The sequence below is a fragment of the Choloepus didactylus genome, chromosome 14 (assembly GCF_015220235.1).
Source record: "Choloepus didactylus isolate mChoDid1 chromosome 14, mChoDid1.pri, whole genome shotgun sequence".
Classification (NCBI taxonomy): Eukaryota; Metazoa; Chordata; class Mammalia; order Pilosa; family Megalonychidae; genus Choloepus; species Choloepus didactylus.
In genome coordinates this window covers 79,508,233-79,580,152 of record NC_051320.1, presented here as the reverse complement: position 1 = coordinate 79,580,152, position 71,920 = coordinate 79,508,233, and the positions used below count along the sequence as shown (strand labels likewise).

At 43.8% G+C, this 71,920-nt stretch overlaps 2 protein-coding genes across 2 annotated transcripts; both read left to right on the top strand.

The window, feature by feature from the left end:
• The first annotated feature begins 9,786 nt into the window (after positions 1-9,786).
• LOC119508892 (ankyrin repeat domain-containing protein 26-like) lies at positions 9,787-11,245 on the top strand. Its single transcript, XM_037802612.1, has one exon. It carries the CDS (start codon positions 9,787-9,789, stop codon positions 11,038-11,040), a length of 1,254 nt encoding a protein of 417 aa, XP_037658540.1. The 3' UTR covers positions 11,041-11,245.
• A 16,896-nt stretch (positions 11,246-28,141) lies between these two features.
• FBXO32 (F-box protein 32) lies at positions 28,142-58,936 on the top strand. The gene is made up of 9 exons (XM_037802763.1): positions 28,142-28,532; positions 34,361-34,473; positions 35,302-35,351; positions 36,541-36,633; positions 49,918-50,011; positions 50,808-50,992; positions 56,689-56,871; positions 57,853-57,996; positions 58,409-58,936. Exons 1-9 carry the CDS (start codon positions 28,417-28,419, stop codon positions 58,496-58,498), a joined length of 1,068 nt encoding a protein of 355 aa, XP_037658691.1. The 5' UTR covers positions 28,142-28,416; the 3' UTR covers positions 58,499-58,936.
• The last annotated feature ends 12,984 nt before the right edge of the window (positions 58,937-71,920 follow it).

Genomic DNA, 71,920 nt, shown 5'->3' with positions numbered 1-71,920 from the left:
CACCCACAGCCTGAGATCCTCCCCTAGGCTTTTTAAGAATATGTGCCAATGAATTCCCTCCAATCTTATTTTTTTCCTTAAACTAATTTAAGTTTCTTTCACTTGTAGCCAAGTGCACTGACTAATATACTCAAGAAATACCTGTAGGGGCAAGTCACAACATAACTAAACCCTGGAGTGTCTCCTAAATCCCAGCTCTAAAATGCTCTGATTTAAATCAGTGATCAGGACCCAGGAAACCTCTCCAGATTTCTTAAGTCCTAATATATACTTTAAACACCCTGGGCCTCACTTGGCTTCACTCAGCCCAAAGGCACACACAATTTCCCCCAAGACTGCATGGGAAAAGCCTCATGTAACCAGAATTACCTTCTTGGTAATTCTACTTCTCTTTCCCTCATGCTCTTCTTGAAACACTAACAACAGGTACTCCAGGGTAACTGGAGAACGCCCCGGCTCTTGTAGGGCTTCCATATGGAAACCTGTGGCAGCTGCAGGGGAGTGTGGGCATTTCCCTTCTCCTGACCCCATTCCTAGCACAGCTTTTCCTGGCCCGAGTCCCTTCCCCACAGCCCAGCTCCTGGCTCTGTTCCAGGTGAAAGACACTCCTTGAAATGTAGCCTGAAGGAGGAATACTTCAGGGGAGTCAGCCACTAAGCAAGACATTTAGAAGAGAGAAGCACTACCTACCTGTCGACTGTCTGGGCTAATGCCCGAATCTGAGTCCCTCTCTGATTAATGAGCAATGGAGTAGAGGAATTTTACACAGAAGCTGCTTTGCTAATGTGATTGTCCCATCTCAGAATTCCCTGCTGGTGGCCTGCCCAGCTCAGGAGAGCCAACGTATGCATCCCGTCCGGGTCATTAAACATTTACCAGCTGCAGTGCTCTCTCCCAGGGACACAGCCTTCTCTACGAAGCCCTCCAGGGCAGGGCCAGCAGGCTGGTAAGACCCACCTGGATTCTTGTGTCTTTACAGAAACTGAAACCCTCTTCGGTTGCCCATTAAATGAGAAATTAATCCACATTATCTTGGTATTTTTGACTAAAATCAAGTGTGAAATCATAGTACTCACTGCCATTTCTGGAGTTACCCTGGTACCTCCTCTAAACCTGACGGCCTTCCAAGGAGGGCCTACTCTCACCATGTTACAAACCCTGGGGAGGGCAAATGAGTTGCCCAAGTCCCACCTACAACAAGAAGGGATTGCTTAAGAATAACTCAAACCCACTGAATTCATTTATAAGTAAAATCTACCTAGCAATTAACCCAAAATGAGTGACTAACTGCAAAAAATATAATGAAGTGCCCCATCCATCTTGCTCTCCCTGGAAAAGCTCTACCTCTATTTATCTTCTATATGACTTCATTCTGAGAAATGTTTCATGATGACCTGTAGTTTGAGGACCACTGGGGTTGTAGAAAGAGCCCAGATCTTGGAGAGAGAAGGTCTGGGGTCAAATTCTGGCTCTGCTGCTAACTAGCTGTGCAACTTTGGGTGAGTCAATTAACCAAACTGAGCTTCTGTTTCCTCATATGAAAAATGGAGCTAAGAATACCCATCTCTCTGGGTTTTTCTAAGGTGCTTACATAATATCTTCACAGTATCTAGCAATGAGCACATAGTAAGTGCCCATTACATGGTATTATCAGTGGTAAGGAACAGAGTGAGAGGCTCGATGAATGGGAGGGTGGTGGGGGCAGAAAATCCTCTGAAAAGAAGGCCCAGGGGAGGGCTCTGTTAGGGGACTGGATGGACAGGGAGGGTAGAGGCCACCAGACAGCAAGGCGCAATGACAAGGACATTACAAAGTGGACCAGGGGCTGTAGAAGAACAGAGAGCCAGAAAAGATAAATCACATCATTATCCACGGGCCAAGGACTCCATGGCCTGGACCCCAAGAGCTGGCTGGAGGCAGCATTCCGTCTGAGATCTCCCTTCCAGAAGGACCACTCGCCCAGATGCTGACCTAGCACCAAGACCCTCAAGCTAACTTCCTATGCAAAAGGGACTGGGACTCTTGACTGAGTTCACTTGTTTTTCCATCTCCAGATAAACAGCTCCTCTGCCGCCTTCCCCCATCACTCTCCAGGAGGCTGAGTAGAAACATTCCCAAGAGCCGCCTTTCCTTTCAAAGCCATGGGAAGAAGGCTCTTATAAAGAAAACATTCAGCCTCATAAACATGTCATAAATCCATAACCAAGTTCTCCACGTTCTTTGTCTTTTTATGTGATGCATCTAATATCCTTCTGGCCATGACTTTGAACCTACATCTTCTGGGTCCAGATTATCAAGACTGGACATTCACAGGAGATTTTATTACTATTTATTACTTTTGTGTGAATAAAGTAGAGGTTGCTTCTTTTTATTTATCTCCAAGAAAAATACATTCCCTGATACACTCAGACAAAACATGATATTTGATATATTTTTCTTTTCTCAGAGAAGTTGCTTCTACTTCTGGTAAGATATTGTCTGACCTGGATCTCCCAGAGGCTGGCTTGCCTTAATGGTTTGAAGTGGTAGCCACTGCATGGGAATCTACATGTATTTCCTTCCCTCAAAATGAAATGTGCTCAAGACAAGTGCCATCTGATGCCCAGAAGGCCCCTTGCAAATTCTGTCCATAAACACACATGACTACAAAATGGGAGAGAAGCCAACCAGCATTCAGCCAACCAGAATTCAGTTAACCAAAACTTTGCACTTAACTTCAAAGGAAAAAATTAAAAACATGGAGGAAAGGAGCTAATATTGGGGGATTAGCTTTAGAAACAAACACCTTCTAGTGGTTGCTATTTTTATAGCCATATCTTACTAGGAGCTTAGGGGTGCCAGGTACTATGCTAAGTAGCTTACATGAGTTAGCTCATTCAATCCTCGCAACAAACCTTGAAGGAAATAGTTATCTCCATTTTACAGACATGAAATCTGAGGCTTAGAGTGGTCAAATAACTTGCTACAGTCACACAGACTGCTCTTGAACCTAGTATTCAACTCCAGAGTCCACATGCTTAACTTATACTCTACTGGGAAATCAATAAATTCAGATCCAATGCCTATACCTCCTACAGAAAAATCCAGAACCAAGAGGAGCATATTCACCCTCTCTTTGAGAAAATGGATGCTCAAAGAGAGGAAGGGGTCAGCCTGCAAACAACCAGCCAGCAACCAACAGAGCCAAGATTTGAAACAAGTTCGTACCTGCAGGACTGTACACAGACACTGCCTGTTTAGAAAATCAACTCTGCCAAAAACCCCAGTCTCTGTGACAGCCTTGCCTACTGTTCCAAACTCTCCTTAAAGCAGGACTGTAAGACATTATATTTTGGACAGATTCCCAACAAGAAAATTTGGAAGGGAGTAATTTAATCACTTAATTATCTTTTTAATCAGTTGTGCCAGTTTGAATGTATTATGTCCCCCCAAATGCCATTATCTTTGATGTAATCTGGTGTGGGCAGACCTATCAGTGTTAATTAGACTGTAATTCTTTGAGTGTTTCCATGGAGATGCGCTCCACCCAACTGTGGGTGATGACTCTGACTGGATAATTTCCATGGAGGTGTTGGCCCACCCATTCAGGGTGGGTCTGAATTAAATTTCTTGAGCACTACATAAGATCAGACAGAAGGAGCAAGCTGCTACAGCCAAGAGGGACACTTTGAAGAATGCACAGAAGCTGAGAGAGTAGCTGCAGATGAGAGACAGTTTGAAGACGGCTGTTGAAAGCAGACTTTTGCTCCAGAGAAGCTAAGAAAGGACAAACGCGCCCAAGAGCAACTGAGAGTGACATTTTTGAGGAACTGCAGCCTAGAAAGGAACATCCTGCAAGAAAGCTACTTTGAAACCAGAACTTTTGGAGCAGATGCCAGCCACGTGCCTTCCCAGCTAACAGAGGTTTTCCGGACGCCGTTGGCCATCCTCCGGTGAAGGTACCCATCCTCCGGTGAAGGTACCCAATTGTTGCTATGTTACCTTAGACACTTTATGGCCTTAAGACTATAACTGTGTAACCAAATAAACCCCCTTTATAAAAACCAATCCATTTCTGGTGTTTTGCATTCCGGCAGCATTAGCAAACTAGAACATCAGTTAAATAGTAGGACCTAATTGAAGGTTCCTTTGGCTACTACATTCAATTAACCAACATAATAGCTAACATTCATCTAGCACACACATACTGTGCCAGGTCCTGTCCCAAGCAATTTACATGGCTTTTATTTATTTAATCTTCATACAATCATGATAGGGGACTAATGATATTACCATTTCACAGGTGATGAAATATATATTTGCTTATGTGCTGTCATAACAAGCTTTGTGATTCATAGAATATTTTGTTATTTTCATCACCTCCATTTTAGAGATGGAGAACCTAAGTTTTGCCTTGGCTGTGCCATTGCTGAACTAGGTAATGCTGAGCAGGTCCCTTTTCCTCTTCAGGTCTTGATTTACTCCTCTGTAAGGTGGGAGGGATGGAAGCAGATTCTAAGTTCCCTCCAGCTGAATACCCAAGGTAACACAGAGAGAAGGCCTTCTCTGGAATGTCATTCCCCTACAGGCCGGGAGACCTGAGGGCTCTTGGCTTCAATACAGGTGGGTTGGCGTCCCCTTACTGTTGTGAATATTTTTGCAGCTTAATTATCTATGCAACCAAGGGCAGAGGAGTGTGGGGACATTTTTATACTGAGCTAATTACAGGCTGCTCACTTCAGGACAGGGTCTCTCCCACGGTGCAGCAGCTCTTTCTCCATAGGCCACAGGTGGATGGTCTGGAGCACGCTGGGGCAGGTAGTGTTCAGGAAATGACACAGGGGTTCACTCATGAAAAGTCTTAAGGCCATAGACAAGGGAAAAAGCAAAGCATTTCTCAATCTATTCTCCTTTAGTAAAGAGGATGGGGTGAAGAGGCAACAGTCCTCTCCACTTGAGGGCTAAAGCAGCAGGCAAATTCCCCAATCACACACACATGGCAAAATCACAGCCCGAAGCGCTGGTGTTTTCCCTTCCTTCCTTCCTTTCTTCCTTCCTTCCTTCCTTCCTTTCTTCCTTCCCTCCCTCCCTCCCTCCCTCCTTCCTATCAACTTCTGCTTACCTTTAAAAGGGAACTCTGCTCTGACAGGATTTGCCTTTAAAATAAAAGGTGAGGAATAGATAAAAAAATAAAGGCCTTTTGAGTACATGATAACCTGTCACAACTTTGACACCTGACATTTGGCACGTGGCAGGGAGTAGATGAAAACTAATGTGGTGAAGCTCTCACTGACTCAAAAGGTTCAGAGCCCTGGGCGTTTCATCAGAAGCTATCAATCAACCATAATGTATTAAATTTGGAGCCGGAAGACCCGGGTCAGAGCCATGGCTTTCCACCAACTAGTTTAGTGGATGTTAATTTTTCTGCCCATCACTAAGCCTTTCTGCTTCAGAGAATTTCCTGCTGTTGGAGCCCTGGTATAGGGCAGAGCCTGCTTCCAACACAGGAGCCTCAAATCAGGTACTCACTTTCGTGCTTCCCCTGAGCTAAGTGCAGCCTGTCAGATGGACCCCTCCTGACTTTTAATTAGAAGCTGGTGATGCAAAGAGGGGCCAATGGAAAAGGTGAGGCCAGCAGTGGTAGCAGCAACCTCTGAGACCCAGGACAGTGATGGCATCAGAAGTGTGCTCTGCAATGTCCACTGTTCAAGGGGATGTCAGTCACATCCTCACTAGGTGCAACTCAGGCAAAATTTTGGCCTTGACCTTGGCTGCCATTTTGCCTCCCTTTTTGCAGCCCATTTTCTAAGCCCTTCAATAAACTTCTTTTCTTCTTAAATCAGTCAGTTAGTTTCTGTTGTCTGTGTTAAAGAATTCCGAAGGGTGCACTACTTAGGAGGTTTGGGCCAATTAACCTCTCTAGCCCTCAGCTTCCTGGTCTGTAAAATGGGGATCAGAAGTGCTCCTGTGCCAGCAAAGTCCCAAAACCCAGAGGCAATAGCCTCTTCAAGAACATCAACTAGATGTGTCCCCTTTACTCATAAAGTTGACACCACTTTTCAACATGAACAGGTTAGGGTGGTCACTGCCTAGACATCCCTGAAGATCAGGAAAGTGATTAAACTAGAGGAAGGGGTAGCAACAGACAAGACGGAATTTAACAAAGGATTATGAATATGGAATCTTTATATAATTTTCTTTTTCTTGGTTGCTAGGGTACTAGAACAGCTAGAAGGAAAGAATTGAAATGGTGGAACTGTAACACGTAGCATCCTTTGAAATCTGTTCTGTAGCTACTTGCTAAATTGTAATTTGAAAGCTATACCTTTCGTATACATGTTATATTTCACAATAAGGAAATAACTGAAACTATGGTGCTATAACTCACAACAACTTTGGAAATTTCCTGTGTATCTTCTTGCTAAATCATACTTTGAAAGATACTATCTTTATATATATATGTTATATCTCATAATAAGGAAATAATTGAAACTGTGGAAATGTGACCTGTAATATTTTTTGAAATTTGCTCTCTAACTACTTGTTAAATTGCACTTGGAAAGTTATCACTTCTATGTATATATGTTATATTCGACAACAAAAAATATGATTATATAAAAAAAAAACTACTTTAAAAAAATGGGGATCATACTCCTGCATCTTTCACATAATTCAGCAAACATGCAATCATTGGACACTTACTAGGTACTGGACCCTGTGCTCTCCCGCACTCATAGATTTATAGTCTGATGGGAAAGACATTAACAAATCATCACAGAAATAATTCATTACAATTGTGCAAAGTTCCGTGGAAAATTCATAGCCGCATTGTTCATAAAAGCCCAAAACAACTCTTGTCAATCAAAAGATGAAGAAACAAAATGTGGCATATGCATATAATGATATATTATTCATCCATAAAAAGGAATGAAGCGCTGATATGTGCCACAACATGGATGAATCTTGAAGACATTATGGTCGGTGAAAGAAACCAGACACAAAACACCACACACTGTATGATTTCATTTACACGAAACGTCCAGAGTAGGCAAATCCATGGAGACGGAAAGCAGGTTAGTGGTTACCGGGGGATGGGGGGGAAGGAAAGTGGGGAGAGACTGCTAATGGGTAACAGGGTTTCTTTATGAGGTGATGAAAATGTTCTGGAAATAGACCGTGGTGATGGTTGCACAACCTTGTGAATATACTGAAAACCACTGAATTGTGCACTTTAAAATGGTGAGTTTTACAGTGTGAATTACAGCTCAAAAGAAAAGACATATGAAAAAGTACAACACACAAGGGCATGTAACAGGGCAGAATAGTGACTCACAGAACAGGTGATTCAGTGTAGATCTGGTTTCAGGCAGATCCAATGACTAAAATACTGTCTTTCAGGTTCTCACCCTTATTCTATTTCTCATCACGAATTCCCTTTGTTTTCCTGGGCTCTCTCTCTCCTAATGCTGACGGTTTTCCTCAGTCTTGCTATAAAAGAAGGCCTCTGGTCTCTCTAGACGAACACCCTCCTGCCTTAGCAGCCCTGTCAGAAAGAAACTCTCCCAATCTCAAGGTCTCTTTAGAACAATTCCAGAGAAGACCCTGATTGGTCCTGCTTAGGTCATGTGCTCATCTGTGGACCAATCACTGTGCCAGGGGACAGGGATTGCGATTGGCTGTTTGGTTACCTGGCAGCCCTCTTGCAAGAGGGAGGAGGAGGTCATTAACAGCCCCACCAGAACCAGGCAGAAAGGGGGAGCTTTCCCCAAAGGAAAGGAGGGCTGTTACCAAAATGGGGGCATGAGGAATGTGTTTGGCAAACAATATCTATGACAATTCACCATGGTCACTACTGAAACCAAGCCTTTTCCAGGGGTGCCAGAAAAACCTCCCTAAGGACATTTAAGATTCGACCAAGAGAATAAGTGCAAACTAGTGAAATAAAATCCAGTACCTGAGGAAGAATACTACAGGTAGAAGGAATGCTTCACAGGTGGTAATGCATGTTCAAAAGCATCGTCAACTCTAAAGCATGAAGCAAATAAAAGCTGTAAATCTAGGACCCAGGAATCCTGACTCCCAGGCTAGTTCTTTCTGCCCTAGAGCTGTGACTTGGAAAACCCTGGCCTCCAGTTGCCCTGTGGGAGCTCAGCCTTGGTGGAGCGCCATGCCTGATGCTTGCAGACTCTGGCTGTCAGCATCACAAGTACGAAGAATCCCATTTCATGCCTAGTGTTCCAGCTCTCTTCTCACATAAAAGTTACTAAAAGATATTTTAATGGTCCTTGCTTTCATCTAGGTTAAACTGTGCTAAGGGATGATAACATCAGCTCAAGCAACACTGCTTCCATCTGGGAATGCTCTGCACAGCAGGCGTATATTCTTTTTTTAATGACCAAAAGGGAAAGGGGAAAGTTGCAAGACTGGGATGATGCAGATTCATAGACTTTATGGAACTGGAAGAGAACATAAAAATCACCAACACCCTCATTTTAAAATCAAGGAGGACTGGGAGGCTTTAGTGGCTTGGTCAAAGCCACAAGATAGTCCTGTCTGCTGAGCTGCCCATTTCTACGTTAATCAGGACCCTTTTGGTTACAAAGGACAGAAACCAGTGAAAAATCCACAGGTAGGGTTTGATCCCATACAGGGGCTCAGATGACATCATCAGAACACACTCTCACACTCTATTTGGGGATACCAACTGTTCCAGTTTGCCCAAAGCTGATGAGTGTATTCATAGGATGTGGTACTTTCAGTTTTAAAAATCGGGACAGTCCCGGGCAAACCGGAACAAGTTGGTCATCTTAGCACACATCTTCAGCTGTGCTGGCCTCTCGGTTAGCTCCATTCTCTAGCAGGTCCTCCCCTCACCATGACAAGATGGCGGTCAGCAGCAACAAGCTTATAGCCCATTCTCTCAGCAACTTCTGCAGAAAAGATCCTTCTCCCAGCCTCACCAGCAAGAATCCTGCAGTTTGCTCCAATTGGCCCTATTTGGGTCACAGGATTGATTTAAATCACTATATCCAAGAGGATGATTGGATTCAGCCCTTCTTAGACCTTCTAGAGAAATGACTATACAAGTCCACACACTGGACTATATAAAAAGATGGCACTGGTGGCCCAGTAAGAAATTGTGCTCAGAAACTAGATGCCAGATCCAGGTGATGCAGCTTAAAATACCACTGCCATAGTTTCAAAAGGACCTCTCCCTGGACAGGCAAAACTTCATTACCCCAAACCCCATCATGTCTCCTGAGAGGAAGCAGTTCTCCCCAAACATCTCCCAGCCTGAAATCTCCTGGTGCACTTGGGCTTCTCACAGGGAACAGTAACATCTGTAAGATTCAGTCTCATGCCGGCGCGCCGAGTTGGCGGGGACGGGAGGGAGGGAGGCCGGGGTCGCTCCCGGGTAAACTTGACTCTGTCTCCTTTCTCCGGAGCCGCTGCACAAGGAGCGCCAGGCCGGGGCGGAGTGCGGGCTCGCGCGGCAGGTGAGCGCCGAGGTCACGAAATGGATTCGAGTGAACAGGAGACCCAGAAAACGGAAACGAAGGGAGAACGAAGAGGTGTTTGAAAAGGCTTGTTTTATGTCCCAGCATATGGTCCCTTCTGGAGAAAGTTCCGTGATCACTAGAGAAAAATGAGTGTCCTGGTGCTTTGGGATGTAAGACTTGTCTCTGAACTGCAATCTCTGATGATCTTGGTTTGAATAATAATCCACAGAAGACTTTTTAAAATAGAGACCAGTCAGGGGATGAAAACATCACTCAGATGCTCAAGCGAGCTCACGATTGCCGGAAGATGGCTGAGAACGCTGCCAGAGCCCTGCTGATGAAGCTGGACGGCACCTGCGGGGGAGCCTTTGCAGCAGCCAGCTGCAGTGTGCAACCCTGGGAGAGCCTCTCCTCCAACAGCCACACCAGGACCGCTCTGCATCTGGCCTGTGCCAATGGCCATGCAGAAGTGGTAACTCTCCTGTTAGAGAGAAAGTGCCAGCTGAACGTCTATGACAGTGAACAAAGGACAGCTCTGATGAAGGCTATACAATGCAAGGAAGAGGAATATGCAACCATTCTGCTACAACATGGTGCTGACCCAGATATTATGGATGCCAGTGGCAACACTGCTCTCCACTATGCTGTCTGTGCTCAGGATATACCAATAGCAGCCAAACTGCTTTCATACAATGCAAATATTGAGGCAAGAAACGAGGATGGCTTCACACCACTTTTACTTGCTGTAGATGAAAACAAACAGCAAATGGTGGAATTTTTAGTAAATAAAGAAGCAAATATACATGCAGTTGATAAGACAAAAAGAACAGCCCTCATGCTTGCTGTAAATTTTGACTCAACGAATATAGTCAGTCTTCTTCTTCAGAAAGGTATTGATGTCTTTTCTCGAGATTTCCGTGGATGGACTGCAGACGAATATGCTCTTTTTAATGGTTTTATTATCAGTCACAAACTGATTTCTGAGTATAAAGAAAAAAAGCTACCTGTGAGTTCCTCTCAAAATAATAATCCAGGAGAGGAAGAGCATTCTGAAGAAGACTCTTTAAGCAGGCTTTCCAACAAACCTGGCATTGATGATTCATGTCCTACATCAGATGATAAAGACTTCGATTTTGATCCCAAGACTCTCCCCAAACCAAGCTTAACAAAGCTAATGACTGCTCCTCAGCAATTCAGGAAAAACATAGAAGAATATCGTAGCATTGTGAGACCACAAAATAGAACCTTGTTGGAGGACAGTAGTTCTTATAGTGCACGTGAAGAAGATGTGGTTGAAACTCTCCAAAAGTTGCCAGTCAGAGTCCAGGGCCTCCCTCATGCTGCCTTTCCATCACCTGACCCTCTTCTAAAACCTCCCCTTGAGTCTTCAGCAGTCCCTGGTGCTACAAAGGAAGGAATAACAAAACCAGCAATTATAGAAAAAGGAGCCTGTGTTGGTATTACTGAAAGTGCTCCAAGAGAACAAATGACTAGTGGCAATATGACTTCTGTTGTTGGAGCACACAAAGATGATAGAAGTGTGGAAGAAGTGAGGTTCTGAACTTCCAGTTATTGATCAGCTGCTTTCTTTGTAAAAATATAGAGGATTCATATGGCAACAGGATGAGGACTATATAATCAACAAGTCCTATTGGGTATCATTTCTTTTTGGAACAGTGTATTCACAAATAGGATTTCTGTCTCTGGGAACTTGCACATCTGTAGAAAACAAATGAAAAATTGGTAAGAAACCATAAAATAAAATAAATACCGTTAATGCTAATTATATCATTCAGATATAATCTATAATTGCATTAAATATGAGTTTGCACTGGTTCTCTATATATGGTAAAGTAATATACATTACAATATATTTATAAACCCAAATTGTTATCTGGTACATAATTGTGTTTAGATTAGAAATTTCAGGTGTTATAAAAAATACTCATTAAAATACCTTGAGAATGAACTGTAATATTTAATTCAACATACTCCTGGTCCTAGATTGTAAACATGAAATATATTCTTTGAAGAAGTAGATTTTACTTTTTTTGTACTTTGAGGACAGAAAGCATTTTAGTTATGATATAGTTCTTCTATATATGTCACTTTGCTTGTTTGAATTAATAAAGTATCTGAATTTCTTTGCTTACTTCTAAAAAAAAAAAAAAAAAAAAGATTCAGTCTCATGCTAGCCACACCTCCAACCCTGTCCTCTGGAGGGCTGGGTCCCTTGGATCCATCCTGTTGCCTGCAGGTTGGGCAACCCCACTCAATGCACCTGGATGGTTCAACAGGGAAGCTGGGGATGCTGTTGCCAAAGGAAGGGGAAAATGGATGTCTGAGTAGTCACACACCTTGTATGTCTATCGCAACTTTCTACCATATAGACTGCTTTAATCTGCTTACTTTTCATATTATCCTCCAGGTTATAGGAAGGCAAAGCACGCATATGTCAAAGACCCACTGCTTTAACATTGGCATAGCAGAAAAAGCAGGGGATGTGAGGGCAGAAAAAACTAGGGCTTTAAACCCCTCTTTGTCCATTACCAGCTGTGCTGGGTATTTTCCACATGTCTTTCCAGAGCCAACATCCTGTTCTTCCCTGACTTGCTCTGCACCCCAGAGGCTGATGCATGATGGATTTATGGGCTGCCTCAGTGGGATCCCTTGCCATCTAGCTCCTGGTTGCGTTTTATCCAGCAGGAGACTAAAGGGCAGGGGGAGAGTGAGGTCAGGGTATTTATTCCCCTTGGCTCTTTCCTCCTGAGTCACTGGGAGTTGGCTGCATCCTTCCACCAAAGGCCACAGCTCCTATATGGTGGAACCTCTCCCACATCAAAGCTCCGATCTCCAGGTTCCTCTACCTTCTCCTTCCATTTGGCCTAGAGGGGGTAACCCGCCTCCCCTATGACCACATCCCCTTGCTAACCTCAAGATTTCCCAACAACCTTTGTTCACTTCCCTTAACCTTCCAATACCATTGCGAACTGTCCCTTTATCAAAGTGTCCTCAGTTACCCCATCTGAGCCATGCCATCTGTGTCCTGCAGGGACCGTAACTGATATTCCAGCTCTGAGACCTCAGGAAAGTGACTTTTTGGAACTTGAGTTCTCTCAACTAAGAATGAGGATAACTGTATTTCCCTCTCAAGTATCAAGCCAAACACCTTGCCTGATACTCAGCAGCCCCTCTCTCTGTGTATACAACTGTCTCCCTCTCTGTACTGTAAGCTTCTCCCAGCCTGGGTCCTCATTTTATTTATCTTTGAATCAGCAGCACCTGGCACTGTACCTGGAACAACATGTGCCCAGCAAATGTTGATTTATGTACTGGAAATCTGTTGTTGGCCCTTCCTCCTTCCCTTTGGTTCTGGAAAATAGATTAGAAAAATAAGGCTGCACTTGACATTGATCCCCTGATGTCCACCAATCCGAGAAGCTTACAGAGCTGGTTCTTCATGTTGAGCTTTAGATTTTGATATGTTACAACAGAAAACTCATTTTGTCATACGTAATCTGTGTGCTTTTTTATAAAGAATCCTGCTAAGCAGGGATGCCATTTAAACATGGTGGTCCTTCACCAGTATTTGGAGTCTTTTTACTTTGAAACAGCACTCTGGATCCACTGGTTTCTCCTTGCCTCCTAATGCTGTTTCAGCCTTTACAACTATTTAAAGCACAGAAGATGGAAACTGGCATTCTTCCTGAGCCCCCGGTGCACAAGGATGGGCACATACTGTGGTTCAACATCTCTCCAGGGCTCTAACATTGAGCATTCGGAAGATGTCTGCTTCACCACAGAGGGCTCTCTGCCTCTACCGTAGGCAAAGACGGCATATGGCAGAGGAGATGCTTCACAGTCAGGCCCTAACTTGCCTTCCAGCCTCATCTTCTATGTCTCTGTCCATGCAACCTCAGCTCCAGCCAAACTAACTTCACCATCATTTCAAAACAAACACAACAGGCACTTTCACTCCTGCAGGCTTTTGGCCTCTCCCTGGAATGTTGTACTCCTGGTCCTTTGTCCAGTGAAACCAGGCTCATCTTTTAAATGTCACCTCTTCTATGGAACCTTCCATGATTTCCCCATAACAGAATGAGTTTCTTCCTCCTCTGTGCTCCACTACTCTTTTGCACATGCACACCATATATTACATTTTATTGCAATGGGCCTATCTCCCCAGTAGATGATAATCTCTGGCATTTATTAATCATCTACTATGTGCATGCTGCTCCATAAACATCTCACTAAATTCTCACCACAACTCTACAAAATAGGTCCCTAGACCATAAATGCCATGACACAGAGACCATTTGGTTTAGCAACTTTTTTTGCTAGTTTTTGCTTTTGTTTTAATTTTCATTTCTTTTCTTTTCTTTCTTTCTTGTGTGTTTGTGTGTGTGTGTGTGAGTGTGTGTGTGTTTTATTTTCTTTTTTTAGTACTTCTCCCCCTCAGCCTTACCCCCAGTGTCTAGCATTGGCACATGGCAGATGTTCAACAAATATTTGTTGAATGAATGGAAGTTAATGCTCAGCTTGCACCTGGTGAACAAGGGCCACGTCTTACTGGTTTTTGTTTCATCAGTGGCAGGTACTTTATGTGGCATCAGTAAATTCCAAATAAAATCTTGAAGAAGGAATAAATGAATGCTTAGTTACTGCAATATCCCCAAAGGATTATAATTTGATGAGAGCAAATAGAAAAGCAACTAAACAACTAAATTCTACCACATCGGTAGAAATCAGTTGTAACATGGAAATCATGTAGCCTGCTATAAGTAGTGCTAGGAAGAAATCACATTTGCCTAAGTTACTTAAGTTAAAAGAGACATAAAATACCACACACACACATTTTTTAAAATTATTTCTGGCATAACTTTACCTAAATGTATCTTTCTAGAAAGCTGCATGTAAACCATATGTTTGTGGATTTAAATGATTTAAATAATGCAGGAACTCTTGCTTTTTCAAAAACATCATCAGCTATCCTTTGGGAAAAATGAGAACTGCTTCAGTGAAATGAAGTCAGCTCCCAATCTGTATCACTCAGCAACCCAGCAGGTTTCAGAATTCTGCTCTAATGATTTAACTTAAGAGGCTTTAACGAAGGAACTGTTTACAGAGGTGTGGGCAGAGTTGAAGGAACCTATAAGAGATGAGCAGCAGCAGGAAACGTACCACCTCTGGGTCTTAAGGGACAAAGGGAAAAAAGAGCTTAAACAGAATACAGTGAGAGCTGAAATTGGAGAGGAGTCGCTGCCCGGCAGGACAGGTGATGAAAGGGCTAGGACAATTGTGCTGAAGCAGGAAGGAATACCAAGCTCTCTCCCCTCCCCACTCTGCTGTCCTACCAGTAACCACCATTGACCCATCCCAACCAGGAACCAGGGGCAAGGGAGCCCAGGCGAAGTGGTCCATCCGGCTCAGCCTCCCAACGGGGGAGGACAGACGGTGGACTGGGGGTGGTGCAGAGAATAACTTGCATGATCCATCCCTTCTTGCGCCCACTTAGGATCCATCTTGCCCCTCACTCAGTTGAAGAAACTCTCATCCCTGACATGGCCAAGTCACCAAGTCTCATGATCTATCGTAATGGTCACACGATGTCAAGTCAGTCACACTCTCACCTGGAACCTAAATTGTAATGCACTTTGCACACAAGGTAGCAAAAAGGCTGAAGGAAAGAGAAATAATCAATTAGATAAGAAATACATAACAGCTACAGTTCACACTTCAGGAGCCAGTCATGGGATCAAATGAAAAGATACCTTCTTTCTCCCACCACCCTCTCCACCTTCTCCTTGCCCTCAGCATCTCAGATGGGTGGATTTTTTACCAATAGGAGGAATAAAACCTTTATTTCCACAGGCTTGGAGCCTTTAGTGACCCTGTATTTATTGGGCTGTCACAGTTTTCCACTAACTATTATTATTGCATGTGGGAGTGCTAAGAAGTGACCAGTAAGTCCACTGAGTTCTGAACATCTTGTCTTCATCGAGTAGCAATAACCTAATTTCCCTTGATAATTAGGATCTTCAAATGGCCAGTTTCAGCTTCCAATTTAGTGGAACCATAACAGTATTCCCTGGTGGAAACCAAGACCTCAAACCCACCAACCCAACATTGCGTAAGGAGGTTATTATAAATAATAGTCTAAAAGTGAAATGGGCTATTCCAACATCCCCTCTTGGTTCCAAGACCAACTTTTCTGGATGGTGTGGAAACCCTATTTACCACATCCTGTTGGACAGCATCCCCAAATGTTTCGGGTGTTATATCCCAGACTGTCTTTATAGTTCCATCAAATCAATTAATTTTGTCAGCAAGAGCCCAGTGCTACACTTCTTTTGCCATAAAATAAGTCCCGTGGTTATTCAGAGGTGAGATTGCATGGGATGCTAAGATAGTCCCTCCAGACTGTGAAATGGCAACTTGTGTTAAAAAACCAGCTAGTTTTTGTAAAAGAGGAATTTCCTTCTCAAGGTCCAGCGATCCTCTCTCTCTGCACTTATTTTCCACCATTGCCTCCGCAAACTTCTGGAGGAAGAATGGTGTTGTAGGAAGAGCATGAACTTTGGAATCAAAAGTCCTGGATTCAAATCCAAGCTCTGCCACTTACAAGCTCTGAGATTCTGAGCAAGTCCCCTAACCATGCAGTTTCCTTGTGAATAAAATAGGGATAATGATACCTACCTTGTAGGGGTTTGGGGTGAATTAATAAACCCATGTGGGTAAAGAGTCAAGCACACAACAGGCATTCAATAAATGCTACTCCCTCTTCCTGTCTTCAAGCAAAATTCCATATTTGAAGCATCCTTTTTAGAAAATGTTTATAATTAACATGTATCTTAGGAAAATTTATAAAATGTCACCAGAAGAAATTTCTCTGGGCTCAGTCTTGGTGCCCTGATGGTGCTCATGTCATGGATTTATAGAGAAAATCTATAGTTCTAAGCTTTGTAGTTCCTCATCTTTAACTTTCACACATGGACAACTAACATTCTTCTCTTTTCCAGTATTTCTTAACCTGCCCGTTATACGCAAACCAAAATCCCTTTTCTGGGCTTGCGTCCAGTTTTCTCAGCAGATCACTTCTTTGGTAAGTCCTATTACTTACAAATCATCCTCTCTGGTCTATTTCAACCCTTGCCCTGGGTCAGGAGCGGGGTAGGGGGATAATGGGAGAAGCTGAGGGTGTGTGTGTGTGTGTGTGTGTGTGTGTAAGAAGCTGAGGGTGTGTGTGTGTGTGTGTGTGTGAGAGAGAGAGAGAGAAAGAGAGAGAGAGAGAGACCGACCCAGCCTTTGATACTTCTCCTGCATGGAAGTTCTACACTGTCAGGATTCATTGCTTGCAAGCCACAGAAATCGCCCTGGCTATCTTAAGCAAAAAGCTTTTATTGGAAGACTATCAAGAGTCCTAGAGGACCAGGCAGGAAGGACGATAGTGGAGCTTCTGCAGCGGGCACCGTCCGGGCAGCACCCTCCACTGATGCTGACCAGGAATGCCCTCCTACATTGGACCACCTACCTCCTTCCATCGCTCCCCCAGGGAAGCGCGTGATTGGTCAAGCCTGTCACTTGCCTGTGAAGATCGGGCGCCTTGGGGTCCTATACTGGGAAGTGAGCACCACCTTCCACCAGCACAACACACAGTGAGGCATTCCCCCAAATCAGGGGGTTAGCAGGAAAGAGCTACTCACTGACTGGTTTAAAAAAAAAAAAAAAAAAAAAAAGAATATACGACAAATTTTCAACACATGTTCATCTACTTGTTGGTTTTAGATCATTTTGTTTTTTGCTTATTTGTATAAAAGAAAGTCTTTTATAAGCTTATTGAAAAACTAGCACTATATGTATATTTATTACTCTTTTTAGGACATGTGAAAATGGAATATTCACAGTTTTTCAGAATGCTGTAACTACTGGCAGAGATAAATCATCTTATTCACAATGGATGAGACAGGTGAGGACAAGAAGACAAAATCCCTCCTGAATGTTGTTCCAGTTAAGAGTTCCTGCCTCTTCCTCTGGGCAGGCCTGGACAACTAGGAAGAAATCCTTCCAGCAACCCAGGACGTCTTCCCAGGGGACAGAGGGAACACTGAGTTTTGTTTTTTTTTTTTCTGTTCTTGGCCTTAAAACCAGTGAAAGCAAAGGGCTCACCCAGAACAATGAGAGGCTCTTCCTCAGCCATCCCTCCAACCACTCACTTCTTCATTCAGGCAACAATTTCTGAGCCTCTACGTTGTGCCAGACATCAGGACAGCTGCTGGGGAGACAGCAGTGAACCAAGCACAGTCCCAGCCATCACAGGGCTCCCTGAGGGGGAGGCAAACAGGTCCAAAGATGATTCCAGTACAACACTGGAAGAGTAACGGTGGAGACACAGCAGGGGCATTTAATTCAGCCCTGGAGAAAGCATTGCCTCCTCTGGGGCCTTCAGCATGAGTTCAAGTTTGCCAGTTGAAAGATGAGGGAAAGAATATTCCAGGAAGACAAAACAGTACATACCTAGAGGTGTGAGATGAAGCTTTAGTAATTCAGGTTGGCTGGGTGGTGGCTGTAGGAGGGAAGTGACTGAAGATGCTGTTGGAGAGCTAAGGGGCAAAACGGAGGGCCCAGAAGGCTGTGTTCAACAGTCTAGAGATCCCCCTCCTCAGCTGCTCTTGTTGCTCCTCCTCAGCTGAACCCTCTTGCATTGTAGTGCTGGCTCCCTAAAAAATTCTTAACCCCAGTTTCCCAGAAAGCATGCTCAAACTCTCTGCCCTGGGCATAAGTCATGTGCAACAATCACTAGTGGAGATACACCTTAATAAGTTGTATGTGAATCAAATTTTAGTAAATTAGATGATGTTTAATCAAATGTACTTTGTTATTAAACAAATTTGGTAGTAAACACTGGCAAAAAACAGATGGGGGAGGAGGGAGCAGTGGCCTGGAAGGCACTAGAATTCTTTTAGTTCCTCAGAAATTCCAGATCATGCAAACATTTATCCTTCTTCAAGATTTGTGCCATTCACCTGCTCACAACTTTGCCCAATCCATCCCCTCATTCTTCTGAAAACTCAGAACAGTTCCTCACAGAATTCATCTCCACTCCAACATCTACCAAAATCCCAAGAGATCGCAAAGTCCCAGTGACCCATGCATCCAATATCCCAGCCACACAATCTGCAGTCTCTCAACTCCAATGACCCCCACAGGACCACCTACTCTTGGGATATACTCAGGATCTTCGACTTCTTAACCTACAGTCTCCCACTCTTTGACCTCAACCTCTCATCCTTCCTTCTCTCTCACACCTTCATTCTTATTGCCTTTTCTCTTCCATCTCCCAAAGACCTTTAGTCCCTTTTCTCCCATTTTCTCACAGGCTAGCAGCCATCTCCTGAGATTTCTTATCTCCCTGATGAGACTGGACTCCAAGCTTCACTTTGGAAGAACTCTTCTTCAGCCCCTTGTATTCTCCTGCCCTTCCTCCCTTCACCACCTCAGTCCATGCTAACCCATCACACAACCGTGCACATAGGCCCTCCTCAAAGTCAAGGCTTCATCTGGGCCCTTGCTGCTGCCCACCAGATCTTTCAGCTCTCCTCAGCCTATTCTTTCTCCTATTCTTCTGAAAATCTATGCCAAACCTTCATGCATCTCCTCAGACCTCAACTCCCACATCCTCTCAGCAGAAAACCCTGTCCCCTGCCTACCCGTGACAATGAAGTCATAAGCCTTGCTCTCCCTCAACTTCCCACACCCACAACCACTTCCTCCTTTACCCTATCTCCCCCATTCTCAGGGGATGAGGTGTTCTCCTTTTTGTCCACCTGTTCTTCCTGCTACAGTCCCTCCTCCTCCTCCAGGTCTTATCCTATCATATATACCCATTCTCTCTTATTTCTTCAGCTGATTCATTGCCACTAACTTGCCCCCTCTCTGGTCTATAAACACTCTCAAGTGTCTCCAAGACTTAAAAAAAAAAATCCTCTCTTTCTCCAAGTGCCTGTCTAGCAGCTACCTTTCCTCCACTTCTATGAGTAAATTCTCAAGAATCATCAACCCACGCTGGCTCCACCTCTCACTGCCTTTCCTGCCTCTCTACCAAAGTCACCTGACCTCTCCAGTCACCTTGACTTCCTCCTCCTCTTTCTCCTCTTCCTCACCAAATCCAGTGAGACCCTCTCTCACTGGTCTCAGGGGATGTCTCCATCATATCTGACAACACTGACCACTCCCTCCTCCTTGAAGCTCACTATGCCCAGGTTCCTGTGCTCTCCTCACTTCTTCCCACCTGTTTCTTTGGCCTCCCTGGATTTCTCTTTCTCCCATGTAAACACATGTTCTCCAGGACTCCACCCTTGGCATACTGCTCCCACTCACTCTTGAGATCTCAACCATCCTTATGGTTTTGGCAACTGCTAAATCGAAGACTCTCACTCCAGTCCAGCCCTCTACTCTGAGCATATGTCCAACACTCAGCTTAACTTCTCCATCTGGGATTCCCCAGGCACTTCCAACCTGACACATCCAAATCCTAACTCTTCACTGCCCACCCTCCCAAGAGTTTCCTCTGTTATCTATAGTAGCTGGTGATGCCACAGTCACAGAGTCACCTAAATTAGAATTTTGAAAGTCCTTTCTGGCCTTTCCCTTTCCTCGTCCCTTGCGTCCAATCAATCACCATGTTCTGCAGTGTTTTCCTCCTACACATGTCTCAAATCCATTCCATCCTCACCACCCCAGTAGTCTGTTTCCTGGTTCTGGCTCTCATCATCCCCTACCCAAAATGACATCATCCAAACTTGTCTCCTGCCTCCTGTTGTGTCCTTCTTCAATCCATCCCTCCACCACCATCACCAACACCATCCTAAGAGATATCAACCTATAGCACAATCTATTCTTATCATTCTCCTGCATCAAGCTCTTTGGTGGCCCCCATTCACTTCAGGATAAAGCCCAAGCTTTCTAACAAGGCACAAAGAGCTCTTTGCATCTGGTCGTTACCTACCCCCAAAGCCCCAGCTCTCCTCACTCCGTGTCTCTCATTCTGTCCTTCAACAATATCACACCCCATGCTGTTCCTCTCCTCTTCATTGTTCTTGCCATCTCTATCTGGAATGCCCACCCCACTCCCATCCTTACCTCCATCTGCTTGATCAGTCCCTAACCATCCTTTAATACCTAGCTCAAGACCAACTCCAACTGACTATTCCAGGCATAATACTCTGTACATGACTCTATTACTGCACACACCTCATGGTTTTAGGAATACATATTTATATGTCTACCTCTCTGTATTACTTTCCTAAGACAGCCATTATAAATTATCACAAACTGGGTGGCTTAAAACAACAGAAATGCATTGTCTCACAGTTCTGGGGGCTAGAGGTCTGAAATCAAGGTATCAGCATGACTATCTTTCTCTAAAGTTCTAGGAAACGATCCTCCTTTCTTCTTTACCTCTTCCTATCTTTGGGTGGTTGCTGGCAATCCTTGGAATTGCTTGGTTTATAGACGCATCACTCCAATCTCTGCCTCTGAGGTTACATGCCATTCTCCCTATGTGTCTCTGCGTTTCTGTGTTCAAATTTCCCTCTTCTTATAAGGACATCAGTCATTGGATTAGGGCCCATCCTAACCCATTATGACCTCAGCTTATCTTGATTACATCTGCAAAGACACTATTTCCAAATAAGGTCAAATTCACAGGTAGCAGAGGCTAAGATACAAACATTTCTTTTCGGGGAACAATTCGACCCATGACACACCCCTTATGGCCTATACACTCCCTGAGGGTAAGTGCTCATCTTTTGTTTCCCAAAGCTACTTAGAAGAGTGCCAGTAACATAACAAGGGCATGATGTTTCCCTGTTAAGACAATGAATGAATGATATGCTATAATAAATGATCCAGCCGATAAAATGATCAAAGACAGAACTAAAGGTAATCATTCCTTTTGCTTAGTTGACAGAGGAGGAAAAAAATCCTCCTTTTATAAACCATCTTTTAATAAATACAATTTGAAGGCATTCAAGCAAAGGCTTTTATGGAATACCATTTTTAGCAAAGCAGATGTTTAAAGGACTTAATTATTTCTTATTATCAACAGTAAACCCTGGTTTAAAATATTCAATTTCCCTTAAGGGATTGAATTTCTCTGTCTGTATTCAGAATAGAAAAGAAGATGAACATTCTGTACTCCTTTTTAAAATTACTTCTTCCTGAAACGAATGTGCTGTTTTTTCAAAACAAAACAAAAAAAAACAAAAAAAAATCATGGGTTCATTTTTCTTTTATTGTTATTGAATTGTCTGAGAGAAGCAATAAAATGGTTTGCAATTCATGAACCTCAACTGCTAGGCTGGAACAAAGAAGTTCAATTCCATATACATTGAGACCTCATATGTGCCAGGCACCAGGTAGACAGCAGCAGGTAGACTATGTCTCTGAACTTTTGCTTTCTGTGGAACACTGACAGGTAAGACAGGCAGGAATATATAAATTACCTGAGAAAAAGGATAGGGGAAAATTCTGTTATTCTATCTCCCAACGAAAATTTGTAATTATCGTCAACGATCACCCTTCAATGAATGAGGTCAAAGACTTTACAACCTTTTCTAAACATGTATGTGTGCAAATGGGAAAACCAAACACTGAACAGGTTAGACGACTTCTCCAGGATTTGACAAATCAGTATCTGACTCATATGAGGAAACACACTTAATGTGACTCACAAAACATTTCTCCAATCATAGGCCAGGTTAGGGTTGACAAGTCAAGACACACAGTGATTACAATGATTTGTCCAAAACAAAATAACAACCAGCAGATCTGCATTTAACCTCATGGTCAGGTAAAGACTTAATAGTCACCTGGTTTTTCAAATCTGCTCTTTCTTTAGGATTCTGGCTGACTTTGAAGGAATAACCTCTTTAGGAGCTGAAATACCAGTTTGTTTGTTTTTTTTCTTGCACTCTTTGGACCAACTCATTCAATGAGAAGTCCTGTTAAAATCCAATCACTAGAATGTGTAAATCAGAGGACTTCAATTTTACTTTAAAATTTCCATTTCTCAGAGACATTGGTCAGTATACAGCAAGGTAGATAAAATCTTCTAACCCTCTTGATTTGGTTTCATGGTGCTAAAGGTGTTAAGAATGGCCCTTTTCAGGACTGCTACTGAATAGCTCTATGTTCCTAGATGAGTCTTTTTCTTTGGACCTTGGCCTTCTCATGAGTAAAAGGAAGGCACTGGACTAGGTAACCTCTGCAGTTTGCTCTGCTTTTTAAACCTTTGAGTAAGTTGTTAACATAACTGAGCCTCAGTTTCTTCATCTTTAAAATGGGATAAAAATAACTATTTTGCAAGGTTATGCAAACCTTAGTGATAATAAAGAAGTAAAGCACCAGGCATAATGTCTAGATGAATTTTAGCCAAAGCTATTTTCATATATGAGAAATCTCAGTACTAAAATTTGCTCCTCAACCATTAAATCTACCATCTGAGGGATCACAGATAGATTGGTTTTAACCAATTTCAGGTGCTAAGATTGCATTTAAAGTGTGCATCTATAACAAATTCAACATCTTCATTTTAAAATCTGGTTTGCTTTTTTTTTTAAAGACACTAGAAGTTTGGGCTATTGATGTAAATGTTGTGATTCCATCCATTTCCTCATATTATACAAAATTTAGCAGCAGTCTCGCATCCAAATGCTTTTTGCTGCTTATTAAAAAGAGAGAATTTTCATTAAAACTGAGCAACTGGGTTATGGGAGAAGGAGGATTATAGAAAAATACCTTTGACCCTCTCTTGAAAACAGAACGAGGCCCACATGTGAGGAATGCCAAATGATTCTCATTAAAGAAATGAGCATATTTTCAGTGACATGTGTCTGACCAACTTTAATTTGGTTGGCAGGACTCCTAGCAACCAGAGACCCAAAAAATAACACACAGCTGAAAGTTTCTGCTCAAACACACCTAACAGACGAATTTCACACTGTTTCAAGGATGCCCCACCCTAGACAGACGAGGGTGTAAGGTCATAGGCAAATTGTTGTGACGTTAAACATACATTCCTTGTGACAACCCTGGCAGGTTGAATTTAATCCACTGAGTTCCTCTAACTCCTCTTTTGTAAACTTCACTCCAACTTGAAAAGGGTAAGTAGACAGATTTGGTTGATTCCTGTCCCTGCTTCACCCTATAAGCTAAAGCTATTTTTAACTTACAACTACCACTGATAAGTATTTTTCACAATAAAATACCCTTTCAGAAGGAGAAACTATGAGAAAACAAAATACCATTGCATTTCAGTAAGAAGTAGTCAGTCCCTCAGCCAAAGCTGTAAATGTATGTCATTTTGATTTAGAAGCAACAGAGCAACTCATATTTATCAAGTTTCTTCAGTCCTTTCTACAAACAATTTCTCTAAACAGCCTTATAGCCTTACAAGGCAGTGGGCAGGCTAAATTCATACCAGGTCTACTTTTTGCAAATGTTGTCTTCTGAACAGAATCAGGCTCATTTCCACCATTCAAGTGCAATAAGAAGTAACTAATAATATGCAAGCTATCCTTCATTATACTTTTACTTCAAAAAACACATTTTGTCATATCTGGAAATTAGCTGACTGAGCCATGCTCCTTGCCCTAAAAACTTACAATTTAATGGAGAAGATGCACATGAACTTAGCCAAGTAAAAGATAGAGGTACAAAATATGCATGAAGATAATACAATGATAATAACAACAACCATTGACATCAGTATTGTTATAAGTATTTTATACATATTTTCTCAATAAATCCTCTGAAGTAGATACTATAATTATTCCCTTTGACAAATGAGTAAAGTACAGCACAAACAGGTTAGGTAACTTGCCCAAGGTCAAGGTGGGTGGGGAAGCATGATTCGAACCCAGGAAATCTGACTTCAATGGGGGTTAGGGATAGACCTGGAAACCAACCTTGGTCTACCACATACTAGCTGGGTGATTGTAGGAAGGGAATATAACTTCCCTCATCCTCAGTCTCCTCATCCATAAAACTGGAATAATAATTCCTAGCTCACAGGCTTGCTGTGAGGAGTATTAAAGGGATTATAGTTTGCCAGGTGCCTGGCACAGTGTCCCCAACAAGTGAGAGATGATAATAATCCTTGGCAGAAACGTGGCTAGCATCTCCATCAGGGGAGCAAGTACATTAAAGCATTTTTTTCCTAAGATGCTTTTGACCAGCTTCCTTATTTGCCCACAGACTTGTAAGGTACCACTGTTGGATAAGGCAGTGACGCCAGTGGGGTTGAGGAGTACCAACCTCCTTTCTCCCCCCATCCTGCTATGCCTCTAGAAGTAATCAGATGCATTCTAGGTCAGTTCAACGAACATTTATTGAGCTATTCGTTGACTGCTTGCCATGTATCAAACACCATGCTAGACACTGTGATGGCTAAACTGTTAAGACACGGTCCTCTCATCAAAAGCACAGGCCCCATGGGGGAGATGCACATGACAAAAGTCAAAACCCAGTATGCAGTCTGGGTAATCTGTTGCAGCACAGCTGTGCAGGAGAGACAGCAGCTAAGTGTCTCCATGGAACTCACCGCTATGGTGCTCCTATGGTGTGTACTGCTCAATCCATTAGGCCACACTGGGTCCAAACCAATCTGCCTCTTGTAAAAGCCTCTGAGTTTCCATCTGCCTCTGTATCTTCAGCCTGAAGCTACAGTAGTGATCCTTTGCCTTGGTGATTCTCATATGCACAGTCATGATTAGGCATCCAATCAGACAGCCTTTGCAAAGTCAAGGCAACATCTGATGCAAAGGTAACTGTTCTGGACACAGCCTAGCACATTCTTTATCTTGAGGGGCTCGGCATTACAGGGCTTCCTAATAGAAACCATACATTTGAAGAACTGTCAAGTTAGATTTTTGGCAGTGTGGAAAATCTAAAGCAGTCACCCATACTTCAGAAAAAGACTCTAAGTTAGAATAAGATAGCTAAATCATTTTGTTTCTTGAGGAGGAGGAGGAGAAGGAGAAAGGTAAGGGTAGAGACAAACACCAAAGCTCCCTGAGATTCTTAGCCAAAAGATAAGGACAAAAAACAAATTGTGATTTCCTACTTGTGTTTGAATTTTATAGGTTACAAAAACTTTCAAAAACTTTTAGTCATTCAACCAGAGAAATCTCAGTGGCATTCATTAATAAACACTTATTTCTTGCTAATACATCTGTGGATCAACTGAGGTGTCTGCTCCATGTGTCTCATCCTGGGCCCAAGGCTAGATGGGTAGTGGTACATTAATAGAAGCTCAAGAGGACAAGCCCAACTAGGCAAACAAACATCATGTCCTGTGCTCACATGACATCCACTAACATCCCATTGGCCAAAGCAAGTCACTTGGCTAACCCAAATATCAAGGATTGGGGAAGTCCACATCACCCACCATAAGGCCATTGTAAGGGTACCATACTACTAAAAAGGAGAGCAGAACCGGTACCAATAATCTAATCTACCACACCTTCTAAACTTCCTTTAAGGAAGGCATTATTGGCTCGACTCTTTTCTTGACACCTAAGAAAATGGAGCCTCAGGAGTTTAACTCATTCGGAGAATAAATTGCTTGGCAGAATTAGGGTTCAAATCTTCTGCCTTCTAGCCCTAAGTGGCTTCCAATAACATGTAACTAGCATGCATCTTTAATAATCACATCCTTTACTTGTGCTTCCTTGCAGATACTGATTTTCTCCAACAAAGGCCAGACACATCATCTCAGCTGTTAGCATGATCATAGCATTTAACATTTACTTAGGATCTTCTGCATCATTTTTGTAAGCTATTTTACTACTACTACAATAATAAAGTGTTTATGGTGGGAAAAAAGAATCAGAAAAGCCGGGTTACTTGAAAACAGACTTCATTAAAAACATCCCCTTCCCCCTCACAGGGCACACACAATTTCTTCGCCAACTCTGAGCCTTAAAAGGTTGCCGAAAGAGTTGACGGTGCCTGCCGAGAAAGGAGGACGGAAGAATCGAGTTTGAAGCTAATTCTTGATGTGGGATTTTAACTTTGCTGCTACTGCCCTGTGCAATCCAGCTGCCAAAGGGATCAGACTGTAAAGCCTCAGAACTGAAGGTTTGTGAAGGGCAAGAAGCCACAGTGATGCCAGGAGCCTCCCACTTCCATTCACTTATTCTTACAAGTGATTCTTGAAGGCTGGGCCTGGCACCAGGCTGGGGCTAGAGGCATCCCTGGCAACACTGACCTTCTCTTATGAGGCCTACATTCTGCTGAGAGGGGTAAACTGTTACCCAACAAAAGTAAAGTAAAAGCAAACAGGGTGATTTCAGATGATGCTAAGGACTGTGAAAAAAACTAGCTGTGTGTCCCTGGGTGCATCACTGGCTTAACCCCTCTGAGGTTCTCAGTCTCCTCATCTGCAAGCAGTATATAATTCCACACTGCTTGCTCTTCACCGGCAGGGGATTAGGGTTAATAACTAAGGTATGTGAAGGCCTCTGGCACAGGCGCTTCAGGCCTCACTGCGCTCTGTAAACTCTCAGGCAGTTTCTTTAGTCTCCTCAGTCCGGGTAAGGGAGAACGTGCGGGACCGTTCTCTATCCACTCTCACCAAAACTAACAAAACCTCTGGCGTTGATGTTCCTCGGAAAGAACTCGATAGCTGAGAGGATGCCTACCAGAGGAAAAGGGGGCGGGGGGGGGCGGAATGTGGTTGCACAAAACAAAGTCTAGCACGGACGCCCAGGAGCGAGGTTCGGACAGGGAGAGGGGTCAGGGTCTCCTCGCCCTGTCTGCTCCCTGACGGTGCTGCGCTGCGACAGGCGCCGCGGAAGCCAGTGCTGCTCGCTTGGGGTGCTGGGGTGGGGATGGGAGACTGTCCCTGCTCTCCACTCCCACCCCGCGGGGACCAGACGCCGCTCTGGCCTCCTCCTTCCCTTTCCTTTGCCTCCCCAGGAGGCGAGCCTGACCGCAGACTCACTAATGACAGCTCTGGGACAAGACGGGTGGGAGCTGTCCCTCCTCCCGGTTATCCCGCCCCCTCACCCCGCAACCCCGGCGCCCTAGAGCGGGTTAGGGCAGCGAGAGAGGCCAGGAGGCTACGCTCCCCCCTTCCCTGCTTCTGGCGGCGCTGTGCCCGGCCCCCACTCCACGGACGCCCCTGGAGATCTGATCTGACAGTGGAGTTGGATTTTGACAGCTTGGGGTGGGAAGGCGGCTGTCCTCCCTCCCCAACCCTGTCCCTCAGTGACCCAGGCGCCGCTCGGGCCTCCTCCTCCCCTGCATCTCGCCGGCCAGGGAGCCGCAGGAGGACGGGGCACGGCTTCTCCAGCCTGGGCCTTGGTCTCCCCGCCGCGGCAGCCGCGCCCGGGTGGCGCGGAGGAGGTGGGGAGGTGGGGAAGGGGTGCGGAGGTGCCAGCTGCGCGAGGGGCGGTGGGAGACCCGGCTTCGCAGCGCGGCTTCAAGTTTCCACTGGCGAGGGATTGCGCAAGAGCTGGAGGAGCAGGAGCCGCGGGCACCTCGGGAAACAGGCCGAGCCCATAAACAAAGCCACGTGGGCTCCCGGCCGGGGGAGGGGAGAGGCGGGCTCAGAGCAGGCGGCTCTTCCGGCAACAAAGAGCCGCCGCCGGCCGCCGGGATAAATACTGCGCCGGGACCGCAGCGCAGCACTCGAGCGAGCGCGACGCCCGGTGCGACCCTCCCCAGCGCCAGCGCCCTCTGCGAGTTCAGGACACCTTTCTCTGCACCTTCAAATCCGCACCCCCCCACGGCCTTTCCCTGCACCCGCTCTCCTCGCCGCTCCCCCACCCCAGCACCCTGAGCGCCCACCCAAGGCGGCGCGTACTCGGGGCCGCCGGTCCGGTCCGGTCCATCAGTCCGTCCAGTCGTTCTGTTGCGTCAGCTCGCGGGAGCCATGCCATTCCTCGGGCAGGACTGGCGGTCCCCGGGGCAGAGCTGGGTGAAAACGGCCGACGGCTGGAAGCGCTTCCTGGATGAGAAGAGCGGCAGCTTCGTAAGCGACCTCAGCAGGTGAGGGGAACCGCCACCAACTTCCAGCCCCGCAAAAAACGACCCGAGCTGGTCTGGGGTCGCGGGGCAGGCAGGGCTGGGACAGGGTGAGGAGGGAGCCCTGACCTGGCGGCGGGGTGAGCTGCCCGGATTTCTGCAGAGGTCGCCAGAGCACCGGAGCCCAGAGTTTCGTTTCTCTTACTGTTCAAGAACAGCGTCCCAAAGTGGGCATCACTCCTTACAGAGCCCCGGATCCCTCCGAGAATCTGATGACAGTCGCGGATCATGTCCCTATGCGCTCAAACTTAAGCACATAACTTTAGGGGTTTCCGAACCCAGATAAGGACCCCTGCCTTAGGGAGCCGGGAATGGAGCAGTTCGCGTGCGTCGCGGGTGGGCCGCGCGCCTGTCACTACCCGGGTGGCGGGGCTGGGAGCGCCCGGGGCGCGGTGGGCACAGGTCAAGAGATGGGATTGGACCCTGGTCCTGTCCGGAGCGCTCCGGGTTTCTTCCCACGCACAGGCGACCGCGGGGTGGGCTGGGAGTTATGAATAATCGGGAAGCTGCGGGCGATAAGATGAGCCAGATGGTCACTAGGGGACCAGCGCTTGCCGGAGTCTTGGGAGCGGTGGTTAACGACCAGGCATGCAGGGCTGAAACCCACAGCCCTCTGCTTCCGGGAGGATGATGCATTTGCACCTGTTTCCTCAGTGATTCCTTCGGTCCGTCTTCTTTCTCACTATTTAGTGAGTGCAAACCCGTTTCAATGGGGTTTGTCCGCTGCAGAAAGCCCACCTGGCTGCCGCGAGCCCTCGGACGCTAGGCCTCACTTGAGCTCTCTCGGTCTGGTGGAAAATCCAAGGTCTGCTAAGCCACATACTCAAGATCCTTAGTACAAGAGAAGCGCCGGCCAAGTTAAGGTTTGGAATCTGTTGTCCAGACCCCGACCACTGACCAAGGCCAGCTGGGCCGCGGAGGAGAGCGTTGAAAGGTGGTCCAGTGCTATGGTGCCGTGGGGGTGGTCTTTGGGTGCTTTTTCCCACAGCCTTTGGTTAAAACCCACCCGCACTCTTAAATTGACTTCAGTGGTGACTTCTGTAACTGGGCTGGGTTCCCAGTTACTCGGATTTAATGGTGGTTGTTTCGATAAATGCTTGGCAATAAATTTTAAGAAAAATATCAAGAAAACGGAGTTATTTTGATGGCTTGACCTCCAAAGATCCCATCTGTTTGTGATTTCTAATACACCAGGCTTCCTTTGTCTCCCAATGAAAAGAAACAAATTATTTAATCTTGGGGTCTGTGAGGAAAGACAAGAAGGTATGAGCCCTTAATGTTAGAGACACTTTAAGGCTACCCCTCCACCGGGGGGGGCAGGGGGAAGGTTAGGGAGCATTATAAAAAAATCCTATTTATGGAAGATCATAATTTATTTGCAGGGGCAAAAAAGACCAACTGGTGTCATAAGACTATATCTTTTAGATATTCAATTTACCATTTAGGTAAACATCCTTCCTTCTCTTTCCTAAGGAATAATGATCTAATAGTTTGGTGCTTTATTTCTGTGTAGAGCTTCAGGTTTTTTTTAGGAAGGTACAGCAGTGGTCTGCCAAGCCATGTCCGTAGTGGCTCACCCACATATAATTGTGGGATACCCCTCAGTGGGGAGCCAACTACTGGGTTCAGCAAGAAAAAATTAACCTGCAGACCTTCTAGTTGCATGAATATTCACACTGTACCTGCCCCAGCAGATAAGCTGGTATCACTCTCCTTTAGAAATAAATAGTGGTGCTTCTCTCTCCACACAGCATGGAAGACTTGAAGATAGTTTTAACTTACCACAAAAGTTCAAACTAGGCTTGTCCCCTTTCTTGTCCCCTTGCCCCCTTTATTCCCTTCTCCTCTCCTCCCATTTGGCACCCTCTGAGCTGGAACTGTCACGCTCACCATCATCAAAGGTCATGAATAGAGTGACCACTGTGGTCCCTGGATGAGTCACAGTTTAGGAATCATTTGGTAGCCTCCTAGCAAAGCAGCTGGCTATTTTTTGTTTGCAGGGTATTTTTTTTTCCAGCAATTGTAAACAAACCCTTCCCTACTTACCATGAGAAGACTGCCAGCTTCTTAAAACCCTTTGGCCTTGTGAGGCCTGGGCTGGTGATCTCAAGTATCCCCACTGTTTTCCGTGGTGTCAGCTTCTCTGTGAGGTCAGGTTTGGGCTGAGTGCCTGCATACACAGGTGATGCTGAATACTTCTGTTGTGAGAAAACAAAAGGCAGGCTCTTAAAAGAGGGGGGAGGGGGGGTGTAAAAAAGAAGACTACTGAGGCATGGTAGACTTCTCTAATTCTGGGTACAGTCCTGTGAGCTGGCCAAACAAGAGCCGGGCGAAAAACGTATTTGGTGTTTTTCAGTCTGAGCCTATTGTTTAGTGTTGACCCAGGCTGGGCTGCACAGCCCACCTGTCCTGAACACTGCTGGCCATTCTCTCCGTGGCCTTCCAGCAGCATGTCACTGCTAACTGCCCAGAACAAACATGGGAGGATTTAAGATAAGCATAAAAGAGGACTCCTTCTCTCAAGAAGTTGAGGCTTCCTAAAGTAGAACGGGAACCACAAATGTTCAATTTGGTGAGATAGACTAAAAACTTCAAGAGAAGGAGCTCAGTGTGAGTTGGGGTGGTCCAAGAATACCTCAAGGAAGTGAAAATTGTGATGCCCCCCACCTCGGGCCTCCTCACTCACTGTCGCCCCACTGCCCACCCCAATCCCAGATGTCTGAGCCTCAGCTATGCTTCTCCCAGCCTACATTTCTGCAGGCGAAACGCTGTGGCTTTCCTGGATGGCTAAGGCTGAACCGGAAGCAGGAAGTTTACCTTGGTGCCCTGGATGAGTGGTGCATAATAAAATAAAAATAATAGTTAAGATTTTATAGAGTGCTTACTGTGTGCAGGGTGCTGTTCTAGGAGTTTATACACTAGGTTGTTTCACTAGTGCTATCCAAGCATCGGGCACCTGAGTTTGGCGATCTGAGTTTGTATTTTGGAGCAAATTAGTATAGAAATCTCATTGGCCTTAATGGAGCTTCAAATAACTTCAAAGAGGTTCTTTGGGGGCAGGACACAGCTTTCAAATGGGCTGCTATTGCAATTGAAATGAGAAATAGAGTTTGTTTGTTTGTTTTCCTTCCCTTCCTTTGTCTCTACTGCCAAAGTGGTCCTATTTTGAAATATTTCCACCCTTCCTAAAGCTGTCTCAAGTATCTTGGTCTGTGTGTGATTGCAGTGTAGGGATGGGAGAGATCTTTTTCTTACTATAGGAGCAGCCTATAAAAATCAGGATTAGGAAGAACTGACTACAAAATAACAACTTGTTGGCTATTACTGAATTTAGTAAAGAAAGCAGCCTCTTTAAGATGGTAATGCTTACTTCTAATTAAAAACAAAAATTTTAATGCTGTGGTTCCTAAATGGTGGTGGTTTTACTTGTTAAAAATTCAGTTGTAATTTTCCATTGGCTTTGCATTTCCTTGAAATGGACCTAATTGAACTCTCAAAATAGCCTCTAACTGAATAGATCATAGCTTAAAAGAAAACATATAAGCAGGCAACACAAATAAACCCCATGGCCCTTCCTTCCAGGCCCTACCACCTGAGTCCAAAACCTAATACCAAGCGAAAAGTTACAGGGTTTCTCTTTGGTTAAAGCTTTTCTGCATTCTGCAGTGGGAGGGCATCATTAATTATGTAAATTCTTCTTACACTAGCTTTTGAAATGACTCACTCCGGCTTAAGGCAGGTTATTGTTGTTTCTGTGAGGAAAACAAGTGCTCAGATTCCTTTGAGGAATGTTTTCAATTAGAAAAGAACAAGATGAAATACCAATATTTTAAATTTCTAAGGAATAGTCACAATCTAGGATCTAGGCTACGAAAATTTTCTGCTAAACGTTCAGTGTGTGATTGAGAGTGACAGCTTCGTTTTGTTGTTTTCTGTATGTGGAATTTATACGGTAGGTTTTTGTTGTTTGTGGTTGTTTGTGTTTGTGTTTCTTTAAAAAAAATAAGCCTTGATGTGTGCTTTTGCATGCAAAATGTTCTAGCTTTGCTTTCAAAGCTGTTCTAGGCTTTGGTACATCCTGAGCCCATCCAGTGACCTTCCATCTCTCCCCCTTTTCCTCAACTTTGATTGACATTTCTTAAGTTAGCCACAGGGACAAAGAGTTCCGGTCTCCCTTTGCCCTGCCCCTCTCTTCCTCCTGACCTTGGAGCAGACAACTGGCTGATCAATATGTCTGTACCCCAGGAGTCAGACAAGCAGACAGACACTCGTGTGTTAAACAAAGCCTGGCCCCCAAACTCACCCTGGCTTGCTTAAGCATGCGCCTCCAAGAGAAGGACATTTCTGCTATAATCCATCTGAAGCCTAAAAATATCCTGTTTCCCTGAATTAAAAGGAGAAGGCTAAAAATGTTAGGAAACTCAATTTATGGTATCTAGCATGGCCTTAAGAAAGATTAACTTAACGATTGATTATTCATCAAGCTTCTCCCCATGGATGCAGAAACACAACACTGATGATAGTGTTGGTGATGTCATATGTAAGCATTTTAGCAAGATACTTATTGTACTAATTGATGTGTTACTTAAGAGACTATCGTAACAAAAGGATATTGGAAATTGTCTCAAACCCTTTTCTACCATTCTACCCTCTTTTCTTCACAGTACCAATGGAATGGGGAAGTACAGGTGTACCTCATTTTACCCAACAAAAGTATGGCCAAAAAAGATACAAATCATGTCACATTTTAAATCCAGCAGGGGAACTCTAATGTACTGGTTGTGTAACAAAAACCCTCTAATTTATGTCTGCCTAGTCAGCATTCTAAATCCTGCCTTGAATATACATACCCCATGGGAGTTGGGGGTGTGCGGGACCTGTCTTCTCATTGTACCTCAGTATTTCTCCTGCATCCCTTATGTGGAAGCTATTCAGAGATTTACCTTGAAGTTACCAGGTATAGTCAAATAGAACTCAATCCGCCCTCCTCCCACCAGGTGATAGCTCAGCCAAACCAAAGGAAATATGCCCCTGACCTGACTGAACCTGCCCATCCTTCAATGATTCCCATCCATTAATTGGGAAGGGACATTCTTTATCTGTTTAGCCCCTATAAATTTATGAATTATGAATTTAGCTTGTTTCAATTAGGACCCAAGTTCTTTACCTTGCAGCATAGCACCTAGTGTTAGTGAAGAAACTACATGAAACCTAAACAACTAGTGCAATAGACTAAACATCTCCTAGAAAGGGGTTGGTAAGTCAGATTTTTGTAAATGTGAGGTTTTAAAGACATGATAGGAATATGCTGGGTTAAAAAGAAGTTTGGGTATACTTTATATGTGTGAATTGTAGAGTAGGTGAACTATATCTCAACGAGCAACTTGGGCTTTTGCAAAATGAAGGCATTGTATATTACAGTGATGCCAGTTATCAGCACTCCACCCACCCTCATTCATCATTTTTACTTAAAGTAATATTGTAGTGCCCTGCATTGCTCTTGCTTAAAGAGTGTGTGCTGTGTGTTGAAAACAATGGCAGGCACTGTTGGGGAATTCAAAAGAAGTAGAAGCCCCCATCCCTGCCTTCCACATAGATGTGACAATATTTTGTCTTAAAAGAGAGAAGTCTGTGTGCGTATAAACTTCTTTTGAGTAATTATTTTGTTTTATTTTGTTTGAGAAGAGTGTGTGTGCATGTGTGTTTTATAAGCCAGTAACCTATTTATAGAAGCAGCTCCTAGTAGGGTTTAGCTGTTAAACTCATCGTCTCCTGTCTTCTGTTATTCCTAGCTACCGCAACAAGGAGGTATACAATAAGGAGAATCTTTTCAACAGCCTGAATTATGATGTTGCAGCCAAGAAGAGAAAGAAGGACATGCTAAACAGCAAAACCAAAACTCAGTGTAAGCCATTTGTTTTGAACTTAAGAAGAAAGTTGTTTGAAGATAGTTATGATTGGTACTTGGGGGAAAAATCATACCTTGTATGTTTAACATCTGCCTTAATATTTACTGTGTCACTGACAGAGGTTACTGGGATCTTTGCACTCAAAACCTGGCAGGGCATTTTACAAGGGAGATTTATGTGTCTTTATGGTATTGTTTATAAGTCATCTGCTAGGTGGGTTTTTTTTTTCCTCCTACTTGTCACTTGTATTTGGCAGAGGCAATATGGTTATTTTAGAGTGACATGGTCAGCTGAATCAGTTCCAGTGTATACTTTTATTTTGAATTGTGTTTTGAGGCCTTAAAAAAGGCCTTCACTTCTCCCTCTTTCTTTGTATAAATACTATTAATGTTTCTAGATGCTGCAAATACTAACAGAGTATAGAGTGCTATTAATAAGCATGAATTACATATCTTGGGTTTAATCTGTCTATACTGCATGATTTCTTCATGTTATTTCGTCCATTTGATTTCTACTTTTTATGACCTTGTATAAAATTTAGGTTTAACAATTAGAACAAACTTGTACTTGGTATTAGAATTTTTTTTTAATTTTGAGTTTTGGTATCCTAGATCTGGCTATCAAAGATTTGGAGTGCTTCAAACAAAGTCAATTATAGCTGCAGAGTTTACATGTTGCAAAAATTTGCATCATCTTAGATTGTCAGTAGAGTTTTTGTATTTTTTGTCAAAACTTTTAAAACTTTGGGATAAATGAAAAAGAAAGAACGTTTAAAGTCTTGGGCATGTTGCAAATTATAAAACTGTGACTTTTTGTTTCTGTAGATTTCCACCAAGAAAAATGGATCTATGTTCACAAAGGAAGTACTAAAGAAGTGAGTATCCATCCATTCATTAAACAGTTATTCTTAGCCTTATGCCTCCCCATGATAGGATGGGGCAAATTGGGCAACAATGATCCAGTGAATCATGTGCCTATGACTATTTTCTTTGGTTGTAGGTGGTGGTGGCCAGCCCACTACCCAGCCAGCCAGCAGAGTCTGGGGCTACAAAGAGACAGAGAAAGAAGCAAAAGTCACTAGGTAGATTCTGCAATCATTCAGTGAGATAATGTATGTAAAGTAATTTATAAAGATTAATATGCCCCTCTCAAATGTATCATTATAAAGCCCTGGGCTTTACCTCAGGACTAGGTCTCCCTTTGTTCTAAGATCTCTTCAGACTTCAACTCGGGAAATTTTAGCCCCGGCAAATAAATGGAGCAGAAGTCTTCAGCGCCTGCTTGTTATGTACCAGGACAAATGTGCAAGGAGACAACATATTATAATAACTGCATTTGTATGGCGCTTTGGAAAAACCTTTTAGGTACATTTTTCCTTCACATAGGCATTTGCTGAGATAGCCATGATTTGAGGCAGTGTGAGTGAAGGATGTTAGGGACCTCAGGGAGCACCTAGTTCCATGACTTGAGGCCTAAAGAGGGTGAGTGATATACTTAAGATCACCCAGATACTCGGAGCAGAGCTGGGGCTATGAGTCAGGGCTCAAAACTCACAATTCCTTGTGCATCCATAGGTAAAAAGTCAAAATTCTTTTGCTTCCTCATAAAGCCTTAAAAACTCTTTCCATGTGCATGATGAGAAAAGCACTAGAGAAGCAAGGCCAGGTGGTAGGCAGGGTTGGCGCAGATAGGTCTAATTCTCCTTCCCGGAGATGTTACAATCACCAACCCTCCTTAGGCTACACATTGTAAGTCCAGCCCCCAACCTCGCCTACCTTTGATTTTCCCAGACAAGTGCGTGCAGAGAGCAAGGGCCCAAGCAGGACAAGTCATGAAAAATGGGGGTTTAACACGTGAGTCACTGACTAAAGCAGCTTCTGGCTGCATTACCCATCTTTGTGGCTCACAGGGATTCCCAGAGAGAGCCAACCACAGGGGAAACATACGGCCATAGGTCCACTAAGGCAGTCATCGAGCTTGTTCAGTAGGGTCTAGGTAGATCGTTACAGAGAATGGCCTCAGTGTGACCAGAATCATCACACACCCTCTGTTTTCACGTTCAGCGCCACGGATATTGCACTCTGGGGGAAGCTTTCAACAGACTGGATTTCTCAACTGCTATTCTTGATTCCAGGCGATTCAACTATGTGGTTCGGGTAAGTCTCAAGAACCCAAAGGCTTATCGAGACTGTCTGTCAAGTGAAATTGTTTCTTCGGTTGATCCTGAAGTAATTGCCACCCAAAATACAGGACCCTGAGATTTTGGGGGAAAGCAGAAAGCAGACTCTTCAACCTTGCTGGATCCCCGCACACTTTTAAGTTTTTATGGGATCCTGAGATTGGCCCCAACAGACAGGGAACACCATGACACCTTGTCAGTCCTCTCAAGGGACACATTCCCTCCCTGCCCCCTGCTGAGCCCGATGCATTAATGAGAACGTGTTGCAAGCAGGGCAGGCTGTGGCAACCACATCAGCAACAGAGAGTTCAGCAGTCAGCAAGCCATAGAGCACGTGTTAAAAAAAACTTCCTGCAACTCTGTTCTCCTGTCCTCCCTCGTGTCCTGCTTCAGCTGACTCAAAGTTAACCCCTAGGCCTTCTTGACTTAGGTCACAAAACCTTTGAGTTCAAAGCACCTAGACTTTTCTTTCCCTGCCACTCCTCTCACCCCCACCCCCATGCGATAACAGTATTCAGTCCCATGTTTACTAAAGCTTGAAACTACCTGCTTAGGTCAGTGGCTTTCCATTTTAAACCTTATTTTAGGGGGAAAAAAGGCATTTTAAATGCACTTTAGCAAAATATGAATGATGAAAGTAGTAAAGCAAATCATTTTAACCATGCCTTTGAAATCTGTGACTTTCAAAAATTGGTTGATTTGCTGTTGTTTTTTTCTCCCTGAGCTCCCTTGTGCGTTTTTGTCAGTGGTGCAACCTGGGAGGTAGCAGCTGTTTGGGTTTTAGGTTCTGAAGTAGGAGGGAATTTTCCCCCTGTGGGTGTGGGTTGGTTTGGGTTTTGTTTTCTTTTTCCTGGGTTGTTGTGCTTCTGAGTGCCAAGTCATCAGGTCAGATGATTCCAAAGGGTCAGCCAGAGTGATGACATTTAATCCCCCTTGAGGCCTGAATCACTCACCTGTCATCTGGGCAGATGCAGGCCTGGCAGTCTCAACTGACCTGATGAAACCCAGGCCTTCTTGTAGGTTAGAAGCTCTGAGCTGAGTCTGTGACCACGAGAGCTGAACTGTCAGCTCTTCATCACAGCTCTCTCTCCAGTCCAGAAGGAATGAAAATAAGAGCCCATATTGGGCAAAATGTTCATGTTATTCAGCGTGGCTCTGCCAGTTCGGGGAGTCATCGCTGCCATGGCCCATCCAGGCTGGTTGGAGCAGGCCCAGGAAGATCTAGAAACCTCTGTAGCTCAGAATAGGAATAGTTCCACCTCATAGGTGTTTAAGGGAGACACCTAGATCTTTATTAGAAACTGACCATCAAAATGGTCCATTTTTAGCTGGTTCTCCTTCCAATCCATTTTTTCTTTCATGATAAAAACAAAGCAAAGGAACAAGGATCATAGTGGCTAAAACCTACTTCATGCCCTTTTTTTTGCATGATCTCATCTTATCCTTTCAATAACTCTATGATATGTAGACACTTTTGTTGTCTTTATTTAAAGAAAAGAAGGTGCAGCAAGTTCACATGATTTGTCCGAAGTCACAAGCTATATAAGTGTAGAAAGCAGGATTTCAACCCTGGGCAGCGTCACAGGCCACACTCTTAGCTGCTATAATACGTTCTTTGTAAGCAGAGGTATCTCAGCCCAGGATTTAAAGAGAGAAGGTGAGAGGTCAATCCCAGCTCCACTACCTTTGAGATGTGTCAGCCTCTCTAAGACCCAGGTTTCTCCTTTGTAAGAGGGACCTATATTATCTTAACTTTGTAGTGTAGCTGTAAAGCTCAGTGATATATAACATATGGAAGGACTCTGCCAACTAGAATCCACTCTGCAAAGTTAGCAGAGTGGATTAATAAACTATGTTTATTACTACCTACTTAATACTTACTGCTGATTCCCCCTAAACTTAAATGCCTTTTCCATTTAGTTGATAAAAAATGTTTTTCTATTTAAAAACATAATTGGGGAATCTTGCATTTGATTGAGACTCAGCACAGAGAACTTGTGTCTGATGGTATCTAATTGTTAAATATATCTTGGGCACTTTCCCTTAAATAATCTTAAAGTTAGAGAAATTGCCAACTGCTTTCAAAGTTATTAGGTTCAAAAATAGTGGAAGAATATTCCTATTTTGGAAAGAATAGCTTTTTTTTTTTCCTTCACTGTTAGAGTCCCTCTGTTAATGATAGGCACCGTGTTTTGAGGTTTTTCTTCTAAGGAATTTAATACACTTCTCATATATACTTCTTATCCTTAAACCAACTCTGCAAAATACGCCAGTATGTTATCCCCATCTTAACTACTTTGACCTAATGGTGTTTTAATACTACAGCAATTCCTTGGTTGCATTAACGAAAGAAACCAGCTTTGAGGGCCATTTTTTTTTTGTTTTATTTTTTAATCTCTTTAAAGCCAAAATACATTTTTTAAAAATAAGTAGTGTTTATACTGGCTGTCATCTTTGAAAAAAGAGACAAGGAGAAGTAATAAAAGAGACGGTCAACACTGCTATCTAAAATATTATGATTTTTATCAGCTAGCACAAAAATTCTGTGGCATTTTTGAAATCAGAAAAATGTTGAATATAAATCGAGAGGTTTTTATATAGCATTTGTGCCTTATTTTAATAGGCTTCAGGTTACCCTCATTGTCCCCACCCCCTCCCCTAACACCCCTAATAACTTAAATACAATTTTAACTGTGGGTTTTTTAAGGTGATTTAAAATCTTTGGAAGCAGCAAGTCACCCATTTGTGGAAGGCCATAAAAAATAAATAAGCTTTACCCTGTGCCTCAAGACCAACACATTTTGGAAAGTCCCCTAGGGAGCTGGAGAGGAGTTCAGTGGCTGGGCGGGTGGTGGGGTTGGAACTTGGTAACCACGGGGAGGAGAGTACTGACCAACCCAGGGCACCGAGAGGCCAGGAGAGAAAGTGGGTCTCCAGAGTGGGCCAGGAGAGGGTTTCAGAGGCCACACACAGACTTATATCCCTCCGAGTGAGGCTCCCAGCCCTGGCTACACATTAGAGTGACTGCCGGAACTTGCTGGAATAAGGAAGCCAGGGCTCAACCTCTTGTGCTTCTGATTTAATTAGTGTAAGGTGGTGCCCAGGCACTGGCATTTGTCTTCAGAATCTCCCAGGTGCTTGCAGTGTGCACCCAGTTCGCAGGTTTGCACCCAGCTTAATGGGTGAGTGGTTGTTGTTGGAGGTGATGAAAAAGTAGGGGTAATGAATGTCAGTGACGGTAGCACAATATTGTGAATATTATTACTACTACTGAATTGTAAACTCAAATGTGGTTAAAATGGGAAATTTTGTGCTTTACATCAGTTATTACAATAAAAAGTTTTTTTAAAAAAAGCTACTTTGGAGCCCAAATGTTACATTTTGCATAAGGAGTTTTTAAACAAGACACACTGTAGCTATGACCTCTGAGGAGTGTACCATCATCTATCAGGAATGCAGTCACGTAAAAGGAATAGTCCCTCCCACAGAAAGTTACAGTAGAACTGAGTGATTCCAACTTAAAGTTCAACACTTATTAGCTGTGGGACCTTCTGCAAATCACTTTCTCTCTCCAATCTATACAACTAGGATAATCAGATTTATATTGATGTATTTTGTGAGCCTGAAAAAATGTAATGAGAAAAAAATTAATGGATATAAAAATGATTTATGAATTTCAAAATGCATTATAACTTATTTTTCACAAAGGAATTAGGATTTAAGTACATGTAGCCATCTTTCCTGAGTGGTTAAGATCTGGTCTCAATTCATAGGCCAGATACAGTTGGGGCAAAGACTTCCTATTTGCAGCCGGACTTCTGAAGTGCTAAAAATTGCTGTAGAATTTTGAAATCCTTATGTTCTCCTTGGTGAGTCTCAGTGACACAGAACACCAACATTCACCCAAACTATCCCTGTTCCCCAGTGTGTCAGTGGAGAAAACTACGTTATTGAGATGGGATGGAATTGAGATAAAAACTGAGCCTCACTAATAAAAAATGTGGCTTAAAAGGTTAGGGAACCAACAGTTACTAAGTATCTGTTATTGTTGAGTACAATGTAAAGTAGAGCAGGAACTTGAACTCAACTTGTATTATTCCAAAATCTGCATTAATTCCACAAGGCCCTGCCACTAGCCACCGAGGGAGGTATAAAGATGAACTATAGCAGTGATCCAGCAAACTGTGGCCCCCGTGCTAAAACCAGCCTACCACCTGTCTTTGAATCAACTGTGAGCTAAGAATGATTTTTACTTTTTTAATGTGTTGAAAAAAAATGGAAAGAAGTATAATATTTTCTGACACGTAAAAATTACATGAAATTCAAATTTCAGTGCCATAAATAAAGTTTTATTGGAACACAGTTATATTCATTCATTTAGGTATGGTCTACAGTACTTTTCCCAGTAAGCCCCAGAGTTGAGTATAATTCAGAAATAGAGACCTTATGGCCTGTAAGCCTAAAATATTTACCATCTGGCCCTTCACAGAGAAAATTTGCTGACCACTGGTCTACAGTTTAATTGGCAAGCTAAGATATAGTCATTAAAAGAAGTTGCCTGACCCGACACCATGAGGCAGTATTTGAAAAGGACCCAGGAGTGATAGAGCCAGAAGGGCTATACAGTTTCAGAAGGTGGGATCACTGTGGACAGGATATTTGAGAAAGACTTTAGGCAGAAAGTAGGGCTTGAACTGGGTCTCAACTGTGGGCAAGACTTGGGGACATGGGAAGCCTCGGGTTTGTTCAGAAGCCAGTGAGTAGAACATTCTTTCTTTAATTAAGTGGTTAAGAATACAGAATCAAATAAGGGTGCTGCCATGTGCTAGTTATGTATGATCTTGGACAAGCCTCACTTTCCCTCTATAAAATGGGGAAGATGATAATCCCCTTTCACAGAGCTGTCGTGAAAGGTATTTACTGCTTAAATGAGTTAAGCAGATTAGAGTACATTGTCATATATGACAAGAGGTCCATAAATGTTGGTGAGTATTGTTCATATTAAATATCACTAGAAAAGGAGACTGGAAAGACTGTAGAGGAGTGTGAGGTTACTTAACGTCATGGTTATTTGGTAAACAAGAGGGAGCCAATGAAAAATTTGAGGAACGCAGCACTTGATGAAAGCGGTGTTTCAGAAACTTGTGACTTCTTAAAGATTCACCAGCCCAGTATGGCTTCTGTCACCCCAAGATGCTATCAGCTATCAAATTACAAAAGTATATCACTTTGCAGGTTACAAATTACATCCTTATACATCTGCTTATTGATGAGCACAGTCAGGCTGTGAAGTAGGCAGATGTTGTTAAACCCATTTTAGAGATGAGGAAGCAGAGGCGGGGAACTGAGAGATTTGCACTAGGTCACCTCGCCAGGAAGGGATGTGTGGTAGAGGTAGGGTTTAAACCTGCCCTCTGACTCCTGGTCCAGTGCTCTCTCCCCTCCTCTGCATTACCTGGATGGCAAAATGCCTAACAGAGGCTCCCCCCCTTTATCATCCCTGAAATACATGCATGCACAAGCACACACACATACCCTCTCAGCAAAGGGCCTTAATGCCAGAATAACCTTTGACCTGGTCACTCACAGCTCTGTCTATGAGATGAGAATGAGGCCAGCTATAGACTGAGGAAGTTCAGGGAGAACTTGGGTATCCGTTTCTTGATGCTAATAGATGGTAGTAGGTCAGGAAGGACAAACACAGCTTGCAGCCCACTCTCTCTGCCTTCTGCAGCAAAGAACAACATCACAACCTGAATTGACACACATTCTTATTTTTTCCTGCATTACCACCCTGGTCCATTTGAATGTATCCAGTGAGTTGCTGCATTCCTCCCACCCTTAAAAGCATTTTCCAAAAACATGTTTTAGTTTAAGTTGACTGATGGTTTGGCAAACAAAAGGCTGAAATATGGCACTGTGAGTCAAATTTAAACCCAGTGCCTTCAATTAAGGGTGTGCTGTTGCCAAGCCTCTGGTGGGTCGTGGTGTGCGTGAGCTGCTTGGCCCTTTCACGTGGGTCCCTCTGCCACAGTGACCTTGGACTAACGTGGTGTGGCTCCACGCTGTGGCCTTCCTCTGGTGGGCAGCCTCTGCCACCTGGGTCTCAAAACTAGTGGTATCTTTTTCCATTGAGACAGAGAAGCCAGGATGGAAGGATGGAGGCCAACCACCGCAGCAGCAACAAAATCAAAAGAGCAGAGCCGTGAGCCCATTTGAAAATGAGTCGTATCAATGATTGTGACAAGAGAATCCACTGCAGGGGATTAACACTGAGGACTTACGGCGGGTCCTTTCATAAATGCTGTTTAGGCTGCCAATGATTTTGCTGGAGAAGAATTAATCTCAGAATTAACAGGCAAGCAAACAGGTCCTGCAGTGTTGGCGTACCCAAAGAAGTGGGGGGGGGGCATGCAGAAATGGGGGGCACCTGCAGAGGAATGGGAGGCCCTCCTGGGGGAATGGGAGAAGGCTTAGAGATCAGAGTAGTGGTGTTTTTGATAGGGACTCCTCACAGTAAAAAAATAATAATTTAAGCAGGTAGTCTCAATTCTGTCTATTCATAAATTCATTTGTCAATCATATACCTATAAGAGGGACTGGCAATGACACCTTACCCTGCAGTGTTACTATGAGAATTAAACTGAGCATGAATGTGCAGAGTGCCTCAATACAGTGCCTGCTCCATGGTAAACAATGACTGTTACTATCCTCATCATCTTTAGGCTCCTAATTATGGACATTGAAAACACACAAAAACAGGAATTAAAGACAAAACAAAATGTATCGATTGATATTCTAACATTCTTCTGCCTGATTGTTCTTCCCATCCCACTTTGGAGACCACTGGATCAAACATGTGCCCATTTTGTGTCAACCAAGTTGAGACATAGAATTAACTATCCCACAAGTGGAAGGTTTTTCAGGGACAAATGGCATGAGCAGAAACCTGGGGAAGGGAAAGTACAGGAGTTGAGGGGAAGTGATGGTGTCCAGGGACGGGGGCAATGTGACGTTCAACTTCACAGAATCACAGGGTAGAGGTAGAGAGTGCTGGCACAGAAGGGAAGCCCACTTTAAGCAGAACCACTGACCCAGACAAAGCTGCTTAGACCGATGCAATAGGGAGTAGGGTGTCATTGTAAATTCAAAAGTATCTGCAAGGATGGAAGTCAGAGAGGCAAGTTTCTCTCTGCTGAGAATACAATTAATTTTGTAAACTTGGCTGTCCTCCTTCTTATTTTAACTCCCTCAGAGAGATGTTTCCCTTGCAAATAATATTTACCCAATCTTGACACGCCTGAAGATTATTAATGTAGTTGAAAAGGTTCCTTGTCCAACCTGTCAGTGTTCAAGCTCAAAGTCAGGACAAAACTTTCCAGGTTTTTAATCTGTGTTATCTATTGAGTAAATAAGAGTCTTGGAAGTACACAGCACTCAGAGCAGGCAGAGGCACTGCCAAACGTAACCAAGGGTTTTGTTGCAAAAGACATAATCTTCATATGGACATCTAACTTGGATACTGAGCATGTAAGATATGGAAGGGGCTTCTCAGAGCTGGGACTCTTTCCAGCCTTTGATAACCCTGTGGATGTTTTCCAATCAGATGTATACTTCAGGCTGTAAAGTCCCACTGTCATACAACAGTGGAGGAATTGAGGGGTAAATTATATTCTTGATATTCTATGAGATAGAGTTTGCTTAGGCAACAGCCTCATGGTCAACCTTGGTGTGGTTTTTTTCTCATTAAATTAACAGGCAAGGGAAGCTGCTATTTCTGTTGTTGCTTCTGAAACCCTGATTATTTAGCACCCGTCTAGACCTCAGCTGCTGGAAAGTGTTGGCGATATGTTTGCATTATAAATAATTTACTCCTAGGCCCACGTGCTGCTCCTGGGACATCAGTCTGGGACCAGACTCCATATGAATACCTTCCTCACAGTCCAGACCATGTGCCATTGACCTTGATTATGCCACTTGACCTTCATGAGCCTCCTCATTTACAGCAGGAGGGAATTTGGGTAAATAGTTTCTCAGGTCCCTTCCACCTCTAACACTTTATGAGTCTAAAAGAGAAATACATTTTTTAAAAAGAGAAAATAACAAAAAATAAGTAAATAAACAAAACAAGAATTTGTTGAGTGCCTACCAGGTGCCAGGCTGGAGAGAGAGTGGTGAACAAAACAAGCCTCTGCTGTTTAGAATTAATATTCTAATTAGACAATAAGCAAACAAATAAGTTAATTTCAGGCATGTCCAAGTGCCATGAAGAATAAAGAAACCATAATAAGAGTAATGGCAGCTGCCTGGAGGTCTTCATACTGGATGATCAGAACAGGCCTTCCTGGACTCTGAGCAGGCAGCATATGAACTGGGACCCAAGATGAGTCAGAGCCAACCGTGTGAAGAAGTGGAGTTCAGACAAGGCAAAGGCTGGGATGTGGGAATGAGCTTTGCCTGCTGGAAGAACAGAAGTCAGCTCTTGTGGCAGGGGCGGAATGAGTGTGGGACACGCTGGGCAAGATGAGGCTGGAGGAGCCGTGAGGACCAGTCATGCAAGGGAGTCGGATATTTTTCTAAATGTAAAGCAAAGCCTTTTGAGAGCTTTATGCAAAGAAGTAACATGAACTGATGTTTTTTTTTAAAATATGAATGGATGCTAAGATGACTTGAAGGGAAGAGAAGAAACCTATTTTTGATGCGGGTAAAGTGAGATAGGTGGGAGATCTCCCTTCTGCCCATTCACTTCAAACCGAGGTTGATATCTGCTCTGAGATTTGCATTATGATACTGCTTGCAACTAGATTTTTCTCCTGCTCAAAAATCTCCAGAACTAGCACAAGCCAAAGCGTAAGGGCAGGATGTGGTCTCAGCAGGCAGTGACCACCATCCCTTCCTCTGCTTGCTCAGAACCCTTCCTGCTACTGCACGGTGTCGTCACTGTAAATCGTGCCTGGTGCCCAGGCTGCCCACGCTGTGACGGTACCACGGAATTCAGCCGAGGCCAGCCCTCCTCCTCCCCCTTCCCCTCCTGCCTCTCCCTAACTCAGCCACAAGTTACTGGCACCTGTGCTAAAATTTCCTTGGCAGAAAACAAACACCCATTTCCACACAAGACATTTTCCTCTGCTCTCCTTTTCTCTTGTGGCTAGGAGCAAAGAACCCGATTGGCAAAGGCATCTTGGTAAACAAATTGCTCTATACAAACCTATTCCCCCAGACGCACAGCTCTCTTAACACAGAAATAAAATTATTCAATTCTGTCCTCTTTGCTACTAATTCCCCACAACAAACTACTTACTGGTTCTGAGCCTCTAGAGTTACCTCTGATGCAGAAAGTAGACCAGAATGGTTTACCCAAAGCAATTGCCTCGTCCTAAATGGTCTATGGGCATTTGTGGGTATTATATCTCCCTTAATGTTAAATGCTAATTACCGATCATGACAGAATGTTCATATACAATTTCCAGACTCTGTTTTTCAAGACCATAATAATACATGGCTTGATACTATTTTTAAAGTAAAATTTGGCTCTAGATACAAAGTTGTTTGGCCTTGACAAATGGAAATCCTTAGGCTATCAAAATACATGACCTCTGTTAGACATACCTGAGTGCAAGTCCTGGCTACACCATTTGCTACTACTGATATGTCTGCAGGCTGAGTTACTTAATTTCTCTGAGCCTCAGTATCCTCATCTGTCAAATGGGGTTAATAATAGAACCCACCTTATTGGGTTGTCTTGAAGATTTAAGATCATGTGTGTAAAGTACTTAGCGCAGTCACTGGCACATAGTAAACCCCAATTATAGTTCCTAAAATAAGGCTTCATGGTAGATGCAACTATTTAAGGTATAAAAATGTATCAACATTAACTTTTATCAACAGAGAGCTATTAATTGTATCACAAACATAACAAAAATGACAGAAAGGAATATTAAAATTGGAAAACATTTAAGCATTTGGTTAATGATACATAAAATCAAAATACAGTGATTTTAAAAGTACTGTACTTTGCCCTATTAATCCACGATTCCCTGCAGGGCAATGATTTTACCCACCAGTGCTCTCTATATTATGATAAAGCTAATGAAAATAATTTTTTTTAGTACCAGGCACTGTTTTGAGTGCTTTACAAACACATTTAATCTTCACAGTAACTTGGAGGTACGTACTATTAGTATGTGCATTTTACAGATGGGGAAACTGAGGCAGGCAGCTGGCTCTGGAGTCCTCCCCTTTAAACTCTATGATGTAGACCAGGGGTCAGTAAAACTGTGGCCCTGTGCCTGTTTCTGTAAATAAGGTTGTACTGGAACACAGCCACACCCATTCATGTACACATTATATATGGACACTTTTGCATTTCCGCAGCAGTGTTGAATCCTTCCAATAGAGACCATATGGCTCTTTTCAGAAAAAACAAAGTTTGCTGGCCCCTGTTAGTGACTTTTAAACCCCACTAAGAGATTGGGGTTTGGGAGGAAAAGAAAGAATACCTGATAGTAATAATGCTTGGTATTTGGCATTTACTGTGGATTTCTACATATCTATCTCATCTAACTCTCATAACCTTGTAAAGTAAGTAAAGTCTTTTTATTTCCATTTTAGAGATAAAGAAACTGGATTTCAGAGTGGTTAAAGGACTTATACCAAAGACTAGACAATAGACTCTGTGAGTCTAGGGACTGTGCCTTTATCATTTCCCTGGTACCTGTCACAGCCCTAGGACAGAGAGCACTCAGTAAATACCTGCTACATGAATGACAGTTATTAAGGTCACCCAGCTAGAGAACCCAAGTCCCCTGCTCTTCTGGGGTTCTGTGTCCTGACCCCACTGTTGCCTGGCAGTGGAAAGAGGGACTTTCCCTTGTGATAGGATTAAGCACAAGGTACTTGACACGTCCTGCCAACTGACAGATTTTTCTTGCTCTATTCCTCCTCCTCCTTAGCCAAAGAAGATCATCGTGGTTCAGACCAAAGGGCTTTTTCATTCCCGCAAATGCACAGTCATAGCCACGAGAGTGTTCTTGTCCTTGTGATGGGGGCATTTTTAGACAAGATTAAAAGCAACACCCACATGAGATGATGGTCACATGGTGCTGGCGGGGTGGATTTCAGTCCGCAGTCAGAGCCCCGTCCCCTCCCCTCCCACCCCTCGGACCTCCACCCCCACCCCACCCCCAATGAGGAGTCACAGCCGACTGCCCTCTGAGAGCGGCTGGAGGCTTGTGCTGGCTTTCATCTTGTCTTCTGCTGTGCTTGTGAGGCTCCGGGTATTAACAGACCATCAGCTCAGTCTTCTGAATCTCACTGTTGGTCCAGGAGGAAAATGGAAGGTTCAGCCAGTCCCTATTTGCAGCCTTTCTCCCTTCTATCAACTGTCACGTGCTAGTTGGTGGTGGGCTTTCTGTGCGGTCACCACCCGTGGATGTGGCCTCCACTGCTGTTTTGACGTCTTGCCTCTCTTAGGGGGCACCCGCTCAGTTCCAGCCCTGGATCATCAGCTCTAATCTTAACAAAGGAGCCTCACCCTTGTCTCGCCTCCTCCTCCCTCAGGAGAGGTGTCCCTCCCTGCAGGTGTGAAAGGTGCATAAGACAGACAGAAAAGAGGTTTCGTTTTGTTTTTCTTTTTCTAACTTAAAGTAAAATTATGTTCAAGAAATTGAAAGCCTATGTATGGTTTGAAAACCTCCTAAAGGGCTCCATGGGGACCAAAATTCTAAACAAATGCCTTGGAAGCAGAGGTGCTCTGAATTGCCAGGGGCTTTGATTCCCCCATTACCCATCTCCTCTGCAGCTCAGTTTTTAACTATTTCACTTTTCTGGGCCTCTCAGCCTTGGTTCAGTGTCATACTTGGAATTTATTGACCTGACATGAAGGCTGGACCGGGGCCTGGCAAAGAGATAAAACTCCCTTGGCAGTTTAGTGGCAGCAGAGATTCAAGCTTTTCTATGAAGGAGCCTCAGTTTTCTACATCTAGTTTACTTTATCAACTATGGTTGAGGGCCTGGGGTGAAATTTCTTATTCTCACTTTATGCCAACCTCTTTTGTTTGATAACTCCCTGAAAGCATGAAGAGTGTCCATTTATTTTCCTTTAAGACTTTGCTGAGCCCCCTCACTGGTTGTGGGATGGCTGGTAATGTTTTAGTCTTTTGAGCCTCTCTTTGCTCATCTGTTAAGTGAGTTGAACTGGATGAAGAACTTTTATTTTTCAACAATAAATATTTGATTTTAAAAAAAAATCTTGCCACATCTGTAAAGAATTTCGCTAAAGAAGGAAAGAAAGATTGAGCTAAGAATACATCAACCACAGACCATTAGTTAAGTTATTTTCTTTATTTCTTTTTGTGTGGGGATGATGGGGATGATGGGAATGGGACATACTCCTTCAACAAACCAACCAACTTTTACTTAGCACCTAATTTACACCAGACACTGTGGTAAGAGCTTTATGTGCATCCCCTCACGTGAAGCTCATAACAACTCAGGGTGTCTAAGTACTATTAGGACAGATGAAGAAACTGGGGCACCAAGAAATCTGGTAACTTGCCTGTAGTCACAGGGCTAATACATGGACAAATCAAGACTTGAATCTAAGGCTGAGAGTTATAAGAACCTGAGCTCTTAGCTGCTATGACCTCACTGCCTCTAAGTAGAAATAGGTGTATATACTATATATCCCTGAATGTTCTCTCTTTCTATGATTGGCCTTTTTCTCCAAAAAGTTAAGTGCAATGGGAGAATCTAATTAATAGACACTTTTCTTGGATGCTGCAAAGGCAGGAGTTATCTGGATAGGAATTGCCTCTTCCTTGGGCAGTGCACATTGCTGCTGACTATGAGCTTTTTTGAGAACCTGAAGCAGGAGTCCCAATGGGGAAGAAGTTCAAGTGGGGGCAGAATTCCCTCTGGGGGTGATCATGCAGGAGTCGACAGGTCATGGGAGGTGTCATTCCCTTCAGAGTACGTCAGCTTCACTTGCTGAAGTAGGACAAGTAGGAAGGATTAGTCCTGGCTGAAGCCAAAACTTAAAAGAAAAAAAAAAGCATTAAGTATTCAGCCTGATTCCTGGGCTTTGCATTGTCCCCATTTGTCTTCTGCTGTGAATATCTGCTTTCCATTGCTTCGTGGCCCTGCCTGCCATTTATCTCTCCCTGTCTGTCTGTATCTACGTGTCATGTGACTCAAAAGAGAAGATTAGAGTAGAAAAATATCTCTGTATTCTAAGCCTGGCAACTTCTATTTTTATCCACAGCTGTTGGAACTGATAGCAAAGTCACAACTCACATCCCTGAGTGGCATCGCCCAAAAGAACTTCATGAACATTTTGGAAAAAGTGGTACTGAAAGGTAAACTCTCTTGCACTCTCCCTCCCCTTTTTGTAGGCATGGGATGGGGGGAGGGTGGATTTTCCAATAGAGTGGACATGTCATTAGATATAAAAGAATGCGAGTGGATAGAAATGAATAAGTTCAGACACATTTCCAATTCAGAAAGGGGTGCAGTCATACCCAGAGCAGAGAGTGGGACCATCACTCTCCCTCCTTTCATTGGGATCATCCATTTACCCTACTAAAAGCTTCTCAGGCTTCTCACTTCAGGCTTCTCAGTCTCAGGATTCCAAATTCCTAGAAAAACAAGCTGTGAACAAGGCAAAATAGATGCATAGACTATTTAAGCTGGAAGGAACCTTAGCTCTCTAACTCATGCATAGGGAGAAACTAAGGCCCATGGAAGGAAGTGAGCTGTTCATGATCAACAGAGAATCCACTAGATAGGACTAGAGCCCAAGCCCCCAACTCCCAGACCTAGGCTCCTTCCACTGACCACCTAAAGGAATGTCACTGATGGGCAGAAGAAACAGCTTTCACATGATCTGAATCACAGGTAGGGGTGGAACAATGAAGAGAAAGAGGCTTTATAGAAAACTGGGGAGCAGAGAACAAAGATAATGGAAACTCCATCCATTAACCCTCCAGTGCAGGAGCTAGGCCAAGTATAGAATAAACACCTGCAAGAAAGAAAACCATGTCCCCAGGGGCAGTGCCTGGGTAACAGGAGCAGAACGGACAAGAAGAAAAGCCCACTTATAAAATAGAATGTTCCAGCATTATAATTTTATCATTTTTTTCTTCCCCTCTCAAGTCCTTGAAGACCAGCAGAACATTAGACTGATAAGGGAACTACTCCAGACCCTCTACACGTCCCTGTGTACACTGGTCCAAAGAGTGGGCAAGTCTGTGCTGGTCGGGAACATCAACATGTGGGTGTACCGAATGGAGACGATCCTGCACTGGCAGCAGCAGCTGAACAACATCCAGATCACCAGGGTAAGCAGGAACACTCAGGCTTCCTCCTAGCAGGAAAGGATTCAGGTGGTTCCTCCACAGCAAGGCTGGATCTTAAATCCCCTGTGCTGGGGAAGGAGTTGGACTGTTCTGATCTGCTGCTTTATCCTGGATGCTTCAGTGGGGTGGGGGGCTTCCTGATAAAGGGACAGCAAAACAGGATGCAGAGATGTGAAGGGCAATGGCCCATTGAAACCTCCTGGGTAAATTGGAAACTTGGCATTTGGGGAGATGCTGGCTGTGCCACTGAAAACCTTAGTGAAGTTCGGAGACCTCTCCTCTTTGTCCCTTTCCTCTTAAAGAACTTGTTTGTAGCTTTAGGACACTGTTGGGAGTACAATAGAGCAGTTATGGCTTGGAGAACCGGTACCAACCTTTGAAATTTCTAGTTCTAATGACTGGGAGTTATAACAAAGGAAGGCTTTGATTAAACGCTGTGAACACACATGTAGGAAAAGAGATGAGCAGATCTCACTCAAAGCAAGCAAGAGAAAAAAAGGCCCTGTATGACCCATTAAACATGGCTATCTATAGCTGTAGTTTCTTTTTGCTTTCAGAACATAACTTGGCCCCCCAGCTTGTGTCCCTGTAATAGTGAGCAGGACTAAGGCACACAAAGAATGTGAGAAAGATGCAGGTCTAATCTCATAAGGTTCACTAATGGACAGATGCTCTTGGGCAGCTCACTTAGCACTTTGCTTACTTATCTAATCACTGACATGGCTGCCCTAAGTGGTTTCCGGGACCCAAGCTGATAAAGTTTGGGGCTGCCCCATCTTGAGAGAAAGGAGCATGAAGAAGCCTCTTTGACCTCTTTTATATAATTATTTTACTCTATGACATTTTCAAACTATAGCATCCTTGACTTTCCTGTTAATAACCTCCCTGAGCCTTAGTTTCTTAAACTCTAAAACAGAGGGAACAATTAGAAACCTGAGTTATGTGACTTCCTTAGAGTTGCTTAGACTGCAACATACACACACACACACACACACACACACACACGCACACACACGCACACACATGCAGGCGCACACACAGAGCGGAGCTCAAGCATAGGTAAACTTTCAAAAAATATCTCAATTATTTGATTATTTTAAGAGAATGTGAGTATTTATTATGAACGTTTACCTGATTTATTCTAATAATTTACCTCACCCCCATCTCTCAAGAAGGGGCATAGTCTGACAACGTAAATTTGAGATCCAAATTCCCAGTTATACCTCATGCAGAAAACCCACTTACCCCTTCTACCTGATTGCTGGCATTCTCTATATGGCCTGGACTTAAAACTTATTGTTGTTTCTGAGCCCCTAAGAGAATTACCCAGCCATCAATGTAAATGAGTCAGTCTGATTTGTCCCAAGGGCATCTTCCCTGCAGCTCCTTTGGTGCACACCCATTTAGATGGCCATGCCTGCCTGCAGCAGGCCCCTGTTCCCACCCTACACATCACAGGAGCCTCTCTGTCCCCTCTGCCCCGCACCTGGCACTTACACAGGATTACTTCCTCAGGGTTCCTCTCAGTTGATCCACAGACACTCTTGGGAAATAACCTTTGTAGTTGCTCTTACCCCTTTGTCGGGGCAAGAGCCGGAGAAGCCAAGTAACTTTCCCAGGGTTATGCATAGCTGGGGCCAGATCCCTGGACTCCTTATTCCTAAAATGGCGAGGTTTTCTTAACATCAGTGATTTCTAAACTCTCTTCCAATTCAGCTTTCTTCCAGCTAGTTATCCAATGATCCAGCTTTTGTCAAACCTTTTTAATCCAATGAAATCCCAGGCAGGACAGATCCAACTCTGAAGTTCATCTCATTCTCCCCTCCACTCACTGCTCCCCAGCCAAACCAGCCTTTTCTCCGCACACTCCAAGCTTTTTCATGCCTTGGGGCTTTTAAGTTCCCTCTGCTCTGCCTGAAAAGCTCTCTCCACTCTTTGCAAGGCCGCTCCTTCTTAACGTTTGGAACTGGGCTCAAATGGCACCTCCTCAGAGCAGACTTTCTGACAGCCAGGCCAGGGAAGCCACATTGTCATGTCACCGTCTTCAGAGCAACTCTTCCTCCAAGATCTGAAATGACCGGGGATGTGTGTTTACTCTGCTGTGTTCATCCGCTGGCTTGTAGACACCACGAGGAGAGGACATTACCATGTTGTTCCCGGCTCTGTCCACAGTAGCTGGCAGAGTAGAAGGTGTCAATAAATTTTACCAGAACAAATAATGATTGAAGGGGAATCTCCTCCACTGCCCACCTGAAGTACTTGTTCAACATTCAGAGGAACACAATTGGAAAATAGTGTCCTGTCTTAACAGTTGATGATGATAATTTGCCAGGTTATCCAACCTCTCTGTACCTCAGTTTCCTCATTTGGAAAATAGTGACACTAATACCTACCTCATAACCCTGGTGTGAGATTTACTAAGTTAATACTTAGAAAGTACTTAGAACAGAGCCCAGCGGGTAGTGACTATTGTAAATGTGTTAGCTGCTGTTATTATTTGGGCTTGCTCTGGGGCAGACCCTCTCCCAAGTGCTTTACATGTATTGATTAGCTCATCCAATGAATAATAAGTAGCAGTCATTATAATAGCTAAAATGTATTGGCTACTGTGCTAAGTACTTATATGCATTATCTCAAACAGTCTGTCCAGCAGTGCTGTAAGATATGCATTTACCCGTTTTATAAATGAGAAAAATTAGACTGAATAGAATAATTTGACCTGGGCCTGGGTGAGATGTACACAGGGATTGAGCCCAGAGGCTGTGCTTTTAGCCCTGGCACCTTACTGCCTTCTGGCCCCCGCGGTCCCAACCCTCCTTGGTTCTGAGCTGCATCACTGTGAGAGCTGGGTGGGGGGTGCAGGGAGCCCTGAAGAGCTTCTCATACAAGGGTCCAACCCTCCAGAGGAAAGAAAGAATGAAGTAGAGGACTGAATTATATCAGTCTGGATCATATTTTAAAACTTACTCCTTAGCAGTTCTAGACCAAAGAGATGTATGTTATTACAGGAAAATGTTAAGGTGACATTTACAGAAATTGCTTTCTATTTGCCAGAGTCCTATCAGTATTTTCCCAGCTCAGAATCTTGTTTTCCTGCAAAATTTCCATATCTAATTCTATGGAGCCAATCTTTATTTGGCAAAAATCATTATTATAATAAAGGATGAAAGAAAAAATTAAAAGAACTGGCTTGTGAAAAAGAAAACTAAATATACTGAGAATGGGCCATGGGCAAAAAGGCAGTGTTTTGAAGCGTGGGGAGCAGGGTTAGTTATCAATGAATTTTAGCCAAATGCTTGATTGGAGGAGTAAAAGTGACTTCGTTTTTTCTTTTATTTGTTTATTGTCAAAAGGAAGAAAGCATACAAGCAGTTAACCATTTATCAGGAGTAAGGGCTCAGCAAGGGGCCTGAGCAAGGTTTTCGGAAAAGCTTCAGTTTGAAAGTTTGACAGAGTGCACACTGCCAAGTGGGCCTGCCTTTAATAGGAGTTAATGTAATAATCGGCCTGGGAGTTTTAACCAAAAAAGTAGATGCTTTGAAGTGCTGCAAACAAAAAGAAAACCTCATGGCAGTTTTATTAGCTCATATGATCAGCAGCAGATGATAAACGACAAATAGGTCTAAGGCATTCTGCAATCCGACAAAGTCCTGAATTTTGCAAACTATTCAGAGTTCAGCCTGGCAGCCAGAGATAGAACCGAGCAGTATAAATTGTCAAGTCATAGACACTTCTGAAGAAATTGGAGTCTGAAACCACTCCAAGTCTGATTGTTAGAGCTGGAAGGGATCTTCAGCATCTTCAAAAACCATTCATTTTCAATGTGGGGAAACTGAGACCCAGCCTTCTCCCGGGTACCTGTGTTCCAGGTCTGCTGCTTGCCCATTTATGTTCTTTCCATGCCACCTCCTATTCTTCCCAATCGTTTGATCGACCCATGGCCCCTTGCCACTGTCCTCGTTCCCTCAACACCCCTCCCCTACCTGGTGGGGATGCAGGAGGGCATGGCTGAGACCAGGTGGTCCTCCTGGAATCTTCAGTGTGTTTGGGCTTTGATGGGCCTCACACAGAGTCCAATTCCCTAAAACTTTGAGAGAAGTTGATGCCAATTCCCAGGGTGTTTTCCTCTGAGCTACAGAAGGGTTTCTTCGTCTTATGGTTTTCCCCTGTGACCTCTCAGAGGTGACAAAATAGTGACCTAAAAAAGTCAGTAGTCCCAAATTCAGAGTCCCCCAGGACTGGCTGAGGAAGGACAAGGAGCCACAGTCCCAGAGGGCTTGGTGACTTCTTATCCAAATGGCAAAATCCTGTTGCTGTTAAGACGTATCAGTGTATACTAGTGAGGGCCTGCTATGTACAGATTGTTCCCATACCACCCTGTGCTTACCTCCTTGACAGAACATGTTGTTCTGTAATTATTTGCTTATGTTTCTGGGTCTTCCACCAACCCAGGGAGCCCATTGTAGCAACTCCAGTGCCAGTCCATAGTAGGCACTCAAGAGAGATTGTTTATGCTCGGCTGGACTGCAAGGGATGCTAGGATAGAGGTCTGGGTGGGACAACACAGACATAAGCTCATCAAAATTCCAACAAGCATAAAGGGTTTAAATAAGAGCTCAGGGTATAGTAGAATACACTCCTGCAGAAGTTCATGATTAATTGCCAATATATTATGCATAGACCAACGGTTTTTCAAACTGTTCCATGGGGTGCTAAGTAAAGATGCCTCAATGTGGAGTGGAGCTTAGGCCAAGGGGATCTCAACCAACCAACCATTCCTCACACACACAAACACACACACACAGAAACGTACACACACGCCAGAAGGGTCTTTTTTTTTCTTGCTAAACTTATTTAATAATTTGGGTTCCATTTATTCCACAGATATTTATGAGAACCTAACTTTGTGCTGGGCAGTCTTCTAAGCACTGGGGATACAGCAGTGAAAAAGGACAGAAATTCCTATCCATGGAGCTTAAGTTCTAGCAAGAACGTCCATTCAATGTTTCTTTCAGAAGAGGATTGTATTACATAACAAAAGGGGAGGGTGTTGCAAAAGGTATCTAAGAGGGATCATAGGAAATCTGGGAAGGTGCAATTAATAAGGCCTAAGGCGGTCACAAAAGTGGAGAAAGTGGGTTTGAACTGGATCTGAAGACCTGTAGGATTGGGACATGCAGAGGGGGCCTGGGAGGGCGAGGACACTGTGGACAGGGTGATCAAGGCATGTTTGAGTGCCCTGAGTAAACCTGCTTGGAGGGATCAGTGATCACGAGGGGGCACTGAGACAAGATGCCGGGTGGCAGGCTTGGGGCTGTGTCCCGGGCAGTGAGTCCTTCGGAAGGCAGCAAATCTTGTAAATGAATGAGCTGAGTGAAGCACAAGATTCCAGCTTGTGCTGTTTGGAGTATCTTTAAGCGTCAAAGCATTAAGCTTTGTGAAACTTAGGAAACTTCTCTGGCACTGATCAGCTCAAGGCTCCCCAGACTGTCCTCCCCGTTGGTCTCAGCCGTGGGTCCTGTTTCTGCATCTGGGATGGGGACAGTTACTGCTTTTGATCTCTGACCAGCAGACCAGCTTGAGGGTGGAGAAAGGAGGAGGCAGCGGCATCCTCGGAGGGTGTCACCCGAAGACTTGCTCCCCATCCCTATAATGTCACATCCTCCTTCTCCCTGCAGCCTGCCTTCAGAGGCCTCACCTTCACCGACCTGCCCTTGTGTTTACAACTCAACATTATGCAGAGGCTGAGTGACGGGCGCGACCTGGTCAGTCTGGGCCAGGTGGCCCCCGACCTGCACGTGCTCAGCGAGGACCGGCTGCTGTGGAAGAAACTCTGCCAGTACCACTTCTCTGAGCGCCAGGTGGGTGGCGCTGAGCTGCCTTCCTGCCCGCCCTCCCTTTCCTGCTCCCCACCTTCAGGCCTCCTTGGCGTCCTTCTCAAGCTTGAGGTGTAGGTGCCCACCTCCAGGGCTCCCTTGTTTACTGGAGCCCCACAGTACAAGGAGTTTCTAAGAAAAATGAGTGTAGGTGTAGGTGTGTGTTTTTCAGGTGGTTTTGATGGAAAAACGAAAAACTTACTTTCTATTCACATTTCATAACTCATTCAAAAAAACTCATAAATTGGTTCCGGTTCTTTTTCCTGTAACAAAATAACTTACACTTTTATGGTATTTGACAGTTAAAGTCTTTTACAGATATTATATCATTTTATTCAACAACCCAGTATCATTATGCCCACTTAAAACAGATGAAGAGGCTAAGGCCATGAACAGCTAAGTGGCAGAGCCACGTCAGTGAATTGGCTCTCTGGGTGAGGAAACGGGCCTTGAATTTGAATTGAATTTGAGCTTCTGACACCAACTCCAGGCCACATTGCCTCAAACATGTTTTTTCCCCGCTACATCTTTATACAGACTTCTCAGTTCGACAAGTTCTGTTCATGAAGCCACTAATATTTAAATGCAAAATAGAGCCACAGTGCCAAGCAGTTACTTCCCTTCCTGTAAATGTTCACTATAGTCTTTAGCAAAGAAAAGATGTAGCTATTTATGGATTGTACCCAAACTTCAAGGGACCATCCACAGGCCATTCAGTCAAGGTCACTAGTAGGATGTTACCAGCCACCTGTTTCTTTTGAAGACTGGTTAAATGCTGCCATGTAAGTGGGGAGAGCCACAAAGGAAGTCCTTTATATCTTGGCGCTTTTTTTGCCCCTGGCTATTGCAGGGTAGAGATGAAAATGGAGAAAAGGGCAGGGAAGCAGAACTTTTCATAACCAGAAAATCTCAAACCATCTTCTTGATGAACTGGACTGCAACTACTTTTATTAATTTGGTTTTTAGATCCGCAAGCGGTTAATTGTGTCAGACAAAGGGCAGCTGGATTGGAAGAAGATGTATTTTAAACTTGTGCGATGTTACCCAAGGAAAGAGCAGTATGGAGACACCCTTCAGCTTTGCAGACACTGCCACATTCTTTCCTGGAAGGTATGTGTCTCGGAGGCAGCTGCCACAGACCCTAGCCCAGCCCCAAGAGCACCCAACCCTCTCCCACACATCCTGACTGCAGCCCCCAGCTGGAGACAAGAGGAACGAATGATCCAGTCCTTGGGGAGAGAAACTTTCAAAGACCTTAATCCCTTTCACCCCTTAAATTTATTTCTTTCTACAACTCACCTACTCCCAAATTCTCCTATCGCTGTGTACACAGGTACACGCATGCACGCTTACACACACATGCACACATGCGCACACACATTCATACGGCTTTTTTGTTTTTCCAAACCGGTGGCATTCTTGACAGAGGAATGTTGTTTTGAGGTTGGTCAAGGCCTTATGTTGTTAAAAGCCAGGGAGGTGCCTCTAAGAACTCAAACCTAACCACACTGTTTCTTTCCAGGGCACTGACCACCCGTGCACCGCCAATAACCCAGAGAGCTGCTCCGTTTCGCTTTCACCCCAGGACTTTATCAACTTGTTCAAGTTCTGAATCCCAGCACATGGAGACACGTCACAGTGTCCCCTGCTGATCGGATGGTTGGGAATACGGTGTGTGGACACTTCATTTGTAAATAGTGTACATTTAAACATTGGCTCGAAACTCCTGAGACAAGTCATTGAGAGGACATTGGAGGAGAGATGCAGTTGCTGACTGGGGATTTAAGAATATGGACTTCTCTTTAGAATTGGTATATGGAAAAGCAGAAATCCTGTAAATAAACTTTTTTTCTAATGATTTGCCAGCAAGACTGTAAGGACAGGAATTCTATTTCAGCAACGAAAATGGAACTCTCTGTGTTCACTGAAATGCCTTTATAGTTCCCTAGAGATTGGAAGAAAAAAAGCAAAACTCAAACACAAGATAGAATATTCCTTGTTTACAATGTGAAAATTTGCAAAAAAAAAAAGAAAGAAAGAAAAAGAACAGTGAGAAACTACATATGAGAAATCCCTGGGCTTTCGGTTTTGATTTTGCGTTTGTTTTGAAAAGGCAAGGAGAACACAACCGTTCTGAAACCTAGCCTGGCCTATAGGGCCTTATCTTACAGAGATACCACACAATAGTCTACCTCGGAAAGCATACAATGCTCTTTCTGACAAAGTACATTACCCTGTAGGCAGTGTCTGTTTTGCTTGTAAGTTTTTCCATCACTATAAAAAGTGATTTAAAAGAGATCAGAGATGTTGGAGATGTTGGAAGCAATACCCATCTTGTTTCAGACTTCCTTTTTAGGAGAACAGGGCCCTCTTTGGAGTTGCTTCTTTCCTAGGGCACTCCGAAGCACATATGCCTTTTTTCCTTCCATGTTGCTCATTTGGGGATACTGGGGGATAATTAAAGACAGGTCCAGAGGAAGTCCTGCTGCAGAAAAGAATGAGTCACCCCATAGCTGTGAAGACTTCCTTATTCCTGGCTTCGTCTGGGCTTCCTTGAGTATCTTCGTGGATAGGACAGCTCAGTGGACTGGATAGAGCCCCAGTGCTGACAAAAGCTTATAAGACAGATTTTGTATATCGGCTGATGAAACATTTTACCAGCTGCTGTTCCTCTTTGTGGGGTGATGAGCTAAGGAGTTGGCTTTTTTCTGTGTCCCAATTCAAAGCTTAGTCAGCCTGCATTAGGGCTTCTTGCAAGGCTGATAAAAGAAAGTCTGGGGGCTCCAGCCAAACAGGGAGGGGAGAGACTGTGAGTTCATCTTAAACTCACTTCAGGGCTGGCTAGTTAAAATCTACTCCAGAGGATCTTGCAAGGCAAATATGTGAAAGAAAGAAAATCTCAGGACTCGAGTTAATTGTCAAATATTCCTGGGGGAGGGATGTTTTTGTTTTTTTGTTTGTTGTTTTTTTTTTTACTTTTTATAGAACTTTGCTTTTCTACAACAATGTACATATTTTTGCAGTTGCATCTGCTTTTTTTTTTTTGGCAAATAAAGTTGCCACCCTCCATGCCCTTGACAAAGATGTGAAACAGGAATTGGAACTTGATTCATATTTGGGTTGAGGAACAGTGTGTCTTCAGGGGTTGAACTGAGAGTTGGGGTAGTCAGGAAGAGGGACAAGGGACAAGCTGGTAATGCAGTGTCCTCTGTGCCCTTCCGGTCAATAATGCACAACCCAAGAACCACTATTCAGTTCTCCTCACTTTGCAATGCTTGTGCCTTGGACCAGTGTTTCTCAATCATTTTTCTCATTATCACTTCTTAAGAAGAGAAAGCAAATTGAAATGAATTCTCCCTAATGAGAAAAATAAGTACTCAGAAAAGATTTTGTCAGGTAGGGTTGAGGTTGGAGGGCCACAAACCATTGTAATATCTACATTTTTTTGTCCCCCCTCCCGCAAGAAAGAGTATTCATATTGAGAATACACGCCCTAACCTACTGAATAAAAAGCTAGCTCTTCCATAATTCAGCCAGGTTCTCTTAAATTTCTCAGCTTCTTTAAAGCATGTGAGGTGGGGCCAGGTCTCCCACAGCTGAGAGCTCCAGAACCTTTGACTCTGAGTGATATTTTTTGGTTAGGGGTTCACGGCCTTCTACATTTCCCCACAAACTCGACCTCTGCCCCTTCCTGCTGACCAAGCAGGTGGAAACACCTAGACACCATCAGGCTTGCAGTCCCAGAAATATTTCCAGCTTTGGTCTGTTGGCACAAAATTAGTAAACTAGTCTCCTTTGCACTGTCAGCAATGCAGATGATTTCACATCCCAGGCAGTAATGCACATTTGTGCAAAATGATCGCTAACCCAAGTTACAGGGTTATGGTTTTCTGAAATGTCTACCAAGATGGTGCCTCTGTGCTCTTCCCGGTTCCTTTAGAATTACTGGAGGTGGTGTGTGACAGACTCAAGGGAAAAAAAAAGAAAAAACCAGTATCCGTGGTCCCCTTTCATTGGAAGAGGAGAATAAGGAAGGAAATGGCAGGTAGAGAGGGAGAGGGAAAGGAGTAGAAAATGGAAGATCTTTGATGCTGGGGTTTGTGTGAGGATAAAGGGAAGGTCACAGAAGGCAAGTATCTGAATTAGTTCCATGTGGTATCTATTAAATATGGACCCAGCCTCACATATAAGTAAAGTGAATTTAAAAAACAAAACTCTTGCTCCCTGGGCACTAATAGTCTATAGAATTCTGACTGGCAAGCCATCCCAGAACCACCTGACCTAAGAAACAAAAACAGGGAATCCTGTCTGAGAATTGCTGGTCTAAAAGCAGAAGGAGCTTGACAATGGAAATTGCTAGAAGAGCTGGAATGCTGTATTCTACTCTGTTGCTGTCCCCACCAAACCCCAGCCCCAAACCCTGTAAAGTAGAACTTGAAAGTGATGGAAAATACGAACTAATTCAGTTTCCAGAGAAGGAAAGAGTTCTGTTCAGGGCAGGGTGAGAGGATCCACAGGGACATAATAATTTGGTCCAACACAAAGGTTTTCTTAACTATGTGCCTAGTCTCTTGAGTGTAAGGTGCAACATTTGGGGAAAGCAGATTATGTGACATTTAGCAGTGCTCACTTTATAGAAAGTTCCAGAAAAAAACATCCAATGACATTTTTAACCAGGTTACATTATTAGTTAACGCTCTTACTTTGAACAGATGATCAGTTGAATGGGAGGGTGACAGAAGTTAACAAAAGTACAAGGTAAAAAAAAAAAGTCCTGGATGTGTCAGTTGTGAGATGGTATTTTGTTAATGATGATCAATTTTATAGTAAGGTGGCTTAGAGGGGATATTTTAGATAGACTGGGTTTGTACTGAAAAACTCTCAACACAAAAGCAGGCTTTACTTGTGATTGTGAAGTAAGGTAATGGGTGTGTATTGTGTTACTGCCACAGTTCTCATCTTTGTAGGTTCACAGTTTCTCATGAGGCTCTTGCTATGAACAGAGGCTCCTTGTTTCTGTTGTTTTTCTGTGGAAGGAAAAGAAAGAGCTTGGAATTTCATTTGTCTAAGCAAAGCGGTGTGATTTACAAAGGAGGGAAATCATTTCAAGAGATGTTCAACAGTATATAATTCTTAGTGTTCAATACAATGTTTATTATAAAATATGCACCTGAGCTTATGTTTTTCTGCCAGGCTGTAGGGCAAAAATGTCTTGCTATGTAAACACTCCATTTTGTGTGTGAAATTTTCTAACTGTAACTTTATGCGTGAATTTTTTTAAACTAAACTTTATCATTGTTTTATATGTTGACATCTGTTGTTTTTTATCTTTTTCCAAGTATCTGAGTCTGCAAACCATCCCTTCTGACTGGATGCTGGCCTAAAATCCTTTTAGTGTTTAAACAGACCTCAGAAACACTCTGAAGCTCTAGGCAAACCCAGAGATGTTGCTCTTTGATACATCTTGGGCCCCTGATGTCTTTAACAAACAGATCACGATCCCTTTACACACTGCTCTTTCCGTAGTTGTTCCCTTCTCTGTTTTAAGGAGAGTAAACCCTCCACAGTTTTCAAGGGAAGGAAACTCCCACCCCAGACTGTAGGCTCGGCAGGGATGTTAGAGATGGTGGAGTCCGTCCAGCGCATTTAGGGGTTGTGCCTCAGCCCTCTGGTGCTCAGTGGTGGAGCCGAGGGTAAACCTGCGGCCTCTTGGGGCCTGGCTTTTTGCCTCCCAGCATCTTCCAATGGCCAGCGGCACAAGAGGCCCCACACGGTCCTTCTGGGGACCTCCATGAAGATTAGGGCTGAACAGCTGGCTTACTTTCTAGAAACTGAAGCTCTGATGGCAACAGGCACTATCTCCTCTCCTCTCAGACTAAGAGGTACGTTTCATCCATGCTCTCCATCTCCCCATCACTAGCTGTGAGATCGAGTGAGCTGCTATTCACGGAGCAGAGAGGAATTATTCCGTGAGGCAGCAAAGGCAAGGGACAACAATATTCACAACTGTGTTTTCTGGGCATCACTGTCCTTGAACTCTCGCAGCAAAGCTTCCCCCAAAATCTCTCGAAATTTAGGCTCTGCTCCATTTGGCCAAAAATGGATGGCTGCTAAAAAAAAACTCAGAACTCCTTTCAAACTCCATCTGCTCCGACATTACTTCTGCAGTTCGATCGCGGTTTTTTTTTTTTTTGTCTTTGGGTATAGATGGGCTTGCTTAATTTACAATGCACAAGTCTGTTAAGCAGAAGGCTCCAGGCGCTGCTCTGCACTTGAGAATCCTTGATGCCATCTATTCTACCAACTGCCAATCGCCTTGGCTAGAAGGGGTGTATCTTATATTCTATGTCCTAAGCTTAGAAGCATTAATGTATTTTTTAATGAAAAATATTATAGGGGTTGAACACTGTAACTGAAAGTATAAGGTTAGACCAACTACAAGCAAAGATGTTTATTTAATATTGTGTGAGCTGAGTCCTTCTGTATAAATTATTTGCACACTTTTCTTGCATGAGGAACTGATTTTTTATAGTTGTTTGTACCAGATGGTGGCATATTTTTGTAAGAAAAAATTTTGACACTGAATTGCAATAAATGTTTTTCCAACAACACACACTGGTGCATTTTTTGTGCGTCAATTCCAGTTGGCTTTTCAATCATACTTAATGTGTTTATCTTTTGCCTATTGAGACATATTCCTTCTTCCAGAAACCTGTTGCCATTGTCTAAACATTTCCAGGAATATGTAGAAACGTAAGCTCGTTGCTGGGTACCAACCTGAACCAATAATACAGTATTATGCATAAATGGGGGTATTCCCATATACTGTTTGTAGAGCAGAATGATTAGGAAAGTGAATAATTAATAAACAGAAATTGAAGGAACAGCTACTATACGCTAGACCTTGTGCCAGGTGGTGGGATAAGACAGACGCGGTCCCTGCCTTAATGGAATTTAGATTCTAGTGAGAAAAATGAACAAATTTTAAAAAAACCAAGCAGGAAAAAATTTTAATTTGTAATAAGTGCCAGGCAGGGAATAAACAAGGGGCTGAGAAGCAGAATAATGAGGGGGACCAGCTTAAGTCAGGCTGAACGGGGGGCCTCTCTAAGGAAGCAATGTTTAGGTTGAAATGTGAAAGAAGAGGAGCCAGCTCCACGGGAGTGAGGTCAAGCGTGTTCCAGGACCAGGAAACAGCCTGTGCGAGGTTCAAATGGCACACCTGCCACTCACCTGAGGTGAGACTTTTGTCACCCTGCTTAACCCCTCCGTCTCAATTTCCTTAATTCTAAAATGGTGATAAGAGCATCTATCCCATACTGGTGTGAGGGTTAAATGGGCTAATCCTTGCAAAGTGCTTAGAATTGGGCACATAACATGAGCTCAATAAATGTTTACTATTACTTCCGAATAATGAGAGTCTGAGCACTGGAATTGCACTGCGTTTCCAGCTGGGCAGGGTTCACTCAGCTGACTTACATGGGGGTGACAGACTTCCTCAGTACTTTCTGGAACATGCCCTGATCCTACCACTGGCTCTCCATCAGACATTGACATATAAAAGGCACACAAGAGTAATGAGAGATAATTGTTTTAACTTCTACTAGGATCACAGAATCTCATCATTCCTTGAGTATCTCCCCCCATCCTTCGTTCCCATTTGTCTGCCCCCTAGAATGTTCTTCCCACCACAGGCCCCCCGACTGGAAAGCTCCTACCGCTTCTTCGGGCCACTTCCTTGCTGAAACTTTTCCCAACTGCATCAATCTCATCTCCCAATGATAACTGCTTTATTGCTTTCATTTTTTTAGATTAAAATAAGTCAATGGAAGCTTTAATTTTTTCTTCCAGCACCACTGGTTTCAAGAGTTATCCTGATGATTGAGCCAACCACTTCTCACCAGTGTGAATGTAAGCCTTGGAAGCTCCCTGTCTCCCATGATCTTTGGGGGAATGTCCTTGCTTCTGAGGACAAATATACATGCTAAGAACGGGAGGACTCTCAGAACAAGCCCTGGAGAGCCAGACCTGGCTTCTCCTCAGGATTCTGTCACTGCCAGGCTGAGCCTGCAGGAAGCTACTTCAATGCTCTGCCTCAGTTTCCTCATCTGTAACATGAAGGTATGTTGGATTTAGCTAGACTCTAGTTCTCTTTTAGCTCAAATATTCTTTGGCGATTTTAGGAAGTCATACATTAGTTCAGATGAAACTATGTTATTTTGTATTTTTGTTTTATTTGTTTTTCTTCTTTACCAGAACACAAAACACCCCTCCTTTTGCCCCACCAATACACACATACACATCTTCCATTAGTTAGTACAATTTTGGGGGGATTAAATTCTTTAAATTTTACCAACTCCCAGGTAATAAGGAATGAGAAAACCAAGATTATGCAATGTCAATAATAAATTGAATTCTACTCTTTGCCAAGTGCTTTCAAATGCACTGTTCTTTTTAATTTTCATAGCGACTATGTAAGGTAGATACTATTATTATTCCCATTTAAAAATATGGAACCTGAGGAAGGCTCAGAGAAATTAAGTTATTTGATCAAGATGACACGGAGCGATGTGCTGGAGGTGGCTCAGGATAGCTGAGCCGATTGTGTATGTCTGACTTCATGCTGATAACTTAAGAGTCTGCCATAGCTGGAGCATTCACACCACAGAAATCAGCAAGTACTACTCATCAGGCTTTTTTTTTTTTAAGAACTGTTTTTTAAAACCCTGTCCCTGTTTCTAGATCAGATATTTTATCACTATGGAGTGCTTTGACATGAATGCAATTTTAATGTGAAGCAAAACAAAAGGGGCAGTGGGTGGGCTAAATGACTTGAATTCAGGCAACTCTGAAACCATGAACTCCAAAGACTCAAAAACCTTAGACCTGAAGAATCATCAAGTGGTGATCTGGTCCAGCTCCTATCACCTTCCTACAAGTGTACCCCCATATCACAGATGAGACCACTGAAACCTAGAAATATTGATGATCTGCCAAAAAAAAAATAATAAAGAGACTCATATCTGCAATTTGCCAATTACTGTAAGAGAAAGTTGAGTAGGGTTTCTGCTGTTGTCCCAGAATTTTGATTAAAATTCAAAGGAGAAGTCAATGGCACTATGTATCCTGGCATTCTAAGTTCAACCATTGGGGTCGGCTTCTGCTCTGCAGGGACCACCACGAAGGCCAAGTCTACCCTACCCCTTCGATTCCCTAAAACAACGTAAAAGGAGAAGTGGGGAGAGAGGAGGCAAGCCCAAGGGAGGGCAATGTACATGGAAAGAGCCTATCCCCTCCCCTAAGCAGCACTGGGACTCCAGGAGAATCGTGCATAAAGCCCAGGTATTCCAGTAAGAAAGATGACTGGCATTGCACTCCCCAAGGATAGCCGCTTGGCCAAGAGACTTTCAAATGTATCCTGGGGCAGGGGAAGGGAGACTTGGAGAGAGGTGACCGCCTGGGAGGAGGGAAGTGAAGCAGTTTGGTCGAAGGGGCACCAAGAAGGTAGCTGGGCTCACGCCATCTCCCTAAGGGTTCCCCAGGCCACAGGCCCCAGCAGTGAGGCTGTGGAGTGGGCCACTGAATGGGGTGGGGACCAAAGCAGGATGAGGGGAAGACGTTGAGCTGGAGCCAGATCTCAGGTCAGGGAAGTGTGTAAGGAAAGTCTCCCAAAGGACTTGCTCACACACATCATGGGAGAGTCAGCTTTGGACACCCACCCCAGAGAGAACTGGCAGCAACCACCTACAGGGAAAGGATAGAAACGCTGCCCTGGAGAGCTGAATAAGGAGGCAACTCTGCCAACCCCAATCCCTCCCTGCCTAAGTCCAGGAAGAGGGTCGGCCATGAGGGGACCAGCAGCCACAGGCTCCCCATGCAAGTGGGCAGGGGAGGAGAGGTAAGGATCAAATCTGAGAGAGAAGATTTAAATAAACCAGGTTGCGGCTCAGAAACTGACATGAGACCTCCAATAACCAACAGGAGCTGAAAAGCTATGGAATTTGGCCAAAAGGTCATCAGGGAAGCTGTTCCCCTGAAGCCCCCAGAAGGGGAGTACATGTTATATGGCTGGGAGCCAATACTGGAAAAAAAATAAACCTTTCATCTTTATATCCAAAATTGAGCCTTCTCAATAACCTAGTTCCAATTATTTCAACATTATTTACCAAGCACCTACTGCATGCCTGGCTTGAGTCTATCAAGTAGAACAAGGCAGCTACAGTCCCCATATTTGAGGAACTCATAGACACAGGGGAGAGCTGAGCAAGTAAACCAATAATCAAAATATTCTGCAGTCGGGTACAGGAGGTTCAACAGAGACCCAATAATACTTAACATACATTGAGTAGACTTTTCTGCATTTCAATTTCCTCACCTGTAAATGGGTAAAAGCATCTACCTCATAGGATTGTTGGGAGGACTAAAAGAGCTATTTTATGTAGAACAGTGCCTGGCTAGGAGCAAGTCCAACTCTTGTTAGTGTTCAACATTGTCATTATTATTACTTTTATGTTGAAATGTTAAAGCTTCTCCTAAATACGTCAAGTATATTAACTAATTAAATTATCTCAACAATTCTACAAAGTGGGTACTGTTTACTACTCCCATTTTACAGAGGAGAGGACTGAGGCACAGGGAGGATAAGCACCTTGCCCAGTGACACACAGTGGGACTGGGATTCAAACTTGGGCTAAACCCAGAGCCCACACGCACTGTGTAGCACAGGCATTCAGAGTGGCCAATTTTGCCAGGCACCTCCGGGAATACAAAGGCAAAAGTGCAACCGATGAAATGTGGTCCTAAAATAACTTGCCAACAAAAAAAGTCTGGTGTGCAACATTTAAAGAACATTCACATAGATGTTCAACCCAATTTCCAATCGAAAAAGACACAAATTCATCGTGGGCCCCTGGGCAGGCAGACGTGAGTTCCTGGCAGGTTGATCCTGGCGTGTTGGTCCTTCAACCCCGCATCGAGCTCACCCGCAGAAAGCTGGGGCCTGCCCCCACTGCCAGTGCCTGGTTTGATTTGGATGCCATGCCCTCCAAAGTGGAACTTCAGGTGTTCGCAGTGGGGCCTGGGCAGCCTATGCTTGCCCGTGGTGTTTATATAATCATCTTAGCACCCAAAAATCACAGGTTGCAGGCCTGTCGCTGGGAAGGGAAAACATGGCTAATAGCTCCATCTGCCTGTAGAATCCAAGCTCTCTCTGGCAGCTTAAGGAAGCTCCTGGAAAAGAAAGCAGCGGGCCAGGACCCCAGCACTGCCATTCAAAACATCCATTTTTATTAAAATAAACAGAATCTGGCTGACCCCAAACTGAGCAAGACTGTGGCCTCATAAGTGACTTCATCCAATCTCAGTAACATTTTATTAAACCGAAAGGCTCCCATAAAGTTCCCAACCACAGAAATTCCTCAAGTCTTGTTCCTCAAGCAAGAACAGCTAGAGTTCAACTTGAGAAGCCTAAAAAAGGCAATGTGTTCATTAGTCCACACTGAGTATCAGGATTCCAGATACCAAAACCTTGCTTCTCTTTAACCACTAATAATGGTGAGTTTGCAACCAGTGTTCTCCTGGGGGTTGGTGGTCCCAGCTTTTAATCCTACTGCATTTCGTCAATCCTAAATTGGCCTTTTTTTTTTTTCTCCCCGACATCTTTGCATTCAGGCTGAATGCTCTCCACCATGCTAGCTGCTCTTTCTCTGGCTCCTCCTTGGATAATCTTCCTCTGCCTAATCCCTATGTATTGGTATTCCTCAGGATTTTCTTCTAACCTCTTCACTTTTCACTCTGTACATGACCCCTCGGTGATTTTACCCATTTACAAGGTTTCAGTTACCATCTATAGTCTGATAATTTCCAAACCTATATCTCTAGCCAAACAAGTTCTCCTGGGCTCTAGATCATGTATACAAATGCTACTGGACCTCTTTGCTTGGCTACCTTCCAAAAGCTCAAATTCAGAATTTTCAAAACTGAACTCATTATCTCCTCAACTCTGCCCCTCCCCAATAAAAATGCTTCTCCTCCTGCCCTCACATTGAATGACAATTGCCATCCACTTAATTGTCCAAGCCAGAAACATGAATATCAGCCTTGACTCTTCTGTCCCTCACCCCATGTTCCAGTTTGCTAATGCTGCTGTTCTGCAAAACACCAGAAATGGATTGGCTTTTATAAAGGGGGTTTATTTGGTTACAAAGTTACAGTCTTAAGGCCATAAAGTGTCCAAGGTATGGGGGAACCTTCCCTTAAGGATGGCCATTGGTGTCCGGAAAATCTGTGTTAGCTCGGAAGGCTCATGGCTGGCATACACTTGCTTCCAGGTTACGTTTCAAAATGGCATTCTCCAAAATGTTGCTCTTGGGATGTTCTGTCCTCTTAGCTGCAGCTCCTCCAGAATGTCACTCTTAGTTGCCCTCTCTTGGCTGAAGCTCTGCATTCCTTCTGTCTGGGCTCTAGTAAACTAATTAAGGCCCAGACTGAATGGGTGGGGCCACGCCTCCATGGAAATTATCTTATCAGAGTTATCACCTACAGTTGGGTGGGTCACATCTCCATGGAAACAACCTAATCCAAAGGCTCCAACTTAACACTAATATGTCTGCCCCCAGAAGATTGCATGAAAGAATATAGCTTTTTCTGGCAGAAATAATATATACAAACTGGCACACCCCATATGCAATCAATCACCAAGTCATGCTGATTCTATCCCTAAAGATCTCTGGAATCTATCTACTTTTCTTCATCCATTATAGTTTAGATCTCAGTTCAGATAATGACTCCTCTTTGAAATACTTCCTGACTCTACCTCCCAGGCTGGATTAGAGACCTTCCTGGGGATCCCAAAACACCTTATGTTACCTGTCAGATTGTCAGCTGGCAACTCAGCACCATTTTCTCCCATCACAGGGCTAGATGCCTGGGAACCACTTTTCTGAGAATCCCTATTTGTAAGATGCTACCAACAAGAGATATGCATTGTTTGGAAGGGGGAAAGAAGCAGAAGAAAGGGGCTTCCCCAGTATGAAACTTCACAGCAGCCTCCAGCCAGAGCTGGAAGCAGCTATGACCATCTCCATCAATCTTGCAGTTTCTAGAGCTTCTGGACTCTCTGAGAGTTAGTCTGTTTGAACTGGGAGCATGGAGATGTCCAGGTGGTAGAGATGTGGTGCTGTGACTTGCCAGGAAAATTTTACATTCTGGGCCACCCCTCACCCCCCCCCCCCCACCTTTTCACTTCTTCCCAAAAGAGCAGGAAGGTAGGGTGAGTGGCTGATTTACAAGGAGCACACCCAGGTTTCAAATGTTCCCTCCTTACCCCTGCTATCAGAAGTCACCTAGTGTCACTTCCCCTCTTCTCTAGATGCAAGGGGTGGGAACCCAGACTCTAACTCTCCATGCAAGGAATGTCAAAGACATGTTTTAAAACTACCATAGGGAAGCTGAGCAACATAATTTTTAACACCCATGACTATGGCCATCAAATTCTATCAGTAGATTATTTCTGCCAAGTGTTCATAGATGATAATTCAGATCAGGGGTCACAAAGTTTTTTCTGTAAAGAACCAGATATTAATATTTTAAATTCTGTGGGCTACATGCAGTCTCTGTCACATCTCCTCCTCGTTTGCCTCCTCCTTCTTCTCCTCTTCCTCCTCGTCATTCTTTTCTTCTCCTCTCCCTCCTCCTCCTCCATTTTCCTTCTTTTTCTTCTCCTGCTCCTCCTCTTCTTCTCCTTCCTCCTTAGTTTTCTTTCACAATCCTTTAAAAACTAAAAGCCATTCTTAGTTGGCAGACTATACAAAAACAGGCTGCAGGCCCTAGTTCACTGACACTTGATCTCAGTTTTCCCAGTGCCCACTGGTGACCCTGAATGGCAAAGCCAACTGTCATCTCCTTCGTGTCCTTGGTGGTTTGACCTGAGGTGCTCTCTCCACCTCCCTTACTGCCCTACCCTGTCCTACTCTTCGTAATTGGTGTAGGCCCATCACTGTGCACTAGAGGGGCCCTGTGACAGGAATCAGCATGTCTGATTATTCATTCTGGCTCTATCAGCAACCAGTTTGGAAAACAAAAAACAAACAAGTCACTATTCTCTGCCTCAATTTCTTCATCTATAATTGAATGGGTTTTTCTGGTTATCTCTAAGGTCCCCTTTAGCTTTGAAGTTAGAGGTATTATAATAAAGGCCAGATTCTGTTGGCAATGGAACAACTGACAAATAATTAAGGATCGTTTATGTGTTTGTTTGTTTTCCATTATTGTATTTCAGCAATTGTCTAACCCAGTGGCTCTGTAGCACTAGTCCTTTTATTAAAACCCTTTGTGCTAAAGGACAGATATTGTATGATTTCACTAGTATGAACTAACTAGAACATGTAAACTTAGAGTCTTAAAATGTAGAATATAGGGTACGTAGAGATAGGCAGATGCTAGAGAAGGGGGACCATTTACCTAATATGTACAGAATTATTAATGAGGTTGAATTTAAATATTTGGGAATGGTAACAAATTTACTACACCAATACTATGGGTCAACAATAGGGGGTAATAAGGGGTATAGGAGGATTTGGATTTTATTTTTTATTCTTATTTCTGTTCTGGAGTAATGAAAATGTTCTAAAATTGATCATGGGATGTATGCACAACTATGTGATGATACTGTGAGCCAGTGATTGTATGCTTTAGATGGTTTGTGTGGTGTGTGATGAAGGTGTGGTTCAGATAAGGTGTGACCCAATTCAACCAGGATGGGTCTTAATCCTATTACTGGGGTCCTTTTTAAACAGAATGAAATTCAGATAGAGAATGAGAGAAAGACACAGGAAGCAAAAAGCTATATCATTGAAACCCAGAAGAGAAGGGAAAGAACAGGTGTTCCGGTTTGCTAAAACTGCCAAAATGCAGTATACCAGAAATGGATTGGCTTTTACAATGGTGGTTTATTAGTTCACAAATTTACAGTTCTAAGGCCATGAAAATGTCAAATTAAGTCATCAGTAGGACAATACCTTTTTTGAAGAAAGGC

What these genes read in the sequence shown, in the direction of transcription:
- FBXO32 (XM_037802763.1), top strand. Translation starts at nt 28,417, where the DNA reads ATGCCATTCCTCGGGCAGGACTGGCGGTCCCCGGGGCAGAGCTGGGTG. An exon ending in ACAAAGGAAGTACTAAAGAA is followed by an intron (nt 35,352 to 36,540) that starts GTGAGTATCCAT and finishes TTTCACGTTCAG; the next exon opens with CGCCACGGATATTGCACTCT. An exon ending in ACCACTTCTCTGAGCGCCAG is followed by an intron (nt 56,872 to 57,852) that starts GTGGGTGGCGCT and finishes TTTGGTTTTTAG; the next exon opens with ATCCGCAAGCGGTTAATTGT.
- LOC119508892 (XM_037802612.1), top strand. Translation starts at nt 9,787, where the DNA reads ATGGCTGAGAACGCTGCCAGAGCCCTGCTGATGAAGCTGGACGGCACC.